The sequence below is a fragment of the Xyrauchen texanus genome, chromosome 16 (genome assembly GCF_025860055.1).
Source record: "Xyrauchen texanus isolate HMW12.3.18 chromosome 16, RBS_HiC_50CHRs, whole genome shotgun sequence".
In the NCBI taxonomy this organism is placed as follows: domain Eukaryota; kingdom Metazoa; phylum Chordata; class Actinopteri; order Cypriniformes; family Catostomidae; genus Xyrauchen; species Xyrauchen texanus.
Genome location: NC_068291.1, coordinates 28,170,634 through 28,242,481, shown reverse-complemented (window position 1 = coordinate 28,242,481; position 71,848 = coordinate 28,170,634). Strand labels below are relative to the sequence as shown.

The following is a 71,848-nucleotide window of genomic DNA, read 5'->3' as shown; positions in this document are numbered from 1 at the left end:
ATAGCTGGTAGCTGCCTATATGTATTAGTTCATTGAAGACCGTGACACAGAGATGACGAAATTCTCATTTGTCTATCTGCTGGGGGCCCTGCTGCTCTGCTCAGGTAAGACTCTGTATTGTATTTGGAGAGCAAAATTAACATTTTGTAGTAACAAGGGAAAAGCAAAAAACTTTATTGCTTAAATATATAAAAAAAAAGTCCTCTTTATGTACCAAATGTATTTTTTTTGTGATGTGTAGGCATTTCAGAAAATCAGACTGTAATGGCTCATGATGACCATCAGAATCCTGTGAAGGAGAAAGAGTTCAGTCAACATGACAACAAAGCAATGGATGACAAACAGGTAAAGTATCTGCTTCCTCTAAGTTAAAATGCATTACATTGATTTCTGATTTCTGTACATCAGCAATTCCTTCCTGTCTCCCTCTCTGACTTTGCCGTGTCTCTCTTCCAGGGTGTATTTTGTGGTGTTTGCAAGACTATCATTACAAAAGTGTTGAATAGTATTGGAAAAGCATTTTCTAAGGTTTGTATACATTTTTATTCGCCTGTTAAGCATACCTTAAACATTTTTCCCTTGATCTTGATTAATTCTTTTTTTTTTTTTTGCAGAATGATATTGATCAGCAGCTAAACACAATCTGTGAAAAAACAAAAATACCTTTTTGTAAAAGATTTCTGCAGAAATATAAAACCAAACTCATCAATGCTCTTCTCTCTGGAGACAATAATCGGACCATCTGTATCAAATTAAAATTATGTAAACAGATGTACATGTAATAAATACAGTGAATTTATTTAAGATGTGTGTGCTTTTGGGCGCCTAAATTTGTGCTTTTGTTTATTTGTGCATTGCCAATTACTACACATGATTAGAATGATCATTATGGAACGTGTCTGAAAGCCCCAGGTTTGCCTCAAACAATTTTTTATGACAATAAATTGCTCACTTAACTAAGTTGTTAACCATTCTGAGTGTTTTTTACATTTCTTGGGAAAAACAAGAGTGTCCTCTACAGGTGATTTTTATATCATATATCATGGCAGTTGGGAAATTAGTTCTTATAGTATGGGTTAGTATGGTTGCAGACATTTGCTTAGAGACATTAAGATACTGTCTATAAACACAAATTGAATATAACAATAAGAATGTCAAACGTCCTAGAACTTTTCCTGTATTCCAACAGTAGTGGCTCTTATTCGGACTGGAATTGAGATAATTAACCATGTGTGCTTAGCTCTATTACAAACATAAATTGTTAGTAATATTTATGAATAAAACCCCTCATACAAAGTCCCTTATATTAGGACATTAAATGTAGCAGATTGCATTTGCGATCTGATGCAGTTACATGAGGATTAAAGTGTCAATGCTTTGTGTCAGTAGAAAATGACCTGGCAAAGCATGAGAGATGTCTGCATGCTAACTATGATCCACGTTTTTAAAGACCTTGTCTAAAAGATCTAGAAAACCCCAAGCTTCAAAAACAGTATGACCAGTCTGCAGTCTTCTAAAAAAGAATACAAAAAGTCTAAAATGAGATCACAAAGAATAGCAGATACAAGGCAGTTGGTAAAACAAAAGTGTGGAGAAAGATAAATGAAATGAGACCTGAAGTAAATAGAAGTTCTGAATGGACAACTTGAACAATATTCATATAATCTCTGTAAAACGATGGCACATCATTATATCTCATACTTGGTTCTCCCAAACATAAAAATAATATTGGATTAATTTACTGAAACAAGGCTTGACAAATAGCACAGATGTCTGTTTTAGATCTTTTCATCTGGAAAGTATCACAATCTATTTAACATCTGCTAAGCATCTTAAAATGATCCGATTTACAAAAAGTTCTAAATCATAAAAGCATCAAAGCATTTGCTGAATGTCTTATTGACAATTAAGACATACTTATTGACATACATCTTCCAGACCTCACAGACATCTATTAGACATCTGGGTGATGTACATGTGCTATCAGGGAAGACATCTATAGAAAAGCAGTGAAAATGTTGTGTGTTGTGGTCCATGCTGGATAGTAACGATAACATGTAATTGGGATTACATAATCAGATTGAAAAAATCAAGTACTTGTGATTAGATTAAAATACTCTTAATCAGGTACTTTTTTATGTATTAAATGATTGCATATTAATCAGAAAATGGCAGTAAATTGTACATAATGTACTGAGTGCCACCTAATTTTTTTCATTATAAATAATTTTACTGCTGAAAGAGTGGGGGAGGAGAGGGTTGTGGAATTGCATACACAAACCTGATTCTAGACACTATCCATGTGGCTGTAATTACACTGAAGATGAATTTATGGATTAACAAATATCGCTTCACTTTTGAGACACAGAGTAAAAACATTAGCCTACAGTGCAATGTCAAATCTGCCTTCCAAAACTTCATCACTGCATACCATTCCACATCAAATCTAAAGAAACATTTGGATGTGTGCTTGCATGTTGTACAACTTTACATTGTATCTAACAAATTCATGATGAACACATTTTTATCATAATTTGAATTACCACTCTGTGTCATATAGTGATTGCTATGTCTAGGCACAAATACACCTAATTTCATGTTTACATAATTGACATATAATGGGAGCCAGCTGGTAGGTAGCTGTGCAGTGTATAAACCTCACTCCCCTGGCCTCAAGTGGTGCACTATCGAATGACGCTTTAGCCTCCTCGCTAGAGCGGGTTGACCGGTAACAGTGGTGCCGTGACCCGGATGGGAGTGAGGTTTAGGGGGCTGAGTGTAACAAGAGACGTGCTAGTGGCTATAGACTTTAACCTCCTCGTTAGCACGCCCGCCTCCCATGCTGGATAGTAACGATAACATGTAATTGGGATTACATAATCAGATTGACCCCGGTTCAAATCCCGCTCGGAGTTGGTGAAGCAGGACCAGTAAAACACATCATGCTGAACCAAATGCTTCCCTGATAGCAGACATGCTGTACATTACACAGACATCTAGTTTATGTGCGTGAAGACATTTTTTAATGTTAAACATTCAGCAGATGTCTTTGAGATGTTTATAATTTAGAATATTGGTAAATCCGATCTTTTTAAGATGTTTAACAGTTGTTAATTAGAATTTGATGCTTTCCATACGAAACACACTTAAACGGACATCTTGAAGATTTATTTGTACTACTATCTGGGATTAGTGCGGTAAAGTAAGTTTTGCAAATTGATATTGTACACTGCTTCAAACATGTAAATTAATGCACTTATGCTTTTGTGATAAATACCAGATGGATTTGATGTTAAGAGATGTTAATTGTCTCGCATTTGCATGCGGTATGGACAAAAGTGTCCATTTTAGTGTTTTAATTTGGAAATTTATTTAATTGTGCCTCGAGCACATGGCGGAACCCAAAATTACGTATTAATAAATCCCCTTTCTGTTGGTCAGAGTGGATTGTGAAGGGGGCTTACTGCACTCGGTGACCTATATGAGAGTGGAGTGTTGAGATCTTTTGAACATTTGGGGGTTAATGTTTGGGGGGAAAGTTATGATTTCATGTGGTTTGATTTTGTATTTTCTGTCATGCAAATTTGATTTGCTGCATGGAATCAATAAAAAACTGTTAATAACTAAAATAAATGTATGGCTATGTAAGGTTATGTGAAAGAAGAGCATTAAACTTGTTTTTGGGTGAACCAAATTTATACTGAGAAATAATAGATTTTTATTGAATAATTGAAGCTTTTGTGCTTCTAAAATTAAATAAACAATGGTGTACGGAGTGCACCAAACAGACTCAAAAAGAAGAATACAAGATGTCATACAATGTCATACAATTTACTGTACATTGTATATTAATATTGTGTTGTGTAAATATGTTGTTTATTGTAATTGGTATATGTCTCGTCACTGTCTTGACTACTATGTTGCTGGGAACTGCACACAAGACTTTCACCCACTGTTGCACTTGTGCATATGGTCATGTGACAATAAAGTGATTTAATTTGATTTTAAATGTAAAATTTACTAAAATATTGCACAAAAAAAGAAAGCAAACTGATATAAAAAGAGTTAAGGGTTAAGATGCAAAAATCAGCAACTGTTTTTTTGAAAATCTTGCTCGTTTAATCTTGAAGTTCTATAATGCTTTCATATTTTCCAGTCCTTTTGCAGATTATGAACTCTGCGTGTTACAAAATCATAGATGGTTTTCGAAAGATTTGAATTCAGTGTGCAACAAACTATTGGGACATTCTACTGCACAAGCTCTTCCCTGGTGGATGTCCAAGAAGCACTTGTTTGAAGATAAAGTTATGCTAATATTAAAAAATAAATGTGACACTGGCAGTTAAAGGGATACATACAATTAGCAAATTACAAACCTGTTTTTATTATTTGGCAATCTACAGTAATTTAATGTGCTGGTTATCTGTTCACTTCAATTTGCATTTATTTTGTTTTGTTTTGTTTTTTTTTACTTAAAGCTTACTAAAATTAATGAAGGCTCTGTTTCTTTGTCAGGAATAAGGTTTTCTGTTTGGAAATTCATTTTAATTTTCCACTTTTTCTGCTATTATATAGCAAACTTAAAAAAAAAAAAGAATAAAAGCCACAATGCAGCTACTTTTTTCTTGCCGTACACCTATGGACACCTGCAGAGTGCTGAGGTGATGAGAAGCAAAATTATGAGAGCAAAAGAGAGTGAAATGATGAGAGCAAAATATGCAGTTAAAGAGTTTACATGCTATTTAATTTTTTTAATGTTAATGTACTGAGGATCATACCACTGTAATTTTTTCAGTCCCATTGTATTGGATTGTGTTGTTTTACATGAAATACACATTAAAAATTATTAAGATTTTCTCATTCTCGTTATTTCTCAATAGTCATAAAGTCTTGTTCTCTCAAACAAGTTATCTTTTCCTTAGTATGTTTTGACCCGGCGCAGTCAGCAAAGACATGCAAAATAGAATGTGACAATGAGCTCTCTAATTAATCACAAGACATTTATGATAGATTAAACAGTAAAGAAATGTAATAGTGGTAGATAAATACATGTTTAAGATATTGCAAGACACATTTTGAATTCAGGCTTGATGTGGCGAGTGGTATAGGAACCAGCCAGGGGCGGGTCTACGTAGTGGCCAGGGGGGGCACGGCCCCCCCTGGAATTCGATTGGCCACCCCAGGTGCCCCCCCCTATAAGATGTCTTGTGATTGGTTCATTTTACGGCCAATCAGTTTATAGACTCTACTGAAGTTCGTGATTCAAAGAAGTTTTTTTTTTTTAAAGCTTAATAAAGTCATCTTTATTGCCAAAAAAAGGATACAAATCACAAGTGACTTATCAAAATATACATAACAATTTTCTCAAATAACTACTGTCTACAATTGCCGTAAATTGTTTCGACATACTTTTTTTATTTTTTTTTTAATTATCCTTCAACAACACAAACAAGGTACATCAACAAATCTCTGAATATAACCTCAATTGTTCAGCCATAGGTTGAGCATAGCTAGTACAAAGAACAGAAAACACACTATGAACAAACCAATAATTAAATTAAAAAAAAAAAAAAATGAAAAAAAATAAAATAAAAAGGGACTTTTTAAATTAATTTAAACGTATCCAAAAGAGAAATCAGTTTAAGGGCTTTCTGATTTTTAACAAATTTTTAAGATTTGCACAAGAGTTTAACCTCATTCATCCAGTGATTAAAGTTGGGTTTAGATTTAAACCATCTGCATTTATGAATGAAAAACTTTCCAAAACATAACAAGAAATTAATAACAAAATCACAATCTTTGTTTTCCAGACAAACACCAAACCAAATTAACTTCCACGTGAGAGGTGGGAGTTCAACCCTCCTAGACCTTAACCAATTCTGCACCTCACTCCAAAAGGGTTGCACCAGATCACAATCAAAGAAGACATGCTCTAGATTTTCAATATTTGTTTCACAAAAACACAATTATTCACATCAAAATTAAATTTCAATCTTAAAAATTCTTTAGTAGGATAAATCTCATATAAAATTTTGAAGTTCACCTCCTTAGCTTTAGGAGGGAGAGGAAAAGACAAATAATTTTTCCAAATTGTTTTTATTTCAACCTTATCAAAATCTTTAAGCATGTATTCCCGTCTAATTGGGTTTGGGTAATAAGCCTGTAAAAAAAAAATTCTAATGACTCTATTTGTACATTTTTTATCACAAAAATCATAACCTTCTAAGGAGAGCTGTCTCAGTACTGGGGAGATTTTGGAGTACAACATGTCTTCTTTAACCATTAATCTTAACGGAATTGGTATAGCTCTAATCATTCTATTAAACATATTAACGGTACACTGTACTTGGAATTTCTCACAAAACTCTCTATACAGTAACACATTTCCATTATCATCCAAGAAATGGGCAATAGCCCAAATCCCTTTAGATATCCATTCCTCAAGATATACAGATTTTCTGCCAAACTTTATATATCTACTATTCCAAACTGGAGTGTTGTGAGGAGTGAAGTTATGTTTGAACAATAGTTTCCAATAGAGCAGCACTTGCTGATGGAAGGCTGAACGTTTAACTGGTAACGAGGTGCACTCAAAGTCACAACATAACAGAAAGTGTATTCCCCCCAGTTTGTTAAAGATAGCATTGGGGACAATAAACCAAAAGGAGTGGCTATTTTGAATGAAGGATTTTAACCATTTCAATTTCAAAACACCATTCATAATGTCAAAATCGATAGCATTCACCCCACCGTCTTCATATTTTTTAATCATGTCCTCCTTTCTAATGTACTGACACTTATTTCTCCAAATAAATTTAAAATTCACCTTATTTATTAATTTAAGCATTCGTGTCGATATGGGCAAGGAGAAGGCTGGATAGATGAGTCTGGACAAACTATCCATTTTAGATAAAAGAACCCTTCCAAAGATTGTAAGATCCCTCTGTAGCCATCTATTCAATGTGGACTTACATGTATCTATGTTATTCAACACATTTTTATTCTCCATAACATCTTTATCTTTAGAAATAATAATCCCCAAATATTTAACTTCCCTTTTAATTTGTATACTAGATAATGACTGCAAAGGAAACTCATACAGTGTTAACATTACACATTTGTTTAGGTTTAAATGTGCCCCGAAGCTTTAGAAAACTGGTTAATAGAATGTAAAGCTCATGGAATTTGATATTCATTCTTTAGAAACAATGTTGTATCATCAGCAAACTGGCTTATAAGTATATGTCTATCCAACACTGAAAGACCTTCAATACCATTATTTTTAATCAATATAGATAATAACTCTGCAACCATTATAAATAATAATGGTGAGCTAGCCAGTCACCTCCGAAACAGAAGAATCCAGCTGTTTTAGTTGAGGTCTGCCTTCTTTCTTTTTCGACTGTTTTCCTCTCTTTCTGCTACTGTTTTTATTGTTTCTAAACTAAAGACTGTTCTTTAATATATTAGCAGAGCACAATGTAATGGTTCCATATTTTATTTTTAAACTGTGGTGTTTTCATTTGAACTGTTACAGTGCTAAAACTTTAACTCTGTGTTACTCAGCTTTTTTGTAACTTAATCTGAAAGAAATGTTGAATGAAACACTATGATGTTTTGGCCAAACCATTTGAATTATTACAGTGGGGGGAATTTGTTTTTTTTTAATTATTATTATTTGAAAGAGATTGTGAATAAAACTACTGTATATTGTAATGGCCAAACTAATTAAAAGAAAATAGTTGACATCGTTTCTGCTTCTGGGTTTTTAAAATTGCTTTTATTTTATAAACTTGTTAGTTTTATGAAAACATTAAAAATAATAAACACTGGCTCTCACATTTAACTTAATGGATATATACAGGGATGACAAAAAACTAAATTAATTAAAAATGTGCTTTATTACTACATTTGTTTACAAGTAACTTTATTCAAGTTAAAAAAAATAATAAAATCAATAGGATTTACATAATATACTGTAGAATTTAGCTTTTTTTTTTGGTCACTGGCGGCCACCCCGTTTGGAGGCAGTGCCCCAGCATGGCCCCCCCACTGAAAATGCTCTAGACACGCCCCTGGAACCAGCACAATTAGCCAAGACATGTCAAACTAATTAAGACAATGAGCTCTAATTATTCACAGTACAATATTGATCATCGGGTAAAGAATCTAAATAAGAAACAAATATCTGCATATATATGAATTCGGAACAGCACAGTGATTTAAAGACGGATCAAATGTAATAGTGCATGCAAGCAAAAAATCAACACCATTAAAATAATGGCAAGAATATACAGTCTATGAATATAATAAGTGTGGCCAGCAAAGGGATGAGTTGAATATCTTACAACGTTAGAATAAAGGTTGGAGGGGTTCACACTTTTAGGAACAGGCAGTCACTTCCCATGACAACTTGGCAAATGGCTGTAATCACTCAAAAGTAAATATGAGTTGGGATATATCTGTATGAACATTGTCATCTCTAATTCTTTATGTATACTATAAAATAACATGTTCAAGATATTAGAAGATATTGGCACAAGGTATTAATAAGAGTGGTGATGGAGGACATGGGTCAGGGGTTCTAGTTTCTGGAACATACTGTATATCATGAAAATATTTTTTTTACTATATTACTATATACTATATTGAGTCTGAGATCTGCTGAAATAATAATATTTTATTATTTTGTAATATTGCCATAATTACTGTTTTCAACTGTTCTCTAATTTTAATCTCTCTTCTTAGAGGATCACCATAAAATGTTGTGTTTGTTTGAAATTCTACAGGCAACTCAGAAGGTAAATTTTTACACAGTCTTTTATTTTTTGGTTTGTTTAAACATAGCACAATATTTGTATATATATTTATTTGATTTATTATTTTGTGTTTGGTGAAATTCCAAGCATTTACGGTTTAAATGGCATCTAAAATACCACTAAATTAAGGGAATAGGAAGCAAGCAAGTCTGAAATCTGAAACACAGATGTAGTAGTTTAAGATGGCCTATGATGATGTTTTAATTAAAGCAAAGTAAAAGTAGAGGTGTTACACATCCAACTTTGGTGCATGTTACAATACATAAAAAAAATATTACTCTTTAGTTATTCAATAATTCAGGTAAAACCATGAAAGTAATACTGATGGTTATGTGAACCAAAGAGGAAGAAGACAGTGTAGAAAACGCTGACAATAATTTCATGAAAACACGTTTGACACTTTGGGCCACTATGGTTTTGCCACACTGAACATCAGCACTCCTAAAATTTGAGCATACATTTTTAACCTCAATGTTTTTAACTGTGCAAGAAGAGAAGGGAGTGGCATAGACAAACAATTAGACATACATACACAAAGATGAACAGATAGAGAGAAAGAGAATGAGAGGAAGAGAATAGACAGCAACAAAGATAGAGAGATTAGCAAAAGAATGTGAGAAGTTTCACTTACTGTATAAATGGCTGTTTAAGGTGTAATTTATAAAGAGAGCAGACGTTTGTAGCAAAGCATCAGCCAAGCAGCTCTTTTCTGAAAGATTCAATCATGTCACCTTTCACTCATTTTGGACTGCTGATTTCATGATCATTTCATGATGAGTTATTTAAATTTGACTATAAATGATCTAACTTCTATTGCATGAAAAAGTACTGACATTTAATTTAGGATTATTCAGGGTGTGCCTGTTTAACTCAGCGAGTACTGAGGCTGACTACCACCATCAACTCCAGGGTGTGCTGAATGACTCCAGTCAGGTCTCTTAAGCAACTAAATTGGCCCGGTCACATGGGGTAACATCCTCGTGGTCGTGATTAGTGGTTCTCGCTCTCTTTGGGGCTCATGGTAAGTTGTGCGTGGATCGCGGAGAATAGCATGCTGTGAGTCTCTGCTGTGTCATGCACAACGAGCCACGTGATAAGATGTGCAGATTGACTGTCTCAGAAGTGGAGGCAACTGGGACTTGTCCTCCGCCACCCGGATATAGGTGAGTAACCTTGCACCACGAGGACCTACTAAGTTGTGGGAATTGGGCATTCCAAATTGGGGAGAATATGGGTTGAAATAATAAATATATAAATAAAAAATGGGGTGTGTGTGTGTGGGGGGATTTTTCAGTAATTGCTAATGATATTCTATGAACCAATAGTAATACCAACATCTTATGGAGTTTTGTGTTCCTTGCCACAGTTGCCTTCAGCTTGCTCACTGGATTCTAAATACAATTATTATTTAATTATTTATTTATTTTTATAAACAATTTACAATCATATTTAATCAAACTACACAATGATGACTCTAAGAATTTATATATATATTACAGCTTGACTAATACATTATTCATATTCAGCAAATAAAAGTTGTTCTTTTTTTGTGTGGTGTAGTTCTTGTCAGGTGTAGCAGCAATCCTAACATGGCAGACTGGAAAAGCATGCTGGAAACATATGAAAGCTGAACTTTCCTGAAGAAGTCAATAAGAGTCATGAAATAGATCTAGAGGTACACCGATGACCGATTTTTAAAAGGTGGCACACATTTGATGTGATTTTAACTCTCCCCAGTGTCTATTTTGTGTATTATTTCACATTTTTACTTTCCTCAGAAGTCTGAGATGAATTAAATTTTGTGCTGGGCTTTGTTGTGTTGGCAAGAAGACTATTCATCACGTCAAGAGTATGGTTGGACTTACGGTAAACTGAAACGCCTTCTATTTCAACTCATTTGAACTGTAGACAGTTTACAGCCTCCATACACCAGACATTGGGTTTTTGTTTATTTGTTTGTTTGTTTGTTTGTTTGTTTTGTCCAAAAGGAAATAAAGGCAGTGTGCAAGAAATTGCATGTCATCGGAATCACCTGCATGCAACATGCTTATAAATACCAATACCTGATACTTCGCCTGCTGTTCCATGGTAATAGCAGAGAAATTTGTCAGCATTGGAGTATGTGTCACTGAATTTTACTGCTCTGTTGTAATGAACATGGTGATTACATTGTGTCCTAAATTTTATTTTATTTTTTTTATATATTAATAAATCACCCTGTTGTTTGTTTGCTTTGTAAGACTATGTGCTCTCAGAGCCATTTGAATTAATTCAAACCTGTCATGCAAAAACTTTGGTTATTTCAAAATAAAAAATTATAAAAAAAGAGAGTAGTTTGTTTTCCATAATATTTGTATGCATTATACAGTGTCCAAACCAACAGTCTACTTGATAATTTGTCTATTTTGTACACCAGTCTCTTAAACTTGGTTCTGAGTTCAAGACAAAATATAGTTGTATGTCTATCTGAAATATTAGTGTATTTTATTGCTGCTCAAATTTTGTCAGAAACAGCAGTCGTAATGCGTAAATTAATGAAGATACAAGTAATTATGCAACAGTAGTCCCTTTCACATGTGCAACCAGGGAAATTACAGGAAAATTGCTGTGTTGCATTTACTGGTAAATGTTCCTCATGTGCTGTTCACAATACCATCAATATGGAAATTTATGATACAACTTTTCATTAAGGGAAATTGCTAGAGCAAAATTCACACACAACCTCTAACCTGAAAAATGCTACTTTTTTTAAGTACTTTTTATGGAAAAGCCTGTATGTATGAAAGGGGCTAATGTGAAAAACCTGTGCAATGGCAATTATCAAACAAGACAAAAAAGGCACATTTGGTTCTATGGATCGGTCCTTTAAGTCCAAGTAATTTGTTGGAATCAGGCCTTAATATCCCTTTTTACAAGATATAATATAAATCTCAGGTGTCCCCAGAATGTGTCTGTGAAGTTTCAGCTCAAAATACCCCACGGATAATTTATTATACCATATTATAAATGCCTCTTTTTGGGTGGAATCAAAAACACACGGTTTTTGTGTGTGTCTCTTTAAATTCAAATGAGCTGCTGCTCCCTGCCCTCTTTCAGAAAGAGGGCTGTGTCTTTACAGCTTGTGAACAGTCAAAAAAAAAGAGAGAAAAAAAGTCTGCTCTCTGCCTCACATTACTTCAGGCAGATTTTCCACAAGCGACAACATTTTTTTTTTTTTTTTTTTTTATATTTAGTTAAAAATGTACATAGTATTGCTAGCTAATGTTTATTTAGCAAGTTTCACAGAAACTGCCAAAATACTTTTATATAAAAACAAGAGACCAATATGACTGACAGTGTAAATACCGGAGTTCAGCTATATATGTATGAAGTCGGACATTGATGAAGGAGAGACTCCTGCAGAAGTCACAATTGTGAGAATGAACCAGGATGTTTCTGAATGGTTAATTGACACTACACAGCTGTGGTGAGTCAGTCTGGCAACCAACATCCCTCGTGGTACTGATATGTTGTGCAGATGTGCTGGCCTTTGCAAGTACAAATTCCACTTTTAGTACAACTCACTTATGTTCACAGAAAACGTACATAGTACATAGACAATCACCTTACTGTATTGTGCATACTAAAAGTGCGGTTATGAATTATACAGACAGTAAGCTAAAAATAACGACAAATAACTGGTTTCCATAAATACAATCAGAGACAATGGTAACTGACAGTAAGCGTTTTCGGTTTAAACATTTTAAATAACTTTTAGCTCTGGTCTCCTTGCATACAATCAGAGAAAAACATTGATAGTTCACCCAAAAATTAAAATTCAGTCATTGTTTACTCACACTGTGTTGTTATAACTCCACATGAATTTCTTTATTTTCCTTAATATAAAGGTAGAAATTGTGAAAAACCTTTGTGCTCAGTAATGTCATACAATGGCAGTTTATGGTGACCACCTCTTCTAGCATCAAGAGGACATGAAATGTATAATTCAGAAGTCTAATAAATTATTGTATGTGACCAGGGTTGGGAGGGTTACTTTTGAAATATATTCCACTACAGATTACAGAATACATGCTGCAAAATGTAATTTGTAACATATTTCGTTAGATTACTGGTCTGAAACATATTTTAAATACTTTGGATTACTTCTTCAGCACTGGTACATTTTTCAATTGTAAAAACTATTTAAAACTCTGCCAGTACAGTAAGAATTTGAAAATCAAATTGATCTTGTTTTAAAGATTTTTTTAAATATTTTTTACAGGAAAATAATTCTAAATCTTTTTTAAAATTACTCTTTTTTTTTTTTCTTTCTAAAACTTGTCATGATGCGTTTCTCCTCGATGGTTTTTCAACACTCAACAGAATAACACAGGCTGCATGAATATGATAAATAATTACTGCAAGAGTTACATTAACATTCAGGTGCGAAGGGACTTCAAAGTTTCTAAATTGCACAAATAAAAAATACATTTACATATTCGTCTCTGGCTTGCAATATTTTCAAACATGTTTATTTCATACATTTTCCGAGGGTGAAATACATTGCCTGCCTGTTAACATTCAAGATAATATGTAATAAAATAATAATAAAATAAGTGAATTGTAAAGTATTTGTCTTTGTTTGAATAACTACTCAACCCTAACTTACACATTAATACTGGAAAAAGAGCCCCTTTGGTGTAAAAACACATTAAGTCATTTTACGGTGGGATTTTGAATGATGACCATTCACCGTAAATTAGGGCTCCCCCTCCCAACAAAAGCCAATTTAACCACTGCGCATGGGCACAGCATGCAACATTGTTATTGTTGTTTTTTTAGCGTGAAAACATGGCAGAAGGCAATGACAGAGCTCGTGAGAATTTCCAACCTTCCAAGAAGACCAAAGAATGCTGAGGGAAAATTAGTAGAAGATGGTAACTCTGTCTGCAGAGCTTGCCACAGGAAAGTCCCTGCAAAAAGGGGCAACGCATCCAATCTTGCGAGTCATCTTCGTGACAACCATCCATCACTTTATAGTGCATGCAACTTTTAGCTCATTGCATGAGTTGGGGAAAAGTATTTGGAAAAGTAAATAGTTGGACACAACATATAATTGGGTTGAAATAATTTATTATATCACTTGTAAAAAACGCAAGCTTCCGCAAAGAAAAATTTCCTAGCAAGTGCATCGCTTTGAGCCAAGACAAACGAATAAGAAAACAAGACAATAGCCAATTTTGCAATATTTTGTTAATCGACAAAGTGAAAATGCATAAAAAAAACATTCTGAAGGTCAGCAAAATGTTTTAAAATGATCAAAAGCTCATTTCTGAAAATAAACTCATTGGACAAATAGTTCTTATAGTTTATAGTCTTGAAAAAGTAATTTAGCTGACTTTTTTCATCTACAAAACAGCATAAGGCTAATTTAAATTTGTGTAAAGAAAAAGCATATGTCTAAAACGTCTAGGTTACTATTGTAACCTCCGTTCCCTGATGGGTGGAACGAGGCGTTGTGTCGAAGAAGCTACACTAGGGGTTTCTCTTGGGAGCCTCGTGCATCTCTGAACTTAACAAAAGGCCAATGCCTGGTGAACACCTCTTAAGGGTATAAAGGGAGGGAAATGAGTCTGTCCATTCAGGTTTTTGTGCTGAGGAGCCGAGAATGAAGTTCGGCCATAACAGTGGCTCTGTTCAGTGTCATGGATGGTAGGACACAGCGTCTCATTCCCTCCATCAGGGAACGGAGGTTACAACAGTAACCTAGACGTTCCCCGTCTGTTGCTCACTTCAACGTTGTGTCTAAGAAGCGATACTAGGGGTCCATATTTAATCACGCCATGCGCTGAACCGTGTACGTGTGCTGCTGATGCAGGTGCTGGCAGGCAGTTGCATGCAAAAAGACAGGCCGCGTCAGACTGCACGTACCCTTCCCCAACGTTCCATAAAATCGCCATAACCTTCTGGTTCCCGGACCTCGTAGGGGTGAACAAGGCGACGTGCCAAGCATGTGAGCAAGCCGCGCCAGCCACGCCATTTCTCTCTCTATGTTTCTCGCATACAGTTAAAGCAGCTGGGGCCATCTTAACGCTATCACACGCATCGGAGAAGGCATTCTTTTTCAACTCCTATTCTTTCAGGGGGAAAAGACCCTGCCCACGCTAGGGGAGGTAAAAGAGTGGTGAAATACATCACATGGGTTTGCAGGCCGCATGTGGAAAATGGCACGGTGGTAGATCCTACCTGCTGAGAGTGAGGAGTTGCTACCACATGGTGACCGGGGGGCAGCAGGGACTGCCCAAGGGAGATGCATGTCCGCTCGTGAGGGGCTCGTACCGTGGAAATACACACAGGGGGATTAACCCACACAAGGGTCCATCCTGTGGAGCACTCATTCCAGTACAGAGTAGTTTCAGTACCCGTAGTGGGTCTGGTCGGGGAATTCCTCCGATTAATTAGTGGACCAGAGGGCTAGTGAGGAGTCATCCAGGGAGCCGAGTTAGTGGGATCTCCTGGGATAATAGCACACAAGATCGCCTCAGTGGAGGGGGAAGGCGCTAGATGCAAGCGGTACACCCGGTCAGTTGTTTCTGCGTTACTGAGTTCTAATGGCTCGGACATGAGAGAACACGGGATGAAACCGACTCGACCCTGAGATTGTAAAATCTCGTAAAGGTATTGGATGTTGCACAACCTGCTGCTCTGCATATGTCTGATAGGGAGGTGCCTTTGGCCAGTGCCCATGAGGATGTCACCCTTCTCGTTGAGTGTGCTCGAACCTGCAAGGAGGCGGGCACAGCCTGGGTGTGATAGGCCAATACTATGTCGTCAACAACCCAGCGGGAGAGCCTCTGTTTGGAGACAGTGTTCTGCTGACCACCAAAGCAGACAAATAGCTGCTCAGAGCATCTAAAGCTTTGCGTGCGGTCCACATAAGTACACAGGGCCCGTACTGGACACAGCAACGAAGGGGCTGGGTCTGCCTCCTCCCAGGGCAGTGCTTGCAGGTTCACTACTTGGTCCCTGAAGGGGGACGTAGGAACCTTGGGCATGTAGCCCAGTCGCGGTCTTATGACGACGTGAGTGTCTGCTGGACCGAACTCCAGGTAGGTGTCGCTGACAGAGAATGCTTGCAGGTCCCCAACCCCCTTGATGGAAGCGAGAGCGATCAGGAGGACCGTCTTCAGGGAGAGGGCCTTGAGCTTGTCTGAATCTAGAGGCTCTAAGGGGGAAGGGCTGAGAGGACCACAGAGAAATCCCAGGAGGGGAACAGGCTTGGCTGGGGAGGGTTCAACCTCTGGGTGCCTCTAAGGAACCCGAGAATCAAGTCATGCTCATCCAAGGACTTGCCGTCCACTGCGTCATGGTGGGCCGTGATAGCAGCCACATACACCTTCTAGGTGGAGGGGGACAGCCTTCCCTCCAACCTCTCCAGCAGAAATGAGAGCACTGACCCAACTGCAGACCTCTGCGGGTCTTCGGACTGGGAAGAACACCAGTTTGCGTACAAGCGCCACTTCAGGTCGTAAAGTTGCCTGGTAGAGGGAGCTCTGGCTCTGTTGAACGTGTCTACGACCTCTACGGTTCCAGAGGTCTGGGCACGGATGCCAAAGGGTGCCGATCAAACATATCTTGCCATGGCGCGACTCAGCCGCCTTCAGGCCCCGGCTCCCGAACTATCGGAGCCAATACGCCGGTCTTTGAGAAGAAGATCCTTCCGTAGGAAGCCAGCTCCACCCGCCTGTCAACTGGCCCCCAAGAGCCCCACCATAGCCCCTGGGCCAGCGCGTGGAGAGTATAACATCGCCGGGTGCCCTCTGGGCCTCGGCACCCACATGGTCAATTAAAAAGCAGTTTCTTCATTCCCTGGGTCATCATCCTTGCGACGGCGAAGCGCTGGAAGTCTTTCTGGTCAACCAGTCAGATCAGAGTACCTCGAGTTCCCTCGTTCTCTGTTGAGAGTCGGCCGGCAAACAGGTAAGTGTGCTGGTCTCTGGGGCCAGTCTTACTTTTGCAGGCTTACGAAGCAGCACATCCCCCCTGGGTTGCCTTACAGGTGGGGCGCCTGCTCTGCCTTGCTGCGAACCACCCTTCCCAGGCACAATAAATCCAGTTGTCCCCTTTGTGCCACTGGCACGGAGTCTGGAGGCCTGGTTAGAGCTCTCCAGCCCCTCGAGGTGGCTCTTTAGGACGATTCGCCTCGGCTATGCAATCCAATTCGCCAGACACCCGCCCAGGTTCAGTGGCATCCTCTCCACTGTGGTGCGGGGCAAGGGTGCCACCCTTCAGGCAAAGGGAGCAATAGAACCTGTTCCCGTAGCTGAGTCACACAAGGGCTTTTACAGCCCTTATTTTATTGTGCCCAATGGGGGAGGGTTTTGCCCAATATTGGACCTGCGTGTCTTGAACAAGGCCTTACACAGGCTTCCGTTCAGGATGATAACGCAGAAGCGCATTCTGGCATCAGTACAACATCAGGATTGATTCATTCATGTATCAATCCTTCCTCGACACAGACCCTTTCTTCGGTTTGCTTTCGAGGAACGAGCATTCCAGTACAAGGTCCTCCCCTTCGGTCTGTCCCTGTCCCCTCGCATCTTCACCAAGGTTGCAGAGGCTGCCCTAGCCCTGTTAAGGTAGAAGGGCATACACATCCTCAATCATCTCGACAACTGGCTAATCCTAGCTCACTCGCAGGATCTATTGTGTGCCCACAGGGACCTTGTACTTCAGCACCTTGACCGACTCGGGCTTCAGGTCAACTGGGAGAAGAACAAGCTCTCCCCTGTGCAGAGCATCTCTTTTCTCGGTATGGAGTTGGACTCATGGCATGTCTTATGACCGAGTGTGCACGGTCAGTGCTGACCTACCTGAAAATCTTCAGGCAGAAGGTAGCTGCACCAGTGAAACAATTTCAGATGCTACTGGGGCATATGGCATCCTCGGTGGCGGTTCTCCCCCTAGGGTTGATGCATATGAGACCGCTTCAGCACTAGCTACACAGCATGTGACTATCACGCCACAGTGCCATCAGACTTTCAGCCCTTGGTCAGACATCGCATTTCAATGGGCGGCAAGATTTGAGGTGGTAGATTTTATCTGGGGTTCCAACTTGGGTCACGGGCAGGTGCGTCCACAGGTTAACAAAACCACAGCGATCGCAGCCTCCCCGGCGCCCAAGACCCAAAAGGAGGTAAGGCAGTTTTTGGGATTAGCTGGCTACTACCGGAGGTTTGTGCCTAGTTATTCTGATGTCACCAGCCCACCTGACTCACCCGATCCAGTTCAGTGGACAGAGTCGTGCCAACAGGCTTTCCTTAAGGTAAAGTACGCACTTTGTGAGGGACCACTTTTACATGCACCTTTTATTTTTCAGACTGATGCATCTGACAGGGGGCTGGATAGCAGTGCTCTCGCAAGAGGTGGGAGGGGAGGAATTGCCAGTGCTGTTTATTAGACACAAGCTCTCATTCAGAGAGATAAAGTACAGTACCATCAAGAAGGAGTGTCTTGCGATTAAGTGGGCTGTTCTTACCCTCCGGTAGTACCTGCTGGGGTGGGCCTTCACCCTCTGTTCTGAACATACTCCTCTGCAGTGGCTCCACCACATTAAGGATACTAACGCGCGGATCACCCGTTGGTATCTGGCTCTTCAGCCCTTTAAATACGAGGTGGTCCACAGACTGAGGGCGCAGATGGTTGTGGCTGACTTTCTCTCCAGAAATGCGGGAGAGGGAGAGCGGTAAGGACCGTCACCTGGGTTATGATTACTCTAACACCTGTCTCTAATTATAGTGATGGTGAAGGGAGACCTAAAAAGGCACGACAGAGTGTCAGAGAGAGAGCACCGGCAAAATAAGAGCCTTGATTTTTTTAGTTGGCTATAAGTCATAACCACAATAAATATTAAGACTGACCTTGACTGTTCACTGTCTCCTTATTCCTCCATTGCCCATGAACTTGGAACCTTTTTACAGATATATATCCTTTAATTTCTATATAATATGTTAACCTTTCATTTATAATTTTCTCCATTATGTTGCTGATGTTGGATGTTAAAGCAATTGGACTATAATTCCCTGGGTTTATGCAATCTCTTCCTGGTTTGCTTATTGGAATTACAACAGTCTCCTTCCAGATTTGTGTTAATTTCCCTTCCTCCCAAACTTAACTATGTATTTCTAGTCAGATATTTTCGGATGATTTGCTGAGATGGTTTATCATTTTTGACAAATCTGATCCTTGCCTGGTACTGACAACTTAGTTTTCTTGAAAGAGAGGTTCAATTCTGTCTTTGTAAATGGCACATTTAGTATGTGATTGGTATTTTCTTCATAACTCTTCGTTCTCCGCTATTGTAGTTTCCCTTCCTCTTTCCCCCTCTTCACTAATATTGTCTGAACTGTGAATTTTGACAAAACATTTTGCCAGCATCTCTGCTTTCTCCTCATCTCTCACTGCTGTTGTTTCACTATCGTTTAGGACAGGGCACCAATACTCACCTTTAATCCTATTCATTCTTTTTATCATTCTCCAAATTGTATCAATTCATCTCCCTTCCCACTGAATTACATCATTTCCTCCAGAAGTCCTTCTTTGCATTTTTTATGATTCTCCTTCTGTTTGCTTGCATCCTTTCATATTCAATAAGATTCTGAAAACTGTCATTCCTTTTCAACATTTGAAAAGCTTTATTTCGAGACTTAAATGCTTTATCATATTCCTTTGTCCACCATGGTACAATCTTCTTTTGTGTTTACCTCCCTTCTTCTGCATAGACTGCTTTGCAGTCTCTAGAATAGCTTTACAAATAATCTCTACAAATAGCATCATTTAAATTATTAAAATTTCAATTAATATAATTTTTTGCATTACTTGGTCACTAATATACCTAAATTTCTCCCAATAAGCACTACTAAAAATACCTTTCTGTAATCCTCCTGTATCATATTCATCGAAACACAGGCCTACTCCTATCGCTAGGATAGTGATCACTTCCTGCAGTTGTTCCTCTAACTACTTAAGCAAACACCAATGAGTGTGAGATCAATGACCAATTCTGATTCTGATCTGGCAAATCTTAAAAATAGGCTTTTTTGTGCTGGTCATTATGAACTTACAGCAAAAGGAATGACTTCCCTTTTTATGAATGTTTTCCAGAACATTAAACCATTATAGTAAGAAGAGTAAAGTTTAAAGGATTGTTCACACAAAAGTGAAAAATCTCAATCTCAATAATCTGAATAAACCAGTTCACTAAAATCGAATAGGATTGTTTTTTTTTTTTATGATTTCTATTTGAATGCGTTTGATTCTCTCCTTAGTGTGTGCGTATAAACACGGGTTCATACATGCGTTAGCGCGTGGGGAAAATATCGAAATAACGTTTTGCGTTCCGGAATGGAATAAAAAAATTTGCAGGACAGATGGCCAAAATACCGGGCTGATCCTGGAAAATCCTGGACGGGTGGCAACCTCCATGAGATATTGATCTTGTTCTTACATAGTCAAAAATACTGTATACAGAATGCATTCTGTAAATATATTATTCTGTATACAGAATTAAATAATCAGGAAAAAGTAGCATTTTGCTAATTGAACAATTATTTAGCCGGTTAAGTTTTCTCGCGTCTGATTGAAAATATCTGACCATGTGACTGTTGTTCACGTTCCCGCGCTGCCATTGGGAGTAGGTGCACGTGTGTGAGACTTCCAGTTAGAGACATTTAATTGTTATTTTTGTTCTAATTCACATGTACAAAAATGATCGTAAATCTCAGACACATACGTTAACACCAAATCTTGCGTTTGAGAGCGCGTGTCATCATGCTCGTGTCATCACTGAGTCGCGGGTTTTTAACTGAGGTAAAGTTGTTGTAAAGGATAAAAACAAACGCAAAACTCGTTCATATTCGACTGAAATACACGATAGCCACATACATTTTAATGTACAAGTATTTATGCTTTCATTCAAGTCGGATATGATTGTTCAAATGTATTATGTTCTTTAGCTGACATTGGCCGAGATTTAGCTAATTTAGTGGCACAGTTGTATTGAATTTAGCAGCAGTCTGGGATTAGAAACAACACATCAAAAAGGAAAGTAATTCCAACTAAAATGATTATTTAAAGTAATTTCGCTTCATCATTAATATTTACGCAGTGGTAGTCCTGTCATTTCGGCTGATTTGTAATAAACATGATTAAACTGAGCCGAGCATGGACCGAATCCGCCACGGCTCACGGTCTGCAAATCCGGCGAGGCGCGCGGAGACCGAAACCGAACCAAGTGGGCCGGAACCAACCCGACTCCTGTCAGCAGCAGCGCAAGCAGACGGCGGGCCCGACTCTGCTGATCCAGAGGCAGGAGATGGTAGCCTTCTTCAGACTGTTTGGTGGGTTCAGCAGAACAACAGCTCATTAAACATTATTAACTTACTTTCCCATTACACGAGAACATGCTGAATCTCATACATACTATTACCCCTGACTGTTACTTTACCACCCGTTTAATTCATGTATAGATATCAACCTACAGAATAGAAAATCTAATACTAGTATTTTGTGATTTGCTGTCTGCTCAGATGATGATCTGATACAGGATTTTCTGTGGATGGACTGCTGCTGCAAACTTACAGACAAGGTAGCAAAAACAATCCGCTAGATTTGTTTTTAAATTAGAAACGTGTGTGTGTGTGTATATATATATATATATACAAATGTCTGTTTCAATAACCCTATTTGTTTATACATTCTTTAGTATTTGCTGGCTATGACGTTTGTGTACTTCAGGAGGGCTCGTTTCAGTGTCGGTGAACACAACAGAATGAATTTCTTCATTGCCCTGTGAGTTTATAATTGCATGAATGGATGTTCTGTAGGGTTGCACTTGGGCTTTAAAATATTTTAATTTGATAGCATTTTACTTGACTATGTGTTGACAATTTATTTGGACTGGAATCAACACTCATATCTATTTCTGTAGTAACCCTGCCATTATATTTATGAATATAGCCCTAATGCCTGGAATACAAGTGCTGAATTTTTATTCTCCAGTTATCTGGCAAACACAATGGAAGAGGATGAGGAGGAGACCAAGTATGAGATCTTCCCCTGGGCTCTTGGAAAGAGCTGGAGGAAACATTTCCCTCGATTCCTAAAGCAAAAGGATCAACTCTGGGCATGCATAGAGTACAGAGCTGCTGTCAGCAGACGATGCTGTGAGGAGGTATAAAGCTACCAATCTCAGATAGATGTCCAGTTTAATAAGTGCTTCCCGAACATTCTGAAATTTCACTAGAGGCCACAACTTGAGAGTTAACTTGATGCATCTGGAAAGTAAAAAATTCTCTCATTGCATCATACCTCTCATTAACTATTTCAGCCTTTCTTGTGACATACATTACCATCTCTGATCGCCTTCATATCATAATCACTTTGGTTGTTTAACCGTGTTATGCTCAGAATTGATGTGTGTTTACAGGTAATGGCTATCATGCCATCTCACTTCATCTGGCAGCGTGAGCGTGCAGAACATCACAGTGGAGCTCAGAGACTGTACCGAAACCGGGAGGAGATCCTCATTCCCCGTGGACCCTCTGTTTCTCCAGAGCCTTGTTCTCTATGTGCCAAGACCTCTGCTCATCCCCGGCCTCGTCCATCCTCCGCTGGAACCCGCTCTTCAGCAGTGCCCCTCGAGACTACACCACAAAAGTCAGAAACCTCTCGCAGACCTAGTAAGATGACAAAGGCTAAGCGCACCTGTACCTGCACAAATAGAGCAGGTGAGAATATAATGCCCTCTAGTGGTAGAAAATGGAAATGTTCAATTTATGAGCAACACCAGGGCTGGGTCCAAAAACTGGAAAATGCTGTCTTAAGAGGATGTAAACCAAGGTAGGATGAAAATAAGTTACTTTTCAAACTGTTCTGAGACCAGTTTCCTTAAAGGAATATTTAGGGTTTAATGTAAATTAAACTCAATCGACAGCATTTGTGGCATAATATTGATTACCAGAAAAATTACTTTTCACTTGCTCACCAGAAAAGAGCAAAAATCTAGGTTCCAGTGAGGCAGTTACAATGGAAGTGAATAGGGCCAATCTGTAAATGTTAAAAAACTATTTCAAATGTATATCTACAAGTAGGGCTGGACATTAATGAAATATGTATCGCGATATCATTTTTTTCAATAAAGGTGATGTGATTTTTAAACACATTTCCGATATTTCGATAGGCTACTTTACAGCATTTGTCACTGACTAACATTCAGGGAGCAGCCACAATTGGCTACGTGCGTGACATGGCAATTTTTGAAAGGGCCACAAATAATAGAGCCAAAATAGTACATCTATTGGATGTGTGTACACAAGACTTTTCACCACGCAGTCATATTATAATTATACAGTTATCTTGCGTCCTCCATAATATTTCAGGTTTCGTCAGGGACAGAGGGGTCTCTTTCTTAGATATTCAATTGCAGCCATCCCACTGATCTGCCACGTAACATCATATTGAGCAAAACCCCAAACAACAGTAGATCTACAATATTAGGCTAATATCAGTTCACAAACAAGCTACCAAACAAGCTAGGAAACGTTATAATTGCTAACGTTGTTGACTCATGAAAAAATACATCGTCTATCATAATGTTTTGTCATGACTAATTTGTTAATGACTCCGCATCATCTGCATTTAAGATATCTGCAAATAAAATAGCCTTGCCACTGCCAGCCTACTTGCCTAATTGAGTTCCACAATTAACGAAGCAATTTGAACTCCACCGGACTTGTGTGTGTAGGTGACGTAAAGGGGGAAAGCAGGCAGTAGACCAAACCACTGTGTGCAAGGGAGGGGGGACTCAAAATGTTTCTGAACTTAAAACGCATTTTTTGGCCTGTTTGTATTGTTTTACTACGAAGTTATTAAGTATATATCATTATATTTTTACAATACACAGTGTTTACAATACACTCTCTTTTTTTTTTTTTCTTGTTTTCTGCAGCAACTCTGAGCACTTTAATATTATTTATCCAAGCTGAAGAACCTTTGTTTCAATCTATAATGATAAACAGCCAATGTTGTAGTTTCAAGTTAAAAATATTAATATTGACAAAGGTGAGAGTTTAAAATTTATTTGACATTTCTTGTATGTATGAAGGCTAAATGCAAATAAAAGGTAAACATGAATTTATTTGCACAGTGTATAGTTCTTAAATATTATATAGTTTTATAGGAGGAGGGATGGTCAGACATCCATTGTGCACGTTCTTGGCTTTTATATTGTTCATATCGATATCTGAATTATCTCGTAATTAAGAAATATATTGTGATATACATTTTGGTCATATCGTCCAGCCCTTGCCACAAGACATAAACAGTATGCATGTTAACATGATTTTAGTGTTATAAAAACACTTACTAACATTTTCTGTGTAATGTTCTATCCAATTTTACACCTTCATTGCCATGACAATGTAATATCAACAAACCCTAATGTGACTGTACAAATGATGATTTAAACAACTTTACAGTTCAAATAATACTCAAGTTTTAACAGAAAAATGAATTTATGAAAGTACTTTTATGAAATTCAAAGCCTAAATTTCTGCCTTAAACCCTCCAAAAATTCCAAAAAGTGCCTCTGTGTAACTTTGATTTTGCTTTTAAAGAAAAGGATGGATGATTCGAAATAATATTTTTGTGGTAACCAACATTATGCCACAAATTCTGTCGATTAAGCTTAACTTGTATTGAACCTGGAATATTCCATTAGTTATTAGGAATATTCCAAGTTCCATTAATTCAAAATCGCAGTCTGTTAAGCTATTAACTGATAAGGCATCAATTTATTTGCCTACATTTTCGGATGCAGCCCAGGTGTGAACCCATTTTTTTTTTTTTAAAGATCTAAATATTGCAGGATACCAAATATTTCTGATATGATCCTCGCATGCATTTTTCTGTTGTGCTGCCTGAACTTTTACCTCGGACTCAGCTGAAATTGTTGTTCTTTGGAAATATTCGCCATTGGCTTCTCTTATTCTTGTTTACAGGATGTGATGTGACCAGTGAAATGTGTCGAGATCATTCGATGGACTGGATCAGTGAAGAGTAGCTTAGTTGCATGACAAATCAGATGCACTTTAGGAATATTAGTCTCTAAACTGACCTTATGCTATACAGCACTTGGATGAATAGAGTAATATCATTCATATGTGATCAAAAGAATGTCAGAAAATCTGTGTATTCCTTGATGTATCATAAACAAAATATTATTTATTCCTTATTGTTGTACAAATTACATCATTTCTCTGGACATCTCACTCAGCCCTTTATCATATTCAGGGGGATTCTCTTATGCAAAAGTGTGAATTAAATGTTAACTGGTTTATTGACCACTGAAATGCTTTGCTGCTGTGAATGTCTTAATGAAACAAGCATTAAGAATAAATGTAAAAACAAAACATACATTTGAATAAATGCATCTCTATAACAAATCTATTCCATGACTGAAGCAGATCATTAGACAGACACTTTGATTGAAATATATAAAGCAGAAAAGTAAAACTGTATAACAAAAAACAAACGTTTTATTGGTTAAGAAAAAGCAGTTGAATTGTTGAACTTTGTTGTCCTCTTGCATACACATTAAATATGTGGAACAGCTACTTCGAGATCTTCCGTAATTTGACAAGGAAAGCTGAAAAGTGTAAAAATCATACAAAACAGAGTTAAAAAAAATGCATTGATCCACAAAATCACATGCAATATCCTCTAGACATGCATACTAATCTATCATATTGAACACAACGTGTGAAGGACAATGCAGATCTTTTTAGCTGAATTCTCAACTGAATCAATGCAATACTTCTGCTGTAAGTACATTGCACTTTGCTGCAACTCACCAGTGTGGCCAGTATGTTCAGAGTGAGGATGTACAATATATGGAACATCTCCGAATTGCACTAGATCTGCTCGTGTCAGACCACCTTCAACATGGCAGCATAAATGATTATCATGCATTTCATTCCAATCAGAAGTGACAAGTACACATTTCTGTTTTCTGAAATGCAAGCAATGTGGAATATGTGTCTGCACATGCAGTGAAACAACATTTTAAGAACAGTGTAAACATGATGAAAGATAGTGTTACAATATTTTACATTCAGTGTCTTCACTGGGATCATATCCATCATTATCTTTCCTAGGTGCTTTTCGTTTGTTAAATAAGACATATTTTTTAAGTGATGGGCGACAAGCCAATCCCTGTGCTGAACCTCAACAATGTGTTAGCACACCAGAGGAAGTTTAGAGCATTGCTGACCTTCCAACAGATCAATGACCTGTGTGATACTGAAATACAGAAGTAATCGGTTACATTGTATCAATGCTCACTCAAACAAATTAATTCAGCTCCTCGAACAAGAAGCATTAAACAACTGCAAATTATCAAACCGGGGTTGACATTGAGATGCTTGAGATTTGCATTACTTTGCTTGATAAAAAGCACACTCAGATCCAGGATGAAAGTGAGAAACCACAGCAGGTAAAGTCAAATGGGAATTAACCATATCCAGGGTAACCTAACACATAACTTAACCACACTTGTTCCTCTTCAGTAGACAAATGCAACTGCTCTGACCATGATCAGCAAGATGATGGCAGCCTTTTAAAGGAATATACCTGGTTAAATGCAAGTTAAGCTCAATCAACAATATTTCTGACAATGTTGATTACCACATAAATATATTTTGACTTGCCCCTCCTTAAAAAAAATGAAAATCGGGGAGGTTATTTCTAGTCATACCAGCCTTTCTACTTGAATGAAGAAAGACCAAAATAAAAAAAAAAAATGGTTAAGATTATGATCAAAGAACATTTCAAATCAGCAATAAAATACGACAATATTATGCTAGAAAATGCTATTTTCCCAGCTTGTATAGCTACTGTGCATGCATTCCAGTGTTGATTGACAGGTGATGTTTATCTAAAAGGTAATTGGCTCCTTTAACTGTAAGGCAGGACTTCGTTTCCAAATCCGTTGACCGTTGGGCTTGGTTAAGCATTCCAATTTCTCTCATTCATTTTAAAAGAAGTGGCCCATCTCTGCAAAATAATCTTATGGTATCACACACCTGGACAGAAAGAGGCTCATAACACCAGACCCAGAGCCTGATTCTAGAATACAATCACCTTCAGTGACATCCATCATGGTTAACATTTCAGGCATCCTGCAGAGGAAAAGAGGTCTGTATTGTTATCATGCATGCATTCAAAGTGCAGATATTACAGATTCACAAATATATAGATGACTGCTTTTTTGTGATATTGATTTCTTACTTTAGGGTATGCAATAGCTGGCCCTCTCTTCATGAAGAGAGTGAACTCCTCCAGGCTAGGTCAGTGAATGTGAATTGGGATTCCCATTGACAAATGCAGAACGCTTCCAGAAGGACCATGTACTCATGAGGTATTAGTCCCCAATTACTATGGAGCTTCAGCCCCTCCTCGATTTTGAACATCTTACAAAACTCTAAATGTCTATTTCAATGGCACTCAGCAAGCAGAATCTCTCCGTAACTTATTGGCCTTTCCCTAGGGACACATACGTGAGGTGCAGAAAAAGACCCCTGCGGTTCTAATGCCACCTGTCCATGAGGAGCTACCTCATCTCTCTCCTTCGCTTGACTCAGGACAGGACTTCCACATCACTTCTTGTCTTACTCCCTATATTTTGCACTTCTGTGTTTCAAATGTCTCGCAGATCCCACATTTTCTGTCTCAGACTGTCTTCAGGCAACAGTTGACTGATCCTCTCCAGTGGGGAAAAAGGTAGATGTCTCAAAAATCATCTTTGTTGCCGGTCATAACAAGTCCATGGACAATGTCCTTATGAGAGATGACTACAAGAAGATAAACCTTTGGGTAAAGCCACTCTTGGATATCAAGCCATTAAGCATCTACATACATACAATGGAAAAATAAATTATCAGTAGTTTCAATATGATCACAAAATATACAATTACTAGTTTAAATTCCAAATCTTTGTTGTACAAATTCACTGTAAAATAAACATAGTTTAAAATGTTTCCTTAGATTTGGGACTTAATGGGAATTTTATAGAATTAGTCCGTAACCTGTAAATTGCTGCTTTTGAGAAAAACTGTGAAATCAAGTTTCTATAAACTACAGAAGGGAATAAAATTTTATCAAACATATTTCTGATAGTTCTGTTTGGAAATTTATTTTCTTTGAAATGACAACCTCCAATTAAAAGTGATGGGAGACACAGGGTAGTGGGATTAGAATTTGAAAGGAATCCTTTGATTAGATATATAATAGAGTTGGGGATAGCTTTGATTATAGAATTAAATGTGTTCCGATTACAGGTTATATCATATTTAAGTCAGAATTTCTCATATGAAGCACTGACCAGATACCTTTCTCCATCCCGTCCTTATTATACAATGTTTTCTTTCTTATTGTGATGTATTTATTATTCCATATTGGGGTCTTATGTGGTGTGAAATTATGATTATATAAAAGCTTGCTGGTGAAACTGGGATAGTTTGATAGGGAGATGTTGGGGAGTGAAATCACATCAAAGTAAAAATTATATCCCTCCCAATTACATTTTTTATTTCTCTGGGAATATGACAACAAAGGTTGTTGTTTTTAGAAAAGATTTTAACCAGTTCATTTTCAGAGTACCATTTATGAAATCAAAGTCAATGGCTTGTAGACCTCCATCTTTGAAATCTTTAGTCAACTTTGCTCTTTTAATGTAATGAACTTTCTTTCTCCAGATATAATCCAAATTAATCTGATTTTTTATTTTTTTTTAATCACTTTGTTTGGAATATGCAGGATAGATGCAATAAACTATCAATTTTAGTAAAAAAATATATATATATTCTTCCTAATAAACTAATATCTCTCAGTAACCATGAGTTAAATTAAGTTTGGCATTGATCTACTACTTTCCACAGGTTCATATTTTCGCGTTCAAATAAGTCTTTGGAAATATTCCTAAATATTTAACTGTGAATTTTATAGGGATGTTATAGGCCTAGGTTAACTGAGATTGATGAATTTGCATTAACTCACACTTGTTCAGATTTTTAAACCAGAGGCTTTGGAAAAGGTGTGAATAGTTTGTAGAATTTTGGGAACTTCTGACAGCTGCTTCATAAAAATGGTAGTGTTGTCAGCTAACTGGCTGACGATTTTCTGTTGTGTATTGTCAGTTAACTGGGTGATGATTTCCTGTTGCGTACCTTTGAAGAGCAAAACAAGAAAATGAAACTTCCGTATGTGCCAGGGATTGGTTAATAACAGTCATAGACCGCCCACAGAACACAACTGGGGCCAATTAGCGTTTCCGCATCGCCTGTGCTGGTGCGCATGCGCTCTGTGCAAATCTCCCTCACACGTGTGTTTCGTGGAGCAGACGGACGCATGCGGAATTGTAACATGGCGGCTGACGGAGGCCGAGCTGTGCTACCTTGCTCATTCAGCCCCAAATCACGCCAGTTTCTTGCCCTCTGCGCACAGGACGGACGATTGCGGATCTGGAATACAAATAGCATAACTCTACAGCAGGAATATGTGCCTTCCGCGCATCTGAGCGCAGCCTGTACTTGTGTGACATGGGGACCGTGCCGATCAGCTCAGGTAGCACACTGGGTCCGGGGGGCAGTGGGGGTATTCGGCCTGTTGTAACGCAGCACACCGCTATAGGGTCTTCAGCTTTGGGATCGCTTTGTCTGTACATTTACTCTCATTTTGGTGACTATACTGACCGCGGATTATTTTGGAAAATATACTTCGCTTGCTTAAGGGCTGCGTTGATGTAGAGAGCTGCGCACATGTTGCATGTTGGCACATGTGCAGACACAGGCCGCGGTACGCGCTGATACAGCATGGAAACCTTTAAGTTCGTTAAACTGAGCCTGGTAGTTCAACTGTACTTGCACATTGGTGCTCGTGAACAGTTATAATCGTATTATTATTATCTGTGGCTAATAATGTTTTCAGAACAAGTTGTTGTGGCCTAAAGTGGTGGCTTTATATAAACTGTTACTTTACAGTTATTTATCATGGCAGCATATCTGTCAGTGTGTTAATGCTTCTAAATGCTCTGTGTTTTAATCATTAGTGTTATATTATGTTTATTTGGTCTTTAATGAACGATCACATGGCCATGGAGCTAGTGAAGTAAAGTCTGTCAAATCACTGCGTCAACTGTAAACTCGTGACTAAAACTACGATAACTGTGAGTTGTTGAAAAATCGTAATATAATGCACGTCACACTCGTTTATCATAGTATGGTGTGTGAGAAAGTAAGCCTATAAACAGCCTTGACCAGAGTGGAGAGAAGAGTCAAATTTCGAAAAACGTTATAGGCTACTAATAACTTCTATGGGGTCTTTTGGACTATTATATTATCGTTAATGTTAGTTAAAAATGACTTGTAAAATTATCTGTTGGGAAAAATGTAGTAGTTGAAATGTATAAAGTTCATGTTATCTCTGTAGAACTTGTAGTGCTACACTAAAAGTCTTAATGAATGATGAAAAAGGTATATTTTTCTGTGTTTTAGGATGTGCCACAGAGGAGGAAGAGGAGGAAATGTGAAGCCGGACAAGCAGCTGAGCAGTCAGATCTGTTGGCTCTGGGCACTGCTGCAGGGTCCGTCCTCATCTACAGTACATTGAAGGGAGACCTGCACTGCACTCTGGTAATAGATAGTTGTTAATTGCCATTTAGAAAGCGGTATATCTATTGAAAGTAACTTTTATAAACCTGATTTCAGAGATATGGAATAAGAATTCATCTTAAAAACAGTGTTGAAAGAGCAGTTTTTTAATCTAGGTTATCCTGCAGGTACTGGGTGACCACTTCTTTTAATCCACTCAAGAACCCTGATCTTTGAACTTTAAAGGGATAGTTTACCCAAAAATGATAATTCTCTCATATCATTTTCTTCTGCTGAACACAAACATATATAAAGGCAGTGTATAAGTAATCCACATGACTCCAGTGGTTAAAGCTAGGTGTTAAGAAACAATTTGATAATTGTGGGTGAGAAACAAAGTTATATTTAAGTCTTTATTTTACTATAAATTCTCCTCCCTGCTCAGTAGGTGACGATATGCACGAAGAATGTGAATCGCCAAAAACAAAAGTGTGAAAGTGGAGATTTATTGTAGAAAAGGACTTAAATATTGATCAGTTTCTCACCCAAGGATTAACCACTGGATTAAACCACTGGAATTGTATAGATTACTTTTCATGCACCTTTGTGTTTTTGGACCATCAAAGTTCTGACCATCATTCACATGCATTGTATGGAGCTGTATAGAGCTGAGATATTTATCTAAAAATCTTAATTTGTGTTCAGTAGAAGAAATAACGTCATACAAATCTGGGATGGCATGAGGGTGAGTAATTGATGAGAGAATATTCATTTTTGGATGAACTATTCCTTAGAGTTGTGATCACACTAGAATTTGAGCTTGAGAAATTCTCTCAAGTATTCACTTACCCTGATGCCATCCCAGATGTGTATTACTTTCTTTCTTCAGTAGAACACAAATTAAGATTTTGAGAAGAATATTTCAGCTCTGTAGGTCCTTTGATTGGAGTATACAGATGTCAGCACTTTGATAGTCCAAAAGTCATACATGGGCTGCATAAAAGTAATCCATGCGACTCCAATTGATCAATGAATATCTTCTGAAGCAAATCGATATGTTTGTGTAAAAAATAAATCAATAATTATTCTTGTTCTGCTGAAGAAAGATAGTCATGCACATCTGGGATGGCATCAGGGTAAGTGTATGATGAGAGAATTTTAACTTTTGGATGAATTATTCCTTTGAGTTGTGATCACACTAGAATTTGAGTTTGGGAAATTACCAGGAGATGCCACGCACAATGGCTTTTGATTTTACTAAATCGCAAACAACAAAGTTACATTTAAAATGTTTTATTATAGATATAGATATATATAGATATATAGATATACACTTATTCACTTTTCTGCAACAATTAAAACATTCTTTTCTATTCTTTGAAATGAGCCAAGAGGTCAAAGTGTGGCGTTCCACCTTAACTTCCAGATGCATCGAAATGCAAAATTTCTGAATGCGTCCAAACTTTGCTGAATATTTATTGTACAAATTATTTTATTTTTTGAAAATTAACTGAAATATATTAAAATACATTTACCATTAACAAGGTTGGTAGATATTGAAACAGGCACAGGGGGAACTGCCATTTCTGTTAAAGGGATGGTTAACCCAAAAATAAATAATTATTCACCATTTTGTTTTAAACTTGACTTTCTTCTGTGAAATCACAATTGCAACTAAATTTCACACAATGTGAGTACAATTTTATTTCTTTGGAAACTGGCTGGTAAATGTTTAGATTTCACTTATCAGTAAATGCATTGTTGTGTAGAAGTGAAGAATTCAGAAGTGAGATCATTTCACTGCGTGTTGAGAGTAAAAGTTTTTCCATGTAATGTGTTTGTGTCCAAAGACGAGATCCACTAAACTAATTTGTCATTGAATAATGTCTCTTAATACCCCTAATTTTACAGTCAGTTGATCAAAAAATAAACATGCAATTCTAATCAGGATTAACATGGATAAGAGAGCCATTTGAGTCTCTCTCGTCAACATGCGCTAATTCAAAGATGCTGTTTATAGAAATGCTGGGTTTCCTTAAAGGTGTAGTATGTAAGATTCAGAAACCCTTGATATTAATGACACGTGCGGCCATTAAGTGAACTGCAGCCACCTGTTGCTCGTGATCGTGCACACATTCCATAGGGACGAGAGTATCGACCAAAACAATGACGTAATGTACAAAGAGGCTGAACGCGATTCACCGACATCATGCTGACAGATGAGGTAGCATAATTCAAATTACACAGTTATTGTTTTACAACAAATTTTGAGACTGCATATTAGATTTGACTCCTGTGCTGGAACAGGGCCAAAACAAAGTGTGGATATAGGTCTGACTAGGTGAGACGGTAGTTTGAAGTAATCACTTTTCTTTGCATGATACATAGGATATCGTATAATTGCAGTCAATGTCAGCGTTAGCTAAATTTGGTGGATGATGACAGTAGCCGTTTATAAAATAGACTGTACATTACAAATATATTTACACAATTCAGCATTGATGTGATTCCATCACAACTGTCATTTTGATATGTCGATGCGCTATTGTTTTTTAATAATAGATTGTATATATTTTCTGTGTAATGAGTTACATTACACTAATGAATGGGTCTTTAGATCAATCCTTATGGCACTATATTTCACATGCTTTGCAGTTATGTAAGCTTACCTGTCCAATAAGAAGAACGCCAATTAAAGGTCAGTTTTTAATCCCCCAAAACCGAACGAAGGCCCCTCTAGGAATCAAATGCCCTGCCGATGTTCACTCTAGATTTTGCTCGAGCATATTTCTATATTTCTGCTAGACTGCATTCAATATATAAATGTTTTTTTTTGTGTTGTGTTTTTGGCTTGCTCTGAGTTTATGTAGGGGTCTGTGTTGCGCAGGTAGCCGGCCGTTTGCTGGATTCCATCTCTAAGATAACGTTACCTAGTGCTGCAGACTGTCTGTTGACGCTGTTGAATAGCAGAAGAGAAGCACTGAGGCAAGGCTCTCGGTAGCACGCATAAACGTCATCATTTGGATTTTCCCGTCAAAATTAACCTGCTCCCTTCACATTAAAAACTGTCTTCAGGCTTTAATAGGTGACCTAGGAAGTTCAGGAAGGGCTCATTTTTAAGTTGCGTTACAAGCCGTTTCCACATTGGCAAAAAAAGGAGAATATTACATAAAAATGTTTTACATATAGCACCTTTAAGAAGACAGAACCAATTTTTGGCACGTGTTCAACAAATCAATATAAATACCTGTAAATAGTACAAATTATGCAATTAAACAATAAACATTTAACTAAATATATTAAATGCAATATAATATCATATTTATTAATTAAATACATTGATTTGTTCATTTTCAAATAGATACATTTGACAAATGATGATAATTCACAGCATTAGCTGGTAGAGAATTTATTTGACGTGTAAGCAAAAGGGGCATTATAACTATGTAAAGCAGTTCAATGGAAAGGAGGAGGTGAGAACCGGCCTGGCGATATAAACAATATTTTAATGATTAACTTTAACAAAAATTCAAACACACACGACGGACATATCCGTAAACGATCTCGCTCTCATCGCACCACCATTCGCAATCGACCTTTATCCCTCTTGGAGGCTTAATTAGCCTGATAAGGGACCGGGTGTGTGTAATCACGACCTGGCCCCGCCCTCCGCCCTGTCACAAACTAAAATATACCCATATGAATCGGAATCGAATAGAGAAATCTGTATCGATACCCAGTGCTCTTAATTGGCCTGGGGGATATGGCAGTCCATCACTTATTTCAGTTTTGTCGATTATTCCTGGTTTTGCAAGTTTTGCTCATAAACACTTCCGGGGAGTTTTTTTATCTTCTTTAAAAAAAAAATATAATTAAGAGCTGAGAAAAAAGTGATGTAATTCTGTAACCATGTTCTTTAAAACCTGTATGAAGGGATGTCAAAAGTACCAGTATTTTGTTGCACGTTTTGTTGCAATGAAAGTGAATGGTGACTAATACTAACATTCTGCCAAACATCTTGTTTTGTGTTCTATGAAAGAAAGCCATACAGGTTTAGAACAATTAGATAAGTAAATAATGACTATTCGATTTTCAGTAAAATATCCCTTTAACGAAATCTTACTTTGTCAGGATGGAGAACACAGTGGGCCAGTGAACTGCGTCCAGTGGCATCCAGACGGCTCTGTATTGTACAGTGGCTCAGATGACACATACATAGCTGAGTGGGACCTGCAGACAGGAAAAGTTCGCTGGTAAGTTTTATGTGTTGGATTTTTACTTTTTTGTTGTTTTTTGCATGAAGTTTAATCTGATCTCACAAACAAACTCAACCTGTTTTTTCATGTGTTCAGCAAATGGAAGGCAGACAGATCAGCTGTCAGCAGCCTGTGTATGAGTCCAGATGGAAAGCTTTTGCTCTCGGCTGGAATGACCATCAAGATGTGGAACCTGGAGACTAAAGAAGTATACAGGGTGAGCATAAGAGAAGATTAAAAAAAGACTCAAACGGGATGTACATTTTCAGCAGGCAACACTGTATTCGATTTTGAAAGAATGATTTTCCCCAATTTGCAGAAGTTTACCGGTCACTCTACAATGGTAACGACACTGTGCTTTGCCACAACGCGACCCCCAGACAGTAACGGACTGTACTTCCTGTCAGGGGCGGCTCACGACAGGCTTCTGAGTGTGTGGTATGTTTTGTTCAGAATGTTTTCAGTTAGGTGTTTAAACCGTTCACAGCACAAAGAAATAAACTAGTTAATTGTAACTGGCATTAGTGTCCAAAGAATTGAGTGAATTGAGTTTACTTTCAGAGTTATAGTTGTTTGTGCTGGCAAACAAAGCAATAAAATAAAGATAAATTGTTGCCATTCTTCAGCACATTTGTTTCAGTAAATTAATCATGAGATGTATAATCTTATGTTGGCATTGGAAACCAACCTTAGTTGATAAACTTTAGCCTTTAATTTTTGGAGGAACTTCGTCTGATCATGTTCCCCTGTGTGCTCCTCAGGCAGGTGCGGACTGATGGCAAAGACAAGAACTCTGTGGTGTCTTTTACTCTGACAGATGAACCCCAACACCTAGACCTTCAGGCATCCAGCAGCAAAGATGAGGTGAGGATTTAAGAAATGTTTTTTTTTTTTTTAAAGGAATATTCTTGGTTCAAAGCAAGTTCAATGGATTGTTCACCAAAAATGAAAATTCTTTCATAATTTACTCACCCTCATGCCATCCCAGATGTGCATGACTTTTTCTTCTGCTTAACACAAAGATTTTTTGAAGAAAATCTCAGCTTTATAGGTCCATACAATGCAATTGAATAAGGGCCAGCACTGTGAAGCTCCAAAAAGCAGATCAAAGCAGCATAAAATTCATCCATACAACTTCAGTGGTTAAATACATGCCTTTAAAAGCGATATGATAGGTGTGGGTGAAAAACAGATTCATATTAAAGTAATTTTTTACTATACATTTTCCTCTCTGCCCAGTAGGTAGTGAAATGCACAACAAATGCGAATTGCCAGAAATAAAAGAAGAATGGGAAAATGGAGATTGATAGTAAAAAATTACTTAATTATTGATCTGTTTCTCACACAAACCTATTATATCGCTTCTGAAGACATTGATTTGACCACTGCAGTCTTAAGGCTGATTTATGCTTTGTCGAACCTAATGCGTTAGCTCCTTGTAGTTGCCAATACGTTGTTTTGCATTTATAGTTCTGCGTTGGTGTGTCTGTGTCGTTATGCAATTACACAGACAAAATGCTAACTGTACATTCATAAATAAACAAATGCTATGTAATTGTGGATTCAAAAGTATTTATTAAATTATTGTAGCATTACAAATGAGTTCTAGGGATGTGATCATGTTAGAATTTAGGCACATATGTGTTACACATGTTGCCTTCATTGCAGGAAGAAATAAATGATGAAAATACTGTATGCTGGTCGCTGAGATAATATATACATATTTCGGCATTCATTTGATGTTCTGTGCTTAAGAGAAATCATCAAATAAATAACTACTCACCAACTGACAGATTGGAATGTTTGCAAATAGAATACAACACATATTTTTTAACTGAATATCAATTTAATTGAATTAATATCAAGTAAAAGCCCTGATATACATTTTTATGAGCTGTAAACAGATATCTTTGGTCGTGTTTCTCTGGTAACTTCATGAAACAAACAGAATATTAAAACAGCACATTCTTCCGATTGAAAAAACAGCTTTAATGGTCCTGAGTCCAAATACAATGTGATATGATGCGTATCTTAAAATAATCTTGGATTAAACGTGATGCTACCTCAGATATCATTATCATCCTGGGGGGCGGTCTCAAAGTGGACCAATCACAGTTGATGTCATCTGTGTTGACGCAACGTGCAATTACATGTGTCAAGGTGTGCACGTCAGGTTACGGCGTAGGCTACACCGTTACCGCCTTAGCTATGCATTGCCTACGGTGTGGGTTCGACGCAGAAGTATAAATCAGCCTTTATGGATTACTTTTATGTTGTCTTTGAAGGTCCAAAATGCATAAAGTTTTGGTCACCATTTACTTGCATTGTATGGACTTACCGGGCTGATATATTAATCTAAAAATAGTTGTGTTCAACTGAATAACAAAAGTCAAATACATCTGGGAAGGTGTGAATTTGCTGGCACTTTTTTTTTAAAGGGAAAGAAAAGGAGGGATGAGTCAAAATGATTTTCTTTGTGGTAATCAACATGATGCCACATATGCTGTTGAACCAAAATTTTCCTTTAACACAATTCAATATCAGTGAATCTAGTTTATGTAGATCTGTGTGTTATCTGTATTTCTGTGATTTCTCAGGCTGTGAAATTAGCAGTGGTGTGTCGGGACGGTCAGCTTCATCTCTTTGAACACTTTCTGAATGGGTGAGTCTGTCCTTCCTCTTATTGCAAGGAATTCATAGTGTCAGAGGAACTGGCATCATGTCCTGAATTGTCACAGGGCTCAGCAATGAAAGGACTTCATTCATTTGGCCCCCGGCCATTAAGTCATCCTTATTGATGAGCCCTGGTTTATTTTTCCCTCTCCTTCCTTGTATTCTGCTTTTCATTTTCTACCCCTGTCAGGCCTTTCATAACTTTTATGGTCTGTGCAAATGCTATTTTCAAGCAGTGATGTGAGTTAGTCTCTCTCCCTCAGACCGTGTAAGAAGCCGCTGTCTCCAGTGTGTTCACTGCAAGTGTCCACTATGAAGGGAGAATCACCAGTGCCTGTGCCTCTGCTTGCAGCAGCTCTATGTACAGACCGGCAGAACCTGATGCTGGCATACGGACATCACCTGCAGCCTGTTATAGAGAGAACAGTGAGTACAGCAGATACAAATTTTATTTTTATTTGAAACTTGTGATTGAATCCTCTTTGATATTACGGTAATGTTCTAAGCTCTCTCTTTTCTGAAGACTGAACTGTTACTATATTAACATGCTTCTCTTCCCACAGCCATTTAACACATCAGAGAGACATGTTTGTTTGGTCCGAGATGTACATGCTAGTCTGTCACTCTCTGTAGACATGGCTGTCTCCAAGGTAAGATCCATGTCCTTTTATGTTTTACTATTGACGATAGTTGTCAATCAGTGACTGCAATTCTGTATTGTGATATGCTGTACTTCATCTAAAACTATTTAGAAATTTTAATTTTGCACTTTGAAGTCAGATAAAGTAATAAGATGGATGTGCTGAAGAAACTGAGAAATTGGTGTTCACTGAACCGGAACACTGTGAAATGCATGTTGAACCTCTTAAAGTGACAGTACCTTTTTAGCATTTCTTAACACAAAAAGGGCCGAGCATGCGGTTATCTGACTGTTGTGCTTTAAGAAAAAATGTATCTTTGCACTCAATCAAATTCCAGGGCCCTACTTTCTTGACTTTCCCTAGATATTTGAGTTTTATCGCCCAGTGCGCTTAAATTTTCAAAATCACACCAGGAAAAGCTAGTTTAAAGGTATTTTGCTTCTAATTCTGTGAATTGATGGCCGCCTCGCATCCACGCCATGTTTATTTGTGCCGTTCAAGGCTGCGATTTCCCTAGCAACCGGTACAATTTGATTTGAACTCTCGACTGCAGGGGTGGTATTCAGCATCAATACTCACTGAGCTACCCAGGCCCCTACATTATCTAAATTCTTAATTGTTATCTAATAGTTTTTTATTGTGGGAACTAATTCTGTAGAATGGCCCATAACCTTTAACCCAGAAGTTACTGGTCTTAATTGCAAGAGTTTGTTTGAAAGGTTTATTGTATTGATTTGAATCTCCTAGGTGAAGACGCCCATTATTAATGAACAACAGGGCAAAGTTTTAATACCAGGAATTCCAGGGCACAAAGCACCAATCAGATTTACACCCAATGAACCAGAGAAGAGGAAAAAAGGGTCCCGTACCACAGAGGTAATATTAGAAATACTTATAAAATCTACTCTAAATTCCCATTTGTGTAAAATTGTTTTCAGAATTTAAAACTACCTTTAACATAGTATCTATCTGTCTCTCTAGTTGTCTATAGAAGAACGGTTGGAGCAAATTGAGTTGAGTGTTGGAGGGAAGGATGCTGGTAAAGGGTCATCTTCCCTGCAGACGGACAGTTTTGCTGTTTTGCTTGTACAGGGCCTGGAGAGCAAAGATGAAAAGATCCTTAATGTAGGTCATATATACCTCTTGCCACATCTGTTAGATGAACCCAGCCAAGTTTCAAATGTAAAAGTTTCATTTGGTTTTTGCCTATAAAAGCAATTCATGTTCTCATTCTGACAGAAAATATTTCAAACCAAAAAAGAAATGTTGATAAAGAACACTGTTGCCCGGTTACCGCCTCCAGCTGTCCTGCCATTGGTGGAAGAGGTATGTGTTGTCAACTTGTCATGGTTAAATATTTGTTGATTCTTTGCTGATTTTAACTGAAATCATTTTGGTTTTTTAAAGCTGTCCAGAAGACTGCAAGGGCATCCATTTGCGTAAGTAAACATTCTATTCCAATTAGTTTTCTAATTTGTTCATTGCAAAATTGCATTAACTAATAGTAGATTGTGTTTCTCTACAGGGCTTTGCTTATAGTTCAGTGGTTTAAGGCCGTACTTACACAACACACATCATACTTGTCTTCCGTAAGTGTGTGTGTATACCTGTGTCTGTACATGCAGATGTGCATAAGTCAGGGCCCAGCTGCAAGAAACCCCTTAAAGGGATAGTTTGCCCAGAAATGAATATTTTCTCATCATTTACACTCGTCATCCCAGATGTGACTTTCTTCTACTGAACACAAAGATTTTTAGAAGAATATTGCACTCTTTAGGTCTATACAATGCAATTGAACGGTGACCAGAACTTTGAAGCTGAAAAAAAAAAACACAAAGACAGCGCAAAAGTTATCTATACAACTCCAGTGGTTAAATCCATGTCTTCAAAAGCGATATGATTGGTGTGGGTGAGAAAAAGATAAATATTTAAACTCTTTTTACTATAAATTCTCCTGCCTGCTCAGTAGGTGACTATATGAATTGCAAAAACAAAAGAAGTGAAAGTAGAGATATATATATATAGTAAAAAACAAATTAAGAAACCCCTGGGTTATAGTTGTAAGTGAAATGTATCTAAGTGTTTTCTTGCAGCTGGCAACAGATCTTAATGTAACATTAGTGCATCTTTATGGTTGTGACCGCAGTAGATTTTTATTTTATACATTTTTGTATCTATTTTTCAGTCCTCGTTTGGTCTAAACTATTTTTTATATTTTTTCTCCACAGCTGCCTGATCTGGTGTCTCAGTTAGGGTCGATCTACCACATGATTGAGAGCAGAGTGAAGTTATTTCATCAGCTCACCAGACTCCACGGCAAACTCTACCTGTTTATGACACAGGTGAGTTACTGAGATGCATGCAACCCAAACAAATGTGTTTTTTTTTTTTTTGAGCTGCCCGAGATTTTACACACTCACTTTGAATATTCTTTTTCTTCCACTAGATGGCGACAAGCCACAGCACTCAAAAAGCTGGAGACATTGATCACACAGCCAAACTGGTTTATGAAGAAGGTAAAGGAGCTCTCATTCTGCTTTTTTATCTTTTTCTTAGAGACAAAGCCAGTTTATTTTTATTAGCAAATAATTCTATTTTTTATTAAATATAGTGAATCTGTAAGATTGATCTATGTAGTTTAAACCAGTGGTGGGTCATGTCTGTTCTGACATATTAAAGTGCAGTGGACAGCAGAGAAGAAACTATGCTATATGCAAATTAAAAATATTAAATGGAAATAAAACTTTGACACACTTAGCTAGTCCCATTGATTTGTAACTGTTTGATGTTATGATTTTCACAAAATGTAAAAAAAAAATTCTTATTCTGTCTGTCATTTTAATAATTATGCATATTACTGGTTTATAGTAATACATTTTAAACTTTCACTTGGAGTTTTTATTATTTTTTATTAGAGTATTATTATTTATACATATTTATTGTTTTGCAGAGTCTTCCGATGAGGAAGAAGGTTCTGGAGATGAAGGACGACCAGAGGATGAGTCTGATGTAAGGCACACTTGCTTTTTTTCCCCTTCTATTTTTCATTTTTCTCCTTTTTATTTCCTCTTCCATACTATCTTTGTTCTTTCATTTTTCTTTTTGAGTGTTTGAAATGTATAGTGGGAGTATGGGATTGTTCTCATATTGATTTGTCCCTCAGGACTGGGAGGAGGAAGAGGCAACAATGGAAGTGACCGGAGACAAACCGAAACATACAGAAGATGATGATGATGATGAAGAGGAAGATATGAATGATGAATCAAAAGCGAATGGTGATTCAGATCTGGACCCTGAAAATGAAAGCGAGGAGGAATAATATGCAATCAGGCCACAGTATTCAAAAAGGACCCTTATTTCTATATATGCTTTCATTTTATTTTTTTATTTTATTGTGACAAAACAATTATATGTTTTATAGAATTTCCATGACCATTGCAGCCTGGACTTGTGGTTGCCTATCTAAGAATGGTCATGGGGGTTGTGAATCCAGACTGAGTGCTCCACGTGTGTAAAGTGTACACATGGATTTGAGGTCCATTCAGGTCACTGTTCCTTTGACTTGAAACTGCCTCTGTTTTGTAGCTCAGTAATTATGAAATTCTGTGGGATTCTCAAACCAAAATCACCCTCCATACCCAGCTTGATTGTATCCTTAAAGGGATAGTTCAACCAAAAATTCATGGTCTTCATTATCCTCATGTCGCTCAAAATACATAAGTTGATTCTGTGTAACACGAAAGGAGAAAAATTAATAATGTTGATGCTGCTCCTTACAATTTTCCATACAATGAAAGTGAATGGTGAGTGAGGCTGTTGATCACTAACATTCTGCCTAACATCTCATTTTGACTTCCATGAAAGAAAATCATATGGGTTTTGAACAATATGATGGGGAGTTTCATTTTTGGGTGAACTATCACTTTAAGAGTGTCTGATGTCAATATTGTTTGAACATATAATATTGTCGTAGATAGTCCTTCCCAATGATGCCCATCTACTCTGCTCACATCGTTAACTTATCTTTGTTTTCATTCCTCTGTCACAGTCATTTCTCATGTTTGACTTCTGTCCTGAGTGTGAGTGTCTGAGGGTTTTCCACTCTCTTCAGGCATGACCCAGTTCTCAATCTAGAGAACAAAAAATGTGAACCTCTCCCAATGAAAACCTGAATCTTAAAAACAAAGTCCCAGAGGTGTATAACTTGGTTGTGATAAGTGTCAACCAATACTTTTCATGCAAACAAATATATTGGTGACTGTTGTACAGTTTAAATGAAATAAATACAGTTTTGTTCTCATCTGTTGTTTGGCTTTTTCTCTTAAGAAATATTTATTTCCTGCCTCGAAACATCAGTGCTTATCTGCATTCAGACTATTAATTATTGAATGTAATATGTAGTTAATTGACAACTAAAATGCTAACACTTCAGATTTTGACAGGTAAGGATTTTTTTATTGCTGGGCCAGAATTTTAGATGTGTACTTGCCCTGTCATTATTGTTCTTTGCAAAATTAATGTAGAATAAATATTTTTTATTGATTTGGCAGCGTGTATTCTTTGTTTCTATTGTGCAATGTTTATTAACTGTGAAGAAAAATTAAAATGTTTCCATAGCACTTTTTACAATAGATATTGTTTTAAAGCAGCTTTTAAGAGAATATTTAAGTTAATTTATTTATTAAAAAAAGGATACTTTTTTCATAGTATATGAAATTATATGCAGATTTGTTTTTGTTATGGTTTAAACCTATGGCTGTCGATATAATAAAATCACTAATCTCATGATTTTAGAATGAAATGGTAATAATTTCAAATGTTTGATTTGTTATGTTGTCAGCTTTTTACAATGTTGGCTTTTTATTAAGATTTGTTATTTTTTTTTGTTTTTCTCTTTTTTTTCGCGATCTCTAGACCCCAGTTTGAAAACCTCTGCAATATAGGCACTATATCAGTACTTCTGGGCAATTTTCAAAACAAATTGCGTTTTCTTTTTGTGGACACAAACTGTGACAATCTAAACGCATTTAAATAAAATTTAATATTTGAGCAAAACTGTTTTATTATAGTACTTCCTTGTTTGTGATATTCAATAAATTTCATGGATTTTATCCTCCGTTAAAAGTGAAGAATAAATCGGGATTTATAAAGTCTGAAACTGACATGAAAATGTTATTAAATGCCAACTGAAATGTTTTTGGTGTTTGATGCTCATGCATACGTCAGTACAGTATTAACAGTTATAGCCTGAATGCCTCATGCAATATTACTTATTTTCCGCTGTACTATTTGTTGACTGCTGTTGGTTTCTGTGTGCATGTCAATTAGAAATAAAAAATTTTTAGGCCGACGACATAACGGAGCACACATTTTTGAAGCGATGATGAGAGATAATCTTTTACAATCCTTCAAAGGAATGAATATGAATCAATATAGAATAGGAGCTTAATGGAATTAGAATATTACAAAAATTTTCATGACTATATTTATACACCTATTAAAAATGACCGAGCCAATGAGAGTAGGTTATGGGCGGAGCGATAAGTGTAGCCCCGCCCTGTATGTAGCCCGACCCGTTCTGCCAGCTGCAGCCAGGGATCCTTGATGAAGTTCTCCACTAGGTGTCATCAATGGGTACAATTCATCACACGTGCCACAGTTGTGCCTGACGCCCGTAGCTCATCCGACTCCGCCTGCACGTCAGTGTTACGGTGCTAAGACTTCACTTAAGACGGCTCTGAACTCTCTCTCTCAGATTGTGAGTACAAACGATTTAAGCTTACTTTTATTTTTACAATTAAATTGCTATAACTATGTCAATTTTAAACATTTATTCTGAAACTAAAGCAAACTTTAAGAGATGCGCTGAAATTATTTGCGATTACTGACCGTTTAAAATGTTTGGATTCACATGGTTTATGATTCATGCTTTTAATTGTAGGATTGTATTTATTCAGCTTTTAACTTGAGCTCTAAAACGTGGAATTAGTTAAATCGCCTGAACACGTATATAAAAGTTTTGTCATTTAATCATTGTAGTACAAATATTAGACAAAGTTCTAAAGTTAATTTAAAGAGAAAGTTCTTTGTGTGGTAATACGATGTTGTCTTTGTGTGTATGTGGTCAGAGAACGAGGACACCACCACACCAAAGGGAATATGTTGAGGAGCATTTCTTTTTATGTTATGTTCTCTTTATGTTCTTACTTTCTATGTGCCCCCTCCTTTTTTGTTCTCAGGTGAGAAGTATTCAGGTAACATTGCCTGAGAGCTCAGAGGTGCCATGAATTGGACTATCTTTCAGGGTCTCCTGAGCGGGGTCAACAAGTACTCCACTGCAATTGGTCGTGTCTGGCTGTCCATAGTCTTCCTCTTCAGGGTCATGGTCTATGTTGTTGCTGCCGAGAAGGTTTGGGGCGATGAGCAGAAAGACTTTACATGTAACACGGCTCAGCCTGGCTGCCATAATGTTTGCTACGATCACTTCTTTCCAGTGTCCCACATACGTCTGTGGGCACTGCAGCTCATCTTCGTCACCTGCCCATCGTTTCTAGTGCTGCTGCATGTGGCATATCGTGAGGAACGCGAGAGAAAGCACCGTCTGAAATACGGTGAGGGGTGTCAGCGCTTGTATGCCAACACTGGAAAGAAGCATGGTGGTCTTTGGTGGACCTATGTTCTCTCCCTGGTTTTTAAGATGGTTGTGGATGGGACCTTTGTTTACCTGCTCTACCACATCTATGAGGGCTACGACTTTCCGACCCCGCTCAAGTGTTCCGAGGATCCCTGCCCCAACGTGGTCGACTGCTTCATTTCTCGGCCGACAGAGAAGAAGATCTTCACCATCTTCATGGTGGTGACAAGTCTGGTGTGCATCCTGCTCTCCTTCTGCGAGATCATCTACCTGGTGGGCAAACGGTGCTTTGAATGTGTCCACAGGTTGCAGGGGTCACGCCAGATAAGCAAGGCAAGGTCCATCTCGAACATGAGGAGCTCAAATGCTTGTTTACAGTCAAACGCTAAGAATCTGGCAAGCAAAGAGCAGCCGGCGCCAGCGTACAGTGAGGTTATCTCATCATAAAAAGAACGTGTTTGGAAAATAATGATGGAGAGTTTCACTCAAAATGTGACCCAAAGATGAAAAATGCTCCTCATGTTCACCAGAGGCTGGTTGCACCAGCTATATGTAAGTTAGAACTTAGTCTAGTTGTGGCGTAAATGGCACTAAGTCACAATTTAAGCACTACTAAATATTTGAGCGTTGCACCATTAAAATTAGGTAGAACGTAACCCTACGTATATACTAAATATTTACGTAAGCCTCAGACCAGGAGTAACTGATGGAGTAAAAAATCTGATTCATTTAATGACATCAATGAGCTCATGTTTTGCATGACAGGCTTCAGTCCTTTTGACATATATTATGATGTTGCATAACATGCGTTTAAATTTATGGGAGAAAACATTACATAAAAAACGTACAACTTCAGCATGTAACCATCTAATGGTGCACTTTGCTGTGTATGCTGCCCACTGTTAAGTTTCAACATATACAAAATATATAAGATATTAAAATGAATTAATTTGTATTTTTCCAGCATGTTGTACAAGTATTTATTTATTGCCCCTTACTAATATTAGATACAGTTATTAAATATTGTTATTTACATAGGCTAAATATACCATCTTGTTTTATTATGCATCATATTTTAATGGGGATGCCATTTATTACAGCTGACAGTTACACGAGCAAACAAGGTTTGAACATCAACCGTAACAAGAGCAAATGGAAATTCACAGCTTTGTAACACTTCTGTCTCAAATGTGAAGGCTGCTTATTGGATCAATAGAAGTAAAAACGTCATATTATGCGACTATGCATCACTTTACGGAGAGTTTACATCTACTTGACTAAATCTTGCCTTAAGAACAGGTGGTGCAACCAATTTACAACTGACTAGTAGTTACTATAGAGTGAATTTTACATCTCAACTTAAGCGAGACCTTACACACAGATGGTGCAACCCTGCCCAGAATGTGAACTCAAACAGTACCGACTCAACAGACATTCGGCAAAAGAGGAAACTGCTTATATGCTTGCCTTATATCTGCTGGTCTCATCTTTTTCCTAAAGTTGTTGCAAGAATCTTTAAAATATTGGGAGGTCAAAGTGGCAACATTCAGGATGAAATATTGAGACATGAGCCATCTTTACACAGCAAAGGCTGCACCTGAAGTGGCATATATACCAAAAAAATAACCTTTAATGATTTAAATATAAAGTCATGCATTTAAATATATGAAATTAATGAAAATTATTTTACATTTATAAAGTCAACAACAAGTCTGCTCTGATGCTGCATTTCATTTACACAGAACAAAAACAGCATCGGAAACACCTTTGAAACTAGGGGCTGAGGTGGGTCAGAGCAGGTATAATTTAGTCTGGCTTTTATACAGCATTGAGTCTTTACAAAGAATGTTGAGCAGGAACAGAGCAGCCTTAACTCTGTTGTGTAAAGAGGCTATTATAGTTTAGTTGTATGACTAAAGCAAGTCAGTGCATGATTTATGTGTGCCGTGTCATCTGTTAGGCCAAGCTCCAGAATCTTCACACGCCAAAGGTATTGGCCTAATTACATTTAATTACAAGGTCATTTTTGTCAGTTTTCCAACTGACACTATATAACAAGAAAAAATGTAACTCAAAATTTGTAGCTAAAGCTTTCTTCCATGCACCTTTAGTTTTTTTTATAATTGTACGTTATATTATTTACATTTTTTCATCTGAAGCAAAAAAAGTGATGACAAGAGCCCTTATCTTGAATTTAGCAGTGACATTTAAATGTTTTTCTCTTCGTTGGATATGAGAATTGCAGGCATGCAGAGATGTGTACATTTCTTCTTCGTTTGTTTACATTCTGTCTAGGTTATCACTGTTATATTTAATATTTTTGATGCCTGGTTTTTATTTATATTAGCTGGTGTAGATGTGTGCCAAATTTTGTGGTGCTCCAATTTGAATGTATTATAGAAAATATTGATTTTTTTTTTTAAAATGCTGCCAGATGAACAAATTGAAAAGAGGCTGATGTGTGTGTGTGTGTGTGTGTGTGTGTGTGTGTGTGTGTGTGTGTGTGTGTTTGTGAGAGAAGGCGAGAAAGAGATTTCTCATTCACTGATAAACATGTATCCTTTGTAAGTAAACATTGTCTTAGGTTAGACGTCCTTCGTTTGTATGTTAACCTTTCGGCATTCCTTCCTCATTACCGTGTGTTTAACATTGTTTGCATTTTGAAATTTATTAAAGTCTGCTTTTTATTTTCTTATAATTTGCTGTCTGTTTATTAATTATTCATGGTGATGAAACAATTAAGGATGTGTTGTGCCAAAAAAAATCTCCTGACGACTTGTATTAATTAATATGAGACGGTACCACGTAAGATATCTGTAGAGGATTCAATAATAAGGAAGCGGGGGTGGCAGTTTAGGTAAATCAAGCTTTAATGTTTTTTCCCAGTCTAACAGTCTTTGGCTTTTCAGCTTCACAACAAGGTATCTACTTTAGCTTTAGCCATAAGAGATAACAAACTCAAAAATATTACAATTCAACGGCTTTGCAGTGTTTAACCTCACGGAATGTCAGGCCTGTGTGACTGGGGCTCTCTCTCCCTCACTGATGTTCTCGGTGGCCTTTTCAAAAGTACATCTCCATCATAACTTTAATGAGACACAGGTGTTGCATATCATAAATCACCAGGTGATGGCCCTTACTGCTTCCTCTCTTGACAAATGACCATGTCCTGCACCACAATATCATACAACATGCCTAGTTAGGTTGACCAGATTCCTGCTTGTGGAAAACGGGACAGCCCCCTCCCAGCAAAAATGAACTAACATATCCTTACCTAAGCGCAGATCAATGTGAAGTAGAACTGTTGTCGCCTTGAACTTTTTGCTTGCAAAACTTTTTCTTAGTGTGTGCTCTTGTCTTTCGAGAGTATATCATAAAATGCAGAGCAGTCAAAAATTAAGACGTATGAAAAGTATTACCTTCATGACTGTCTAAATTTATCTGGTGTCCATAGTGCATTCATTAATAAGAACACACGCTCCTCAGACGCAGATGTCCCAGGCAGGCATAAAACAAACTCCACGACCTTGGCTAAGACTCTGAAGTTGATGGTCTTGCTCTCCAGCTCATGAAAAATGTCTGTCCATCTTTCAGTCACGGCCATCAGTGATGCAACGAGTGACAATGTTTTTCACACAAGCCTACTCATCAAAGACTGTGGTTTCGTCAATCAAACTGAGAGTAGAAGGGATTCTGGAGTAGAAGTGTTCGAGACTGCTCTGAATGTCTTTCCTCTCTGGGATGTCTCTCAGTAGGGCCCACTCAAGTTTTTCTGTGTTCTCCAATGAGTTTTTCTGTGTTCTCTTAATTTTGGAATCCACTGATGCTGAATAAAAGTTTATCACTCGCATGTCACCAGCTTCAACCAGGGCATCCAACTGCGTATTAATGTCAGAGGGACTGCAGGACTTTTCTCAGGTCATGAATGTGCAAAGTCATGGCCGCGCACAACAAAAAAACCTTCACTTTTGAGCACCTTGTCAGATTCTGAACTTTGCTTCACCAAAAAATCGGTAACACTTGATGTGGCACACTTTTAGCAGCATCCACATGCTTTTTTGTTGGTGTGGCCTCCATGGGCGATGGAAAAGTGAGCTCCACAAATCTCACATCTCATTTTACTAGGCTCTGTCTGTGACTTTTTTTAAAAAAATCTCTTTTTGAAGATCCTCATTAAATGTACAGTGCATGCACGATTCCTTGACATTTTTCCAGCCGTGTGCTCTTTCAAACTGACTCCTCAATCTGTTCACTAACTGGACATCTTTTGATAGGGGATTAGGATTGGAATAGTTTAATCGTATTAGTTTAGTTTAATCCAATCATGTACTTCAAATAACACAGTGTGATTTTATTGGTTTACCTTTGATTAAAATACTCATGAGACTGAGAAAACCACTCAGGCAGAAATTTTAGGAGAGGAAAATACGGCACAAAACACGTTTTGGGACGGTTCCAGGAAAATCAGGATGTGTGGTCACCCTAGGCATGCCTAGAATGAAAACTTGCGACTTTTACACAAACCAACAAACAAAATTTCAAATCAATACAATTGAGCACAAGAGTCAGGTTCTGGAAGTAAAAATCTCTTTGTAAATTTTTTCTAAAGGCGAAATAACTTTTTACGATTTTATAAACCTTTAAAGACAGACCTACCACCAGCTTCGATGTTGTTAATTGACTGTATGCTTCTGTTTAAGCCATCTGTCCGTGTTATTATTTTAGCTTCATTTATTTGAAATCTTGTTTAATAGCAGAATTCCTGGTGAAGAACTACACTACTCTTGATCCTAAAGAGAAACACTCCACCAATCAGAGAATCTCGACAAAAAACAATGTACAAAAAACAATGAATCGCTGCAGGGACCCCTCACTCGCATGATACACAGTGAATGACACAATTTAGTCTTCCTAAACTCTCAAACTACTTATATATTGTAAGTGAATATTTTTCAATGAAATGGCTTAGAACTCTTTTATGAAAAGCCTATGAAAGACATGAATGGGAGAATTTTTTCTCGTTAGCACAACTCGTTAGCAATATGGCGGCTTCAAAAATCATTTATGTTGTAGATTAAAACATCCAAGTATCTTCAAGTAATGTTTACCACAGACATTATTTTACTCTTGAAAAACCCCATTAGAAAAACCCATAGGAAATTTCTAAAGGAACTCATGGCGAATTAGTCTGCCAGGTTCGCCTGCAAATTGACATTATGGCTGAACAGTTCTATACTTTCCATAATTCTTTATGCATTGCAAATATGTCAATAGCATGTAATACACTTCTCTTGTCTTCCAAACCCTGATGTTTTCTTTCTTCTGTTGTACACAAAAGTTAGTTTCTATAAAGGTCATGATTAGGTTTAGGGTTTGGGTAAGGTGTTAAGCTTAGGAAAGATTTTATGAACACTTGCTCAAAACCCTGATGTTTCTTTTTCTTCCATGGTACGCAACTGTGATTTTACTTTTAAAATGGTGGTTAGGAGTGTTGTTTGGTTTAGGGGTTAAACTTAACATTGTTAATTTGTTCTTTGATTTTTCTCTATGGGAATAAAAAGGGCGTTTTTGTACGAGCCAACTCGTCTGATTTCTTACAATTTCACCATCTTGTAAAGTTATTATGACCAAGTTGTTTGTGCTATGGAGCAGGACTAAAACAAACATGCAAAAAATACAGAGATAAATATCATTATGTACATCGTCATGATGACAATTCATTTGGATTTACACCAAGACTGCAAGATGGAACAAGAAACTATTTTATTTGTGCACCAACAGGAATTCTCTAGTTGAATTTTATGTAATGCACCTTCTAGTAAAGACTTTTTAAAACTCATTACAGATATTAATTAATAAAAATAGCTAGCCATTAATATTCTCACTGTCGCCAGAGTTGGTAAAGTGCCAAGAAGAATGTTGAAATTTGTGCCAAGCCTATCTGGAGATGTGTACATGCCTGTTGAACTGCAGGATAACAACCCCCCTTTTTTAAATGTCTCCCTGGGCTGTTGTGTAACTGGATTGTATTTCAGCTATGTTCCAGTAACACCATTCATTTTCTCTCTTTTTATTACATTCATAAAGGCCACAAGACCAAAAATATCCCTTCATGTTTCATTACCAAGAAAAGCAGTCCTGTATGTATTTGTTATTCTTTATATTGTAGTAAACCTGAAAAGGGTGGGGATGTTGTTAGATATTTGTGTTGAAGCAAGTTTAGTGGTTGCTGTTGAGGCACAACATTCTTTAAGGAGTGGCAACCCATCAAACAAGTCCTTTTCTTTTTTTTACACTTCAGAGATTCCCCTCCCCATGTATTCCTCTCTGTCTCCTTTGCTTTATTTCCTCTCCCTCATTTTTTTCATCATCAACACTGTATACACCAATACAAATATTTGTCATAATAATTGGCACTGACAACATTATTTACATGTACTACTTTGGAAGCTTGGTGCCAAAGGTGTATTACTGTATATTTAACTATTCTTTATAATAATAGACATATACACTCACTGGGCACTTTATTAGGAACACTATGATCCCTACATGGTCTTCTGCTGTTGTAGCCCATATGCCTCAATGTTCGAAGTGTTGTGAATTCAGAGATGCTATTCTACTAACTACAATTTGCAGAGTGGTTATCTGAGTTACCGTAGCCAGTGGATGATTTGTGAAAAAAAAAATTAAAGGGGGAAGGTGGAGTCAAACATTCATTGATCGCCAAAAGATCAATTAGTCAAAGATATTGTCAGTATTGTTTTAATTTAATGCATGTTATTGCAATACAGTTCTTATTTAGTCATGACAACCTATATATCATTAGAAAGGTGCACTCCAGCTTTGATCTAAAGGGGATAGTAAAGGGGGATGGTGGTTTTACAATGGGGATGGGTTTTGACATTTCTTTCAAAAAGGGGGATGGCATCCCCCCTCAACTCGAGCACTTACCGTAGCCTTTCTGTAAGCTTGAACCAGTCTGGCCATTTTCCATTGACCTCTCTCATCAACAAAGTGTTTCTGTCCACTTAACTGCTGGTCACTGGATGTTTTTTGTTTTTGGCAATTACAGAAATATTCAAATCAGTCCATCTGGCACCAACAATCATGCCACAGTTGAAATCACTAAGATCACATTTTCCCCCATTCTGATGGATGATGTGAACATTAACTGAAGCTCCTGACCTGTATCTGAATGATTTGATGCTGCCACACAATTAGCTGATTAGATTATTGCATGAATAAGTGTACAGGTGTTCCAAATAAATAGGGTGGCCAGACGTCCCATTTTTCTAGGGACAATCCTGTATTTAAGCACTTATTCTGAAAATAAATGTATTTTGTCACATATTTCCCCTATCCTCAAATTTCTCTAGCGCCAATGCGACTTTCTCAGTTACATGAGTAGGGTTGCAACTAACGATTATTTTGATGATCGATTCATCTAACAATTATTAGAATGATTATTTGAATATTTGCGATTATTGCAATGATTAATCATTAGCTCTTAACCGATTATTCAGCTTCTGCCTCGACTTAAAATGTTGTATTAAACGTGCTTACAAACAATAAAGAGCAAAAATTATCTTTTAAAAATATCTCTAAATGACATTCACTAAATTAAAGGGAAAAATACTTTTTATTAAGTTGAATTCAGTTAAGCAATTCACTGCAAACAATCCTATTGTTATCAAGTGTTTTGGTCTTTTTTCCATTCAAAATGGTCTAAAAATCCTTAAAACAAGATACATTTACATGAGAAGCAACATATAAGATATTTAGACTTGCTTTAAGAGAATGTATCTTAAATATAAGTGTATTTTGTTTATAAGTGCATTTTTTCACTTGGTTATAATTCTGCGAGTGCAGAAAAGACAAAATTATATTTAAGATATTTTCTCTAAAAGCAAGTATAAATATCTTATATGCTGCTTCTCAGGTGAACGCATCTTTTTTTAAAGGATTTTTAGATATTTTAAAATATTTGCATTTTTCACATTATATTCAACTTTCTCAGATAAAACAAAATTATATTCTGCAGTATTGCTGGTAAAGAAAATGTACGTTGTTTTAAAGGAGATTTAGATATTTAAGGAGGGGGCTGTCACGTTTTCTACATGCAGGAATCTGGTCACCCTACTAATAAAGTGCTCAGACAGTGAGTGTCTTTCTAAGTTTTTAGCAGGGACTAAAAACGAAATGTTTTTCATTTCGGTTAGTTGAGCAGAAACTGTATTTGATTCAGTCTGGTTCCTGCGTTCTGCTGCCTCCTTTCCACTTGGTAACCGGTTCAAATTAAAGCCAGTTAATAACAGTGAAAGTAATCTATGCTAAGGGTGGGTGATTTACCAGTTGCATTGTTACCAGATCTCTCAAGATAAAAAGGGACCTGGTCTGGAAAAACAAGCTCTTCAAGGGACTTTACTCTACCAAAATAATTGATAATAAGAACTTTTCCATGTGGGGGAATTATCAGCATAGAAATCATAGCAAGCAAAGTATACAGTAGCCTAAATAAAATAAAGTGTTATCAAAAAAATGGATTCTTAATTTTAAATATATCTCCAAATTGTTTTTAAATATTAAAAAATTACATCTGGCCATCTAAAATCAATTAATAGCCAAAATCTTTCTCCCCTGCAAGCATGCACGCACTGCTTAGGCATGTTTGGACTAAACTTCATCTTATGTGCGGCAAATAATTTTATTACAATTTATTTATTTATTTATTACATATCTTCTCCATCAGAATCCGGCAGCATCGAATCTGTTTCAATGCATCATACCAAACAATAAGTGAAGACTTGGAAACAACTGAGAAATGTACTTTTTACCTCAATATTTGTACTTTTTATTTGTACTATTTGTAATATAAATACGTAGTAATTATATATAGATGTCTAAAAGTTCTTCAGCATGTCACAGAAGGCTACATCCACAATGTGCATTAAGGCAAAGAAAAGTGTTTCATTCAGAATCAAAGCACATTCTTATGATGATCAACTAAAAAAAAGAAAAGTTTTCACTCCGGAACAATAGAAATGGACTTGTTTTCGTTCCTTGGAACATTTTCAGTCGCTGGTTTGCAAATCTAAGGCAATGTCCACATTAATCCAGATACATTTCAAAACAGTGTTTTAGTTTTCGAAACGCTCTCCACACATACTGCCATTTTCAAGTATTTTCTAAAAGTTGCTCGTCCACATTAAAACGTATGAAAACTCTTAAATACTCTTACTGAAAAATGGCCTATCCATGTACGGTCTGAAATGCAATTATCCTCGTGTTCCGTTTCCGTACAGCAATTTTGAATACATTTCCGTCGCATTTGAAGGAATGCAATATGAAGGTTGTCCAAGGTAACATTTAACTTTAATAACGCTATCAAAGTGAATAACAGACACAACACCACTGCAAAAACATAGGCCGCCATCTTGATTGTTTTGGGTTGAATGGATCACATGACTGCATCACATGTTAACAAATACATCTTCGTTTTCAGATATCTCTGTTTGCCCTGGCAACACTGCAATGCAAAGAACACATTTTCAAATTTATCCACTTGGGTGAGCGTTTTCGAAAAGCTAAATTTTCTTTGTCAAAATGCAGTCTCAGTGTGGACGGAAGGCCAAAACCTGGAGAAAAAGATGCCTTTTCAAACGAAAACGAATTAGTGTGTAAATGGCCTAAATGAGGTTAATCATTGCACTGCATAAACAAGAACATCAGTTGGCTCAAAAACATTCAAACACACCCGCACAATCTAGTTGTTATTCTTCCACAATGTTTCATTCTGATTTTTCACAACTTGAACAAACAAGTTCAGACAGAACATGACTTGCATAACTCATAAACACACATTAGATCTTTTCAGACTTGAGAACGGGAAGATTTACAGTCAATGAAAATGTTTTATACTAGAATTCACATTTTTCATGCCTGAATCAGAAAAGCAGTCCTCCACATATGGGTTTGGCATCTTTCAGAAGTCTTTAGCAGTGAGTCAGAAGCTTTCCACATGTGAACAAGCTAAATCTCCTCTGCAACACTTTGATGTTAAAGAACTACAGAGACTTTTCCAGTGGAAACCTTCACTTCTGCCTTACCTGGAATCAAAACTGCTATTACATGCCAAAAATCCAACCATTCATTTTATTATCAGAATCAAGTTCTCAAGTCTTATACGTTTTTCATAACCACAAATCCAGCTGCCACTAAAGACCATGAATGTTTTCTGTATCCTTGACCAAGAGTTGCTGGGAATCCATAAACATTAATTACTCAAGATAATTAGTACCGAATTCCCAGCAGAACATTGGAAAGGTGCCTGACCACAAACAACCCCCAAAAAGAGAATTATTATTGAGTATACTGTTTAGTCAGTCTCTCCATTTCAAAGACACCATTCTGTCTCCGAAGACCACCAATACATTGACATGTTTCTAAACAAATCTCAAAATCAGCCTGTTACAAAACAACTTCAAAGCTGTAGATCAGGACAAGGTGTGGCCCTTTATGCAAGTATGGAGTACAGGGCAGACATTCATGGACAAGTTGAAACACGAAGGAGCCGCATGCAGACGTTGGGAACACTTCAAACCACTAACGCTCACAGAAAGAGTGTGTGTGTGTATACTTGACTGAACTGTCCAAACAAAGGTAGTTTTATTTATTGTACAATACCATGGAAAATTTAACTATGCTTTACAGGCAGGACTTTTTTTGCTTGTGTCACAAAACACAGTGCTGTGCCTACTAAAATATTGACAGCATACTAAATATAAACTTTTGGAGTCATATTTCAGTGGTTTTACATAGTGTCTAACTTCAAACACAGAGCAATGTTGTGCTCTCTTTATTTCTAAATTTGGCATTGAGGGCAATACATGAAGTGGCATGATGATTTTGAAAGCATTGTACACACATATATTGCAGTAAATTGGTTTGATGTCTTTAAAGTAGATGGGTTTGTTACTTGTCTTTTAGAATGGATACTAAACTCCACCCTCGAGCTCTGGAGGCGTGTTACCAAAACCAGATCCACAGAGCCAAAAAACAAAACAAAAAAAAGAAAGAAAGAAAAGAGAGAGATCTTCAGTAACAAGTTTAACAGCCTTCGAATTTTAAGACCATTGGGACATCAAAAGTAAGTAAAAAAACATCTTGTTTTTGTCAGTTTTGAGAGAGTTTCAAAGTTTTCAATTTGTGAAAACTTGAGCCCTTGATCAGCAGTCATTATAAGCTCAAAGGCTATATAGACGCTCTGTACAGATGCTTTGTTTTTATTACTTAGTTCCTATTACATTTATAATTTTAAAATTAATTGTCACCTGCATGTCCATATATTATGTTTTGAACAACAGTTTGGTCTATATGCCTGCGTTTAGCTACTAAAAGATATATATCTATATCTATATCTATATCTATATATATAATATATATCTTGAAAATCTGAGGAAAGTTTTAGAAGAGCAAAATTAATCGAGATTAACCATTAGAAATGAAAACAGGTACATGCTGGTTTGACCGGATTACATTTTTTTAATCAAATAATCAAACAGAAAGGACAGAGAGAAAAGAGAAGCAATATGGCTTTATTTTGACTAGTTTATAATAACTTAGTGGGGGAAATTCAAGGTTAATAATATAAAATCTAGCCTATGTTAATTGGCACGCATTGTTGTTGTTAGTTTACATCCATTAATAGTGTTGAGGAAAGCTCTTTTGGTGGATTAGTAATTCAGGCAAGGCCCTCAAACTGCCATAAATAAGTCAAGATATTATTCTGGGGTCATATAGACCTTTTCACAGGAATGAAAACGAGGCTGTGAGACTTGCACCCTCTTCCAAGGGTTGTACTCTTGTTGATCGTCCAGCTGACAACTGAAAAACAATCTTTTAAAAAACTATGCTGTGAAAAAACTAAGCTGTGAAAATTATACAGTAGGACATTTATACAGTACAGCTTTAAAGAGCATGCAATTGAAGAAAATAATTATTGCAGTGCTGCTAGGAAGGACGAGACGGGAGAGTGTGGATCCAAACGCAGAATATTTCATTAAATGTAACTCAGAAGATGAAGATAAAGTTGAAAATAAAACACTTGAGAAAAAGGGAAATTAATTGTCACAGCAGAAGCCTGGAGAAACATTTAAATTCACAACCATACAAACAAGAACCGACAAGAAGAAGAACAAGAGGAATACACACACACACACACACACACACACACACACACACACACACACACACACGTTGGGTTTCCATGTTTTATGGGGACTTTCCATAGACATAATGGTTTTTATACTGTTACAAACTTTATATTGTATCCCCTAACATCTACCCCTACCCCTAAACCTAACCCTCACAGAAAACATTCTGCATTTTTACATTTTCAAAAAACATAATTTAGTATGATTTATAAGCTGTTTTCCCCAAAACGTAAAAAATATCGTGTTTTACTATCCTTTTGGGGACATTTTTCCCCATAAAGTGATAAATACACGCACACGCGCACATACACGAGCACTAAAGACATAACAGGGAATTGGGAACAGGTGTGTGTAATGAGGATGTCTGGAAAGTGCATGATGGGAAATGTAGTCTAAGTCCAAACATAAAGGGAAGGTGATGGGATAAACTTCAACACAGAAAGATGACGAGGGTGACAATTATATCCCTCACAGCCTAATTTTCATTCATGTCAAATTTTTTAAATGACTCTACTTTGAATAATTTCTATGACAGAAACGTCCTTTCTCTAATGTCCAAAGTAAAGATCTGTCAAGTTCAAGTTAAGATTTAAACAAATAGCAACAGTGCCTGGGATTATTTTCAGGTAAAGACTAAATCAAATCTGTCTCCTGCATAGGCTTACCATGTTATAATTTGAGTGCACACTTACTGTAGAATATTTTAGAGTAGCTATTTAATACAATGTGCTTTGGGCTTTTAATGCAGACTGTGTGTGGTTTGAATTGAGTTCTCACATCATGACATTTTCAGATATACCTCCTTTTTGTCTCCAGGTTGTGTTACCTGTTTCTGACACTAATACAGTTTCAGAGGAAGAATTCAGAGAAGACAAGAGTATGTTGGGCTTTTCTTAAGTTGAGCCATGGACTGGAAGACTTTCCAAACTCTGTTAAGTGGGGTGAATAAATACTCCACTGCGTTTGGTCGCATTTGGCTCTCTGTGGTTTTTGTGTTTAGAGTGATGGTTTACGTTGTAGCTGCGGAGAGAGTTTGGGGTGATGAGCAGAAAGAATTTGATTGCAACACAAAGCAACCAGGCTGCTCGAACGTCTGCTACGACCACTTCTTCCCCATGTCCCACATCCGCCTGTGGGCCCTGCAGCTCATCTTTGTCACCTGTCCATCGCTGATGGTGGTCATGCATGTGAAGTACCGTGATGAACGTGAACGGAAGTATCGTGCCAAACATGGCGAAAATGCCAAGTTATACAACAATACGGGAAAGAAGATTGGTGGACTGTGGTGGACCTACTTGATCAGCCTTTTTGTCAAGACTGGCATAGAGATCACCTTCTTGTACATCCTACATTATATTTACGACAGTTTCTACCTGCCTTCTTTGGTGAAGTGTGAAGTCAATCCATGCCCCAACATTGTGGATTGCTACATTTCCCGACCCACAGAAAAAAGGGTCTTTACCTACTTCATGGTTGGAGCTTCAGCACTGTGTATTGTGCTCAGTGTGTGTGAGATCATCTATCTCATCTCCAAGCGCATCGTTCTCTGTGCCAACCAATTTAAAATGCATCACAGAAGCAGCACGCCACTTCACGGAAGATACAGAGACATGGACAGTAACTGCAGTATTCCTTTGCACGAGCTGGACTGTATACACGAGTACAAGCCTGAGTCTAAATCAGAGTTTAGGTCTGGGTATAAACCTGAGTTTAAACCACAGCGTAAAGCTGAGCTCAAGCCAACCTTTAAACCAGCTTACAGGCTCAGTGTGGACATGATAGCTTCTGCTCCAAATCTCTCAATACCTATGTATAAGATGCAGTCTGATATACTTTAGAACATTGTTTCACAACAATTGTCAGGTGTGCAGTGGAAAATTATCAAATTCCACAAAATTAATAAATGAGTGGGAAAAAAAAAACATTTCAGGGATCTAAACTCCTCGCCTTTTGGAGAAATTCACCATTTTTAAACAATAATCAGTCACTTTTGTGACTGTGAAGAGCAATGATTAATGTACAAAAGTGACTAATATAGTGACTTTCATACGACTCGCGGCAGAATACATTGAAGTCTATGAAGTGTTTTTCACACACACGTTTTTGCTTCACCAATAATGTCTTTGAGAGTACTAAGCAACAAGAAATATTTAAAAACTGTCCAAGTTTGTGAAGAAATATTGAATGTCTCATAATTTCTTATAATTAAATATGGCCTTATTGTTTACGAATATCAGAGACCCCAGTTATTTAACTAATTTAAATTCACTAAGAAAACGCTTCGACCTAAACATTAGTCCTTTTATTACTTTCTGCTATCAAAGCAACTGCAAGCTTTTTTCTCTCTTCCAAATACATGTTTCCAATGTTTATTTTGCACACCTCCCACTTTTTTACGTGACAAACTCGTAAAATCGCCCCTCTGTGACGCTTTCTGCAACTCTTGTCATGTTGAGGGCAATGCGGCGTTTGACGCTGGCGTTGAACGGAGCATTGGCGCCTCGACTCAACTCATCTGAAATGCGCTTTACAGTGACGAAAGAACTTTATTGAAACTCAAAATTATTATTATTTGTCCATTATTGTGGTCTTTTCTGATAAAAGTCTTGCTCAGAAGTTTAAATAGGTTATTGTAGGAAAATCAAACCATAGATCTGCTTTGTGTTTATTATTCTTATACTGAAGTCAGTAGATTTGTAGCCATGCAAGTTTTAATAAAGGAGAAGGTAAGGACTTTATTGAATAGTTATGTGCCATAGAATTTTTAGTTGTAAAAAGGTTGAGAAACACTGCTCTAGAACATGTTTTGGTTCTCTACCAAGTCCCCTGGAGGCATAAAATAGGCTTCGATCCTGAGCTCTCAAGTTTCAAAGACTTGGTTATTCACCTTCCATGGAGACCTACAAAAACTGCCAATCTTGGGTCGTTGTCAATTGCAGCAACTATTGCTCTGAAATACCAGGGATTAAGTGTCTTTCCAATTACCAAAATGATGTGGCTGTAAAGGAGTTCAATAGAAAGGAGGAGGCGAGATCCAGCCTGGCGATATAAACAATATTTTAATGATTAACTTAAACAAAAGACAAACACACACACATGACGGACATGTCCGTAAACGATCTCTCTCTCTCTTGGCACCACCATCAGCAATCGGCCTTTATCCCTCTCAGAGGCTTAATTAGCCTGATAAGGGACCGGGTGTGTAATCACAACCCGGCCCGCCCTCCGCCCTGTCACAGTAGCATTCAAATATTATGCCAATGTACATATATGCGATATAGGCTCATACAATTAAAGTTATTGAGATGTACAAATATACGCTGAAACACCTTTTACACACTGTTCACAAGTTGTGCATTATCCTGTTGGATAAGACTGTTGGTAGATATTGGAACTGACACAATGGGGAGCTAATGATTGTTAAATGGCCAAGCGGGCGTGGTTATCGACCGATAAAGATAATCAAAAAATGGCCAAATATTGACAGATTTATCTACTTAGCCAATAAATATGGGTTATCACTAATTCTAAATAAGAAAGGGGTGAAAATTCATTCCTTTTCTTCTAATTTATTCTTCCCAATGTTAAAGCATTCCTTACATAAAATGAACAAAGAGTTATCAAATAATTTGGAAAGCATTCATGGAGAACACACCTTGCACAAACCTCACCACACTAGCACCTAAAAAGATAGAAGAGGGAGGAAGGGAGGAGCTGCACTGTATGTGAAAAGATGTAACAAAATGCCTCATGGGTCACTAGTTTACTGAAAAATGTTGTGCGTGTGTATCATTTTCTCATGTCCTGGTATTTGTTACAAAGATCAGATCAAAGAGGTTTCATAGTTAATGTTAATCTGCAATCACACATGGACTCAAATGGAAAACTCTGCTGAAATAATAAGAGGTACACTGGCAGCTAAAAGTTTGGAATAATGTCCTGATTTTGCTTTTATGGAAAGAAATTGGTACTTTTATTCACCAAAGTGTGATTCAACTGATCACAATGTATAGTCAGGACAATAATAACATGAAAAATGACTATTACAATTTTATTTTATTTTTCAGAACTTCTTGAACTACTTCAAAGTGTTCTCATCAAATATCCTCCACATGCAGCAATTACAGCTTTGCAGATTCTAGGCATTCTAGCTGACAGTTTGTCCAGATACTCATGATGACATTTCACCCCACGCTTTCAGTACCACTTGACATAGATGTGTCTTGTCGGGCACTTCTCACGCAACTTACAGTCTAACTGATCCCACAAAAGCACAATGGGGTTAAGATCCATAACACTCTTTTCAATTATCTGTTGTCCAATGTCTGTGTTTCTTTGCCCACTCTAACCTTTTCTTTTTGTTTTCTGTTTTCTTTGCAATTCTTCCCAAAAGGCATGCACTGCTGAGTCTACCCTTTACCCTTTAATTCAATAAAGCTGTCAGCTTAGGACATGTGAAGCATCTATTTCTCAAACTAGAGACTCAGATGTACTTATCCTCTTGTTTAGTTGTACATCTGGCCTTCCACATCACTTTCTGTCCTTGTTAGAGCCTTTGTCTTTGAAGACTGTAATGAGCAACTTTGTATGAAATCTTCATTTTTTTTGGGCAATTTTATAACCTTCATTCCTCAAAACTATGATTGACTTACGAGTTCCTAGAGAAAGCGGTTTCTATTTTTTTGCCATATTTGACCTAATATTGACCTTAAGACATGGCAGTCTATTGCATACTGTATATTGCATAATGCAACTCAAAAACAAACAAAAAGACAATGTTAAGCTTCATTTAATGAACCAAATAGCTTTCAACTGTGTTTGATATAATAGCAAATGATTTTCTAGTACCAAATTAGCAATTTAGCATGATTACTCAAGGATAAGATGTTGGAGTGATGGCTGCTGGAAATGAGGCCTGTCTTGTTTTGATCAAAAATTACTTTTTTCAAAAAGTGATGGTGCTGTAGATTTGTGTCCTGACTATACTTTGTGATCAGTTGAATGCCACTTTGGTGAATTAAAGTACCAATTTCCTTCCGAAACAAAATCTGTACATTATTCCAAACTTTTGGCCACCAGTGTCTATGAAAGTACCTTTGGCCTTATAATATGGTAGATCAAGAAAACATGTATTCCTCCTCCTTTATTCATTGCAAAAATAAATACATTAAAAATGTGTTCTACACTTTGTTGGAATTTGTAAGTTTTGAAGCTAGTTTTGTTCAGACTTATGATCAGATGTTAAATTGTTTAGCTGAGATTTTTTATTGGTGCTACACACCCTGCCTTTGTATCAAAAAGTGAATCAACGCACTGACATGCTGTTTCATGAAATTTTTACATTTATGCATTTGCAGACGCTTTTATCCAAAGCAACTTACAGTGCACTTATTACAGGGACAATCCCCCCAGAGCAACCTGGAGTTAAGTGCCTTGCTCAAGGACACAATGGTGGTGGCCGTGGGGATCGAACTAGCAACCTTCTGATTAACAGTTATGTGCTTTAGCCCACTACGCCACCATGTACTAATAATGTGTAAGTATAGTGTTGTAAATAGTGGATTTCTTCTAAATCAAGAAGTTTAAAAAAGTATGTTTATTTAGATATTTTGTATAAATAAAGTACATATATTTTAAAAATGCCTTTCGTCAAATTTTTGGAGATTAAATCTGTTCAAACCATTGAAACAAAGAGGAAATATTTTGAATTATTGTAGAGGCATAAAAGTGACTGCAAGCCTCTACAATAAAAAAGTATGGATTTTGTTTCCTCTTTAATCCTTTTTGGTTGTTAAAAAAAAAAAAAAACTTGTTTCCTTGATCCTAATCAGTATTTAATTGTAAAACTTGAAAAGTGTGGCATGCACAATGTCTACATAACATCTACATTTATTTTGTAACATTTAGAAATAAAAAAGTTCTATTTTCCCAATAACCATTTATAATGATGTTCTCAGTTTGCTGTGTATGACATATTTTATTAGTCTTTATATCTCGAAGACTAGTTTGAAAAACTTTTATATAAAGAGAATCGTGATATGAGCGTAAATCGATCATCCGTGTTCTGCTACTGCTTTTGGGTACTTGAATAACGTATAATGTGCGAGTAAGGGCAGCTGGTGGACTTTCTGGTGCCCCCCTAAGGAGTTGGTGCCCTACGCAGACTGCGTAGTCTGCTTATAGAGTGGCGGTACTGGCAAAAACTATAATGTATATTTTAACCACTTTATTTTGTCAAAGCTCTAATCATGCATGTAAAATATGTTTTTGAGGGTGGATGAATTATGCATCAAAACGTGTAAATGCACCTGACTGGTTTAACAAGTTAATTGCCGTTAAGAGATAAACAGAAGTACTCTGTGTTACTGGTTAGTTACTTTCCTCTTTTGGCAGGAAGAATACATTTTTATTTTGTATCTGTTGTAAAAAGAGTTAAGCTTTACCTGGTACAGGGTGGACTTGACCTTAAATGAATAAGTTTGGCACATTCATTACAACATATTTTGTTTTTAATTGTAAATTAACCTTCTCCTGATTCATTTTGTACAGGCTGGAAGACAAAGAACAAAATAAAATACAATTTCTGGAGGATGGTTAATGTCAGTTATATCACATAATATCAGTTAACAACACACAAAGAAATACAATGGCATTTTATCAACATGACAAAAGGCAACAATAAATTAATGGAAGTCTATAGGCATTTGGCCCAGTTAAAACATCAAAACATTCTAAAAACACACAGAGCTTTTTTCGTGCTTGATTTCAATCTGATTTAATTGTTTTGTAAAGGGATATCTATCTACTCTGGCATGCAGGAAAGGAAACAGAGTAATGTATTTCCTGGAGAAAAACAAATTCTTTTTTAATTAAGCCTCCCTTTACTCTATACAGGACACAATCATTACTAACAACAGTGCCACATAGCTAAATGCATTTGTTATCTGAAGTTTTGTGAGATTCTTTTCCTTTTATCAGGTTTGTTATGGCTACCAGTGCTGTATTGTATTAAATTGGTAATGACAGATATTTCCATTTCTCAATCACTTATCAAATGACTCATCAGAATGCAGGAACACAAATCTGGGGACATACAATTAAAAGCAGAAAAGGGCTCAAAGCACAACAACATGACTGTGATTTTTAATTCTGTGTGACAAGGTCAACATATCAATCAAGCAATAATGGAAACGTTTTTTTTTCCTTTTCTCCCCAATTTGGAATGCCAAGTCATCACGGTGGCATAGTGACTCGCCTCAATCCGGGTGGCGGAGGATGAACCTCAGTTGCCTCCACATCTGAAACAATCAATCCGCGCATCCTATCACGTGGCTTGTTGAGCGCGTTACCGTGGAGACATAGCCCGTGTGGAGGCTTCATGCTATTCTCCACACATGCATCCACAAACAACTCACCAAGTGCCCCACCGACAGCAAGAACAACATTATAGCAACCATGAGGAGGTTACCCCATGTGACTCTACGCTCCCTAGCAAACGGGCTAATTTGATTGCTTAGGAGTCCTGGCTGGTGTCACTCAGCTTGCCCTGGATTCTAACTCGCGACTCCAGGGGTGGTAGTCAGCGTCTTTACTCGTTACCCAGGCCCCCACTAATAATGTAACAGTTTAAACAACAGATACATTTGCATCGAAATATGATTCATAAAAACTCCCATCTGGCATTGATTCCTGAACTACTATGCAGTACTTTAATTAATTTATTCAAAATATACATACACACTGTAGCTCACCAGCTACAAAGGCACTAAAGAACAGTTTGGGTCCAGGACTGGCTCCACAGTGTGACCAAGGTGGGCCCTAATGTCTAGCTCCACTGAGTTGATAGACACTCATTTCAGACATGCTGTTTATCAAGTGATTTCACTTCATACTAAAGGACAGCTTTGTGTGACTCATCATATGAGGTTCAATCATGAGGCTAGATCAGAGACAGATCTAGTCTTCTCAGAGCTTGCAGGAGGCCTGAGCTACTTCTGAATTTGTCTTTCTGTTGAGTGAGTGACAGATGTACGAGCCAGCGTCCAACAGTTTGGGCATGTCCACTCCCTGCAACACACAAAATACAGCTTACAATCCTGGGCCATTTAAAAGAAACCTGAAGATCTAACAAATTTAAAGGGATATTTCTCCCAAAAATGAAAATTCTCTGATCATTTACTTACCCTCATGCCATTCCTGATGTGTATGACTTTCTTCTGCAAACACACATAAACACACACAAAAAGATTTTTAGAAGAATATCTCAGCTCTGTAGGTTTACTGTATACAAGGCAAGTGAATGGTGATAAGGCCTGTGAATCTCCAAAAAGGAGATAAAGTCAGCATAAAAGTAATCCATCAAACTCTAGTGGTTTAATCAATGTCTTACGAAGCGATCAAGTTGTTTTTGGGTGAGAACAGACCAAAATATAACTCCTTTTTCACTGCACATCTTGTCAATGCAGTTTGTAGGTATGATCAGGATTTCAAGCTAGATTACACTTCATACTGCTTGACGCCTGCGTTTTAGGAAGTGCAATAGAGTTTGAAATCGTGATCGTGCCTACAGACTGCAATGACAAGATGTATAGCACACTTGAAATGAACTCTGGACCTTTTATCTGCTCCTTGTAAATGGGATAATGAGGGAATAACACACACCTGGCCATGGAACAGCTGAGCAGCCAATTGTCCCATTACTTTTGGTCCCTTAAAAAGTGGGAGGCACATATACAAACTGTTGTAATTCCTACACTGTTCACCTGATTTGGATGTAAATACCCTCAAATTAAAGCTGAAAGTCTGCAGTTAAAGCACATCTTGTTCGTTTGTGGTGGTGTATAGAGCCAAAAAGATTAGAATTGTGTCGATGTCCCAATATTTATGGACCTGACTGTATCTTTTTGGAGATCCAAAGGTCTGATCACCAAAATCTCCAAAAATCTCACGGTTACAAATTAGTCCACTGTGGATTCGTGACATCAAGGTGTTGGAAGAAAGAATAAGATATACAGTTATGACATCTGTGCTTTTGAAAGCAAAGTGTGGCAATACATGTAATATTTTGATTCTTATTGAACTCTATTTGTATTCAATTCTTGTTGAAGTCATGCAAACACACAGATGAGGATCAGCTTTTATTTGTAAATAGAAAATGCAAAGCAAACTCAGAAGCTGATCAGACCAGTATGGGCAAGGGCGTAGCAGCCGCACGGAATGTGAGAGACACGTCTCACACACACTCTTTAAAAATGGAATTTGGTCCCCCGCACTTTTTCCAAGCTAGTCCAAATGGTGGATTTGTATACAAGATTCTTTGAGTTTTGTTATTTTGGGCTGCTTGAGCAACCGTCCAGCCAATCACAGGTGAGTTTCATGAGCCGAAACAACCCTTACGAATTAGGCCATCAGTCAGATGGTCTAATCAGCACAGCTCCTACAAAGTTGCTTTCAACAATACTCATATAAACATGTTTTTTTTATCGCCATTGATGTTGATCTAAATTAATAATATAGAGATGAGGAAAAAACAAATGAGAGCTATTTATTGGCATATCATTCTTGATTGGCAGCATTTTGAGAAATGCACTGCAGAAAAAAGTTTTAAATGTTTAAAGCCTCTACTAAAGTCTCTTTTATGGTCTGTAGACATAAACATTTTAAAGGATCACAATTTTCTTTTGATCGTTGATTCAGTGACTAACTCATTTCATGCAAGACACTCATTTGTCACCATCTTCTGGCATCACCAGAAATGGTCACTGAACGAATCATAAAATGGATCTGAACGGATTTTGGTGAATGTAGTCAAAACACTCTAGCCACTTGGATAAATTTAAATCCCACAATGCACAAGCATAGAGTAAATTGCATTTTAATTGATTAAATAATTTATTCAGTTAATTAATAAATGACAGTCTCTTATTGTCAAGTGTGAAACAGAAGTTTCCACAAGTGTTCCAAAAGATGCCCTTTATTTTTGCAGCTAATTTTGCAATTCATTTGCAATACTTGAATCTTTAAAATACTACAAATATTAATAGTACATAATATACAATATATTAATATATTTCTTCTATCAACATTTAAATAAATGTCTGAATTAAACTCTCTGGACACTTTTGTCCATACAGAGTGCAAATGCGAGATAACGTATCGGTTACCTAACGTAACCTCGGTTCTCTCTAGATGAGGGAACGAGTATTGCGTAAGCTAGCTTACGCTACAGGAAAGATTAATCTTTTCTGAGATATTGAAGCCAAAAAATTATCCTTAATGTTTGTATCCATTGTCAACGCAGTGCGGCAGCTGCAGACCTTGAGCGGGCTAGCTAGCGAGCTCATAGGTTGCTCTGTGGCAACTGCTGCAGCCTATAGACGAGCTTGGGCGAACTCGCATCCAATGAGAGGCGTCCGGCGCTCACTGCATCAAAGCCCGCCAAAATGGGCGTGACTAGAGTGCATATAAGCGTAGTTCGTAGGCTGGAACCCTGGTTTTCATTGACTGAAGCGAAAAGTCGCCATGGCGCTGAAGCACGGCCGGCTACGCAATACTCGTTCCCTCATCTAGAGAGAACCGAGGTTACGTTAGGTAACCGATACGTTCTCTTCACGAGAGGTTCTCTCGTATTGCGTAAGCTAGCTTACGCTACAGGAACCCATTGTCAACGCCGTGCGCTCAAGCATCCACTGTATGAGCCCCAGGGAATTAAGGGGGACCGGGGAGCCCTTATGAGTGGGGAAATAATATTTGGCCGGCAAGAATGCGGGTCATTGATTGTGTAATACATAAGCACATAGTGGGAAGGGAACGACAGAGCGGCGGTGCCAGTCTGTGTGGAATGTGTCCTATCAGTGCAGCTCACCAGGGGAGCTGTAGCGTATTAAACCGCTAGTAGTTTTGCCTGCAGAGCGGGCACTTCCATATTGTAAAATCTGACAAAGGTGGAGGGGGAAGTCCATCCCGCTGCCACACATATGTCGTGAATGGCAGGTCTTTTGACGTGTATGCAGCAGCAATAGCGTCCACTATCCATCTAGATAGTGTCTGTTTCGAGGCGGCGAGACCTTTGGTGCACCCTCCGAACGAAACGAAAAGCTGCTCGGAGCGTCTGAAAGCAGCGGAGCGCGCAGTATACAATCTCAGTGCTCTGACCGGGCAAAGGAGATTGGCGTCGCGTTCGCTATCGGGTGCTGGCAGCGCCGATAGGGAAATGACCTGTGCTCTGAAAGGAGTACCGATCACCTTGGGAACATAGCCGTGTCTAGGCTTTAAAATGACCTAGGAGTCACTTGGTCCAAACTCAAGACACGCAGCGCTGACAGACAGCGTGAAGGTCTCCCACACGTTTGACTGATGACAGGGCAGTCAGAAAAACGGTTTTGAGTGAAAGGTATTTCAAATCCACGGATTGAAGTGGTTCGAAAGGGGGCTTTCATAGTTTCGAGAACTATAGAAAGATCCCAGATAGGAACCGATGGGGAGCGCGGGGTTCATCCTTCTAGCTCCCCTGAGGAAGCGGATGACCAGCTCGTTTTTACCCCATGACTGGCCGTGCAGGGGTTCAGCGAACGCCGCAACGGTCGCCACATACACTTTGAGCGTGGATGGGGATCTGCCCTTATCCAGCAGCTCTTGTAGAAATACTGAGCAGCGACGACACCCCACATGTCCACTGGGTCCAGGTCTCTGTCGGTGCACCATTTTGAGAACACAGACCATTTTGACGCATAGAGTCTTCTCGTGGAAGGGGCTCTAGCGTGTATGATGGTGTTTATTACTCCTTCTGGCAGAGCGACGGGTAGTTGTTGATCACCCATGCATGCAGCGCCCAGCGCTCTGGGTGGGGATGCCAGATTGTGCCGCGAGCTTGAGAGAGGAGATCTGCTCTCACTGGGATGGCCCATGGCGCTGTCAGTGACAGCTGCGTAAGCTCCGGGAACCATGTCTGATTCTCCCAACGGGGTGCGAGCGCCGCATCCATGCACTTCGTGAAAGTACGGGGTGCTAAGGACAGGCCGAACGGAAGGACGGTGTATTGATAAACCTGGCCGTCGAAGGCGAATCTCAAGAATGGCCTGTGACGGGGATTTATCTGAATCTGAAAGTATGCATCTTTCAGATCGAGAGAAATAAACCAGTCCCCTGGCGCACATGCGCGAGGAGTTTCCTGATTGTAAGCATTTTGAACGGTCTTTTGCAAGCACCTTGTTCAAAACCCTGAGATCTAATATGGGTCTGAGGCCGCCGTCTTTCTTGGGAACAAGAAAATAACGGCTGTAAAGCCCCGACTCGCTCAGAGAGGGTGGCACTTTTTCTATGGCCCTTTTGCACAGAAGGCTTGCTATTTCTGAACGAAGCATGCAGGTTGCTTCCGTGTTCACAGTGGTTTCGAGCCGCTCTGAAGCGAGGGGGCGGCGATCGAACTGTAGCAAATAGCCCTGTTGTATTGTGCTTAACACCCACTTGGATATCCCTGGAATAGCTTCCCACGCTTTGAAGCGTAACGCTAGAGGGTGAATGGCCAATTCGCTCTGATTGCCGCACACAGAGCGCTGAACAAAATGTGTGAGCGCGTTTAGTGTGTTCATGCATGATTGCTCGCAGACAGCATGAACGGGCTGTTTTGTGAGTGACTTCCCGATTGGAATGAATGGGGAAAGAGTCACATCTGTTACGTGATGCGCAAGCATAGTCATGGGCACGGGACTTACACACAGAGGAATGGTTGCTGGCCGTGTAACAGAGCGGGCAGAGAATGGGCACGCGCACACATTTGTGGGCGCATTTATTGACTCTAGCGCTCGAGCGGTTCGTAACCGCTTTATGAGAGCGTGCTCTGATAGGGGCACGGGATGTGTTATGCTTGTGTGTAGGGGCGAACACTGGATTGTGGGCACTTTTTCTACACATAAGACATGTTTGCTCTTTACAAGATTTATTTGGTTCGCCGTGAAAATGGCGTTTGAGTGCAGGCAAGCGGGCAGTGTCACCGGCTTGTTGGCTGCTAAATTCACCACTGTAGTAGCCTGAGAGAAGGGGACTGACAGGGGCAAAGCTTTGACGGTGGTCCGCCGCGGCGGACTGAGCCGCCGCTTGTTCAACAAAGTTAGGAAGACTTCGGTTGCTCTGGTTTCAGCGCTACCTTAAATCGAGGCCCGCGGGTGGGCGGCGGTCTGCGGCGGCTGTCTGAGCGCTGATCGAGGGCGGCCGCCCTGTCGACGCTGAGAAGTCTGGAGTTTGTTGAACTGGGCGCTGTGAAGAGGCTCGTGCAGGAGGCTGATCACGTGAGCGGCCTGCAGAGGAGCTTACGCGACGCCGCAGGAAGAGGTTCATGGCTTGGGTGGCTTTCTGGACTTCTGAGAAGTGGTCAACAATGCCACTCACCGCGGAGCCGAAGAGACCGGTCGGAGAGAGCGGTGCGTTGAGGAACGTGGAGCTCTGCTTCTCCCATGTCGGCCAGTGTTAGCCATAAGTGTCTCTCGGTCACAGTCAGCGAGGCCATGCACTTCCCTAGAGCTTGGGCTGCAGCTTTGGTAGCGCGAAGGGCGAGGTCTGTCGCGCCAGTAGATCAGTAACAGCCTCTGGGTGCCTGCCTTTCTCATCCCACTCCCGAAGAAGGTCTGCTTGTAGGATCTGTAAAACGGCCATTGAGTGCAGAGCAGATGCGGCTTGGCCGGCGGCGGAATAGGCACGGCCAACATAGGCGGAAGTCGCTCTGCAGGCCTTAGACGGAGCACAGGCTTGGAACGCCATCTCGCGGAGGGCGGACAAAGGTGTGCTGCTACCGAAGTCCTCGACCGGGGATGGAGGAGTAGCCTCTTCAGTGGCGCCGCCCACCGACGCAGAGAGGTGGAGACGTGGGAACGGGTCCTGGCTGAAAAAGGAGCTGCTCCACGACTTTGCAAGCTCCGTATGTAATTCCGCAGGAAGGGAGCGCCCGGGCCGCGGGTGTAGAGCGGCGATGGCTTTGAAGAAAGCAGCCGCCGAGTCTGTTGGGTGCCTGCTCAGGGGCGGTGACCACTGAGCCCGAGGCGGTCGACAGCCTGTGTGAGGAGGCGTGTTAACTCCCTTCGACCCGGCGCGGGTCCTGCTGGATTCCTGGGCCGAGGAGGAGGCTTGGGAGCCTGTCCACTCCTCGCTGTCCGAAGCCATGATGGAACAGCGGCCCTTATCCTCCGCCTCGTCATCCGAGATGGCAGCAGTGCGGCCGCCGGGCGGCAACTGCGCGTCGCAGGGGTGCGGGAGGGTGAAAGCGATGCTCGAGGGAGAGGCTCCGGCGAGGCAGTCGCTTCAACCACAGTTTCCGGCAGCCTTTGTGAGCGGCGCTTCTTCCTGCGCTGGCTGAGGGTAAGGCGGCGCGGCGGTTTCTGCTTTGACCGCTCGAGTCGAGCCCGCAGGGTCGACATCGGTAGCTCCTCGCAGAAATCGCATCCGCCCTCAGTGAGGGCGAGCTCTGCGTGCCCCAGTCCCAGGCAGAGAGCGCAGATGATGTGGCGGTCTCCTGTGCTGAGAAGGGCGCGACATGAGGCGCAAGTGGAGCGAGGTATCTTGAAAAAGACGCTCGTACTCTTTTGTGAATAGTTCGTGAGAACTAGCTTGCTGAATAAAAGGATACGTCGTCGGATGGCGTAGCTCGCAGGATGGCTGAAGGTGGCTGAGACGGCCGGCTTCTTCTAGCGCTGTCCACGCTTGCTAGATGCCCCTCGAACGGCGACGCGGCTTCCAGGTCAGCGATGCGGATTGCTTCGCTGAAGAGATGAAAATCAGGGTTCCAGCCTACGAACTACGCTTATATGCACTCTAGTCACGCCCATTTTGGCGGGCTTTGATGCAGTGAGCGCGCGGACGCCTCTCATTGGATGCGAGTTCGCCCAAGCTCGTCTATAGGCTGCAGCAGTTGCCACAGAGCAACCTATGAGCTCGCTAGC

The 71,848-nt window shown here is 38.4% G+C and overlaps 5 protein-coding genes and 1 pseudogene across 5 annotated transcripts; 5 read left to right on the top strand and 1 right to left on the bottom strand.

Annotated features, from left to right (window-relative positions):
* Positions 1-20: 20 nt before the first annotated feature.
* Positions 21-947, top strand: LOC127657368 (antimicrobial peptide NK-lysin). The gene is made up of 4 exons (XM_052146124.1): positions 21-104; positions 242-345; positions 457-528; positions 615-947. The coding sequence occupies exons 1-4, from the start codon at positions 53-55 to the stop codon at positions 780-782; spliced, it is 396 nt and encodes a 131-aa protein (XP_052002084.1). The 5' UTR covers positions 21-52; the 3' UTR covers positions 783-947.
* A 20,053-nt stretch (positions 948-21,000) lies between these two features.
* Positions 21,001-24,918, top strand: LOC127657386 (speedy protein A-like). Its single transcript, XM_052146145.1, has 6 exons — positions 21,001-21,196; positions 21,386-21,444; positions 21,562-21,647; positions 21,858-22,029; positions 22,285-22,585; positions 24,857-24,918. The coding sequence occupies exons 1-6, from the start codon at positions 21,001-21,003 to the stop codon at positions 24,916-24,918; spliced, it is 876 nt and encodes a 291-aa protein (XP_052002105.1).
* Positions 24,919-26,092: 1,174 nt separating this feature from the next.
* LOC127656758 (tRNA (adenine(58)-N(1))-methyltransferase, mitochondrial-like) lies at positions 26,093-29,263 on the bottom strand (annotated as a pseudogene).
* LOC127656911 (WD repeat-containing protein 43-like) lies at positions 29,248-42,372 on the top strand. The gene is made up of 18 exons (XM_052145452.1): positions 29,248-29,477; positions 30,407-30,544; positions 34,634-34,755; positions 34,855-34,975; positions 35,078-35,196; positions 35,520-35,622; positions 37,356-37,420; positions 37,695-37,857; positions 37,995-38,081; positions 38,820-38,948; positions 39,054-39,197; positions 39,312-39,398; positions 39,480-39,511; positions 39,598-39,661; positions 40,301-40,414; positions 40,519-40,588; positions 41,023-41,081; positions 41,236-42,372. Exons 1-18 carry the CDS (start codon positions 29,262-29,264, stop codon positions 41,389-41,391), a joined length of 1,989 nt encoding a protein of 662 aa, XP_052001412.1. The 5' UTR covers positions 29,248-29,261; the 3' UTR covers positions 41,392-42,372.
* A 1,356-nt stretch (positions 42,373-43,728) lies between these two features.
* LOC127657280 (gap junction beta-4 protein-like) lies at positions 43,729-50,222 on the top strand. The gene is made up of 2 exons (XM_052146007.1): positions 43,729-43,830; positions 44,312-50,222. The coding sequence occupies exon 2, from the start codon at positions 44,356-44,358 to the stop codon at positions 45,151-45,153; it is 798 nt and encodes a 265-aa protein (XP_052001967.1). The 5' UTR covers positions 43,729-43,830; positions 44,312-44,355; the 3' UTR covers positions 45,154-50,222.
* Positions 50,223-55,235: 5,013 nt separating this feature from the next.
* LOC127657167 (gap junction beta-3 protein-like) lies at positions 55,236-63,619 on the top strand. Its single transcript, XM_052145840.1, has 3 exons — positions 55,236-55,365; positions 55,693-55,852; positions 57,735-63,619. The coding sequence occupies exon 3, from the start codon at positions 57,824-57,826 to the stop codon at positions 58,754-58,756; it is 933 nt and encodes a 310-aa protein (XP_052001800.1). The 5' UTR covers positions 55,236-55,365; positions 55,693-55,852; positions 57,735-57,823; the 3' UTR covers positions 58,757-63,619.
* The last annotated feature ends 8,229 nt before the right edge of the window (positions 63,620-71,848 follow it).

What these genes read in the sequence shown, in the direction of transcription:
- LOC127657368 (XM_052146124.1), top strand. Translation starts at nt 53, where the DNA reads ATGACGAAATTCTCATTTGTCTATCTGCTGGGGGCCCTGCTGCTCTGC. An exon ending in GGCCCTGCTGCTCTGCTCAG is followed by an intron (nt 105 to 241) that starts GTAAGACTCTGT and finishes TGTGATGTGTAG; the next exon opens with GCATTTCAGAAAATCAGACT. An exon ending in AAGCAATGGATGACAAACAG is followed by an intron (nt 346 to 456) that starts GTAAAGTATCTG and finishes TCTCTCTTCCAG; the next exon opens with GGTGTATTTTGTGGTGTTTG.
- LOC127657386 (XM_052146145.1), top strand. Translation starts at nt 21,001, where the DNA reads ATGATTAAACTGAGCCGAGCATGGACCGAATCCGCCACGGCTCACGGT. An exon ending in GCTGCAAACTTACAGACAAG is followed by an intron (nt 21,445 to 21,561) that starts GTAGCAAAAACA and finishes TACATTCTTTAG; the next exon opens with TATTTGCTGGCTATGACGTT. An exon ending in ATGAATTTCTTCATTGCCCT is followed by an intron (nt 21,648 to 21,857) that starts GTGAGTTTATAA and finishes TTTATTCTCCAG; the next exon opens with TTATCTGGCAAACACAATGG.
- LOC127656911 (XM_052145452.1), top strand. Translation starts at nt 29,262, where the DNA reads ATGCGGAATTGTAACATGGCGGCTGACGGAGGCCGAGCTGTGCTACCT. An exon ending in TTTGAACACTTTCTGAATGG is followed by an intron (nt 37,421 to 37,694) that starts GTGAGTCTGTCC and finishes TCTCTCCCTCAG; the next exon opens with ACCGTGTAAGAAGCCGCTGT. An exon ending in AAGGGTCCCGTACCACAGAG is followed by an intron (nt 38,949 to 39,053) that starts GTAATATTAGAA and finishes CTGTCTCTCTAG; the next exon opens with TTGTCTATAGAAGAACGGTT.
- LOC127657280 (XM_052146007.1), top strand. Translation starts at nt 44,356, where the DNA reads ATGAATTGGACTATCTTTCAGGGTCTCCTGAGCGGGGTCAACAAGTAC.
- LOC127657167 (XM_052145840.1), top strand. Translation starts at nt 57,824, where the DNA reads ATGGACTGGAAGACTTTCCAAACTCTGTTAAGTGGGGTGAATAAATAC.